This window comes from Stenella coeruleoalba (genome assembly GCF_951394435.1).
Source record: "Stenella coeruleoalba genome assembly, chromosome: 15".
Classification (NCBI taxonomy): Eukaryota; Metazoa; Chordata; class Mammalia; order Artiodactyla; family Delphinidae; genus Stenella; species Stenella coeruleoalba.
Genome location: NC_137161.1, coordinates 84,214,259 through 84,284,078, shown reverse-complemented (window position 1 = coordinate 84,284,078; position 69,820 = coordinate 84,214,259). Strand labels below are relative to the sequence as shown.

Sequence of the window (69,820 nt, the reverse complement as noted above, 5' to 3'; positions counted from 1 at the left end):
CTTCTCCCTCGGGATGGGGCCGTGGGCCAGAGGGGCTGAAAGGAAGGGGCAGCACTCAGGAGCTGGTGCCCTGGTCCTGCCCCAAGGTTCCCGAGGGTCTTGGGCTGGTCCCCCATCTGCACTTGTCAGGTCGGGCCCATCTGAATGACAACTTGGTGATGCCACACCCTGGTGGCAGAGGGAGGACCAGCCCTTCCTCTGACACCCACCGAGCCCTGGGTACCACTCAGTGCCGGGGAAGCCCAGCTGCCCTGGGGGTCTGGTCCAACGCCTGCCCCCAGCAGCCTGGCGGTGGTCCCTGCACTGGTGCCCAGAAAGTCCCTGAGACTTCAGTGGGCCCCAAAAGGAGGCTGGTCCCACAGTGGTGGGGGAGGAGGGGCTGGAACCAACCCTCTTCTCTCGTCCCCCCGCACAGCACAGACCCACCCCAATCATCACTCAAATGGCGGCCCTGAGCATCTCCAGGCCCTCCCCACCCTCTCCGCTCAGAGAGGCAGCCGAATGTCAGGGGAACTTGGCCACGTCTAGCCACAGCCACAGCCATATAAACAGTGGCCACACATCAGGCTCGGAGATGCTCCACGGACTGGTCAGAAGCCCAACCTGGGCTCCCAGGCTCCACTTCTCACCTTCTGTTTCGCTATTGGCCTCTTTCCTCCTCTCTCCACCTCTGTTCACCTGTTAATCTGACTTATCTCTGCCTCCTTGTCTCTCTCTGTTTCCCTCCCTCTCTGTGTGTCTCTGACACTCCAGGCAGAGGGAGAAGTCTGTGCAAAGGCCCTGTGGTGGGTCAAGTATTGGAAGATCTGAAAGGAAACAGCGATGGCAGAGGAGAGCATTCGGGCGGCGGGGGGTGGGTTGCAGGGGTGGATGCCTGAGATGGGGAAGGTGGCACCGGGTGCTGAGGTTCAGAGCAAGGTTGTCCCTTCTGAGAACACACAGACTTGTAGGTTGACAGTCAGAGAACAGCTCAGATCAGCTCCATTCCAGTCAGATCCACTACTGAGTCATTACACTTGTGTATCAGAAAAGGATTTAGGGAACTCTGTGTGCTCCTCAAATGCAATCTGTCCTACCCCCATTCTGTAGTAGCCCCGTGGTTCGGGTGGGCCCTGACTGGTCTAAGCAAACCAGGGTGTTCTCATCCCCCTGGTCATAGCGACTGGTGCAGGAGGAGGAATAGATAGGGAATCCCACGGCCCAGTTGGCCAGTAGCTATCCCAAACTGAGTCCTTAAGCTGTTAACTGAGTCCTTATCTGAGCTGCTGGATCAATCCTGACCTGAAGTCTACACACCATTTCTTTATTACAATAAATTCCCTTTATTGTTAAGCTGTTTTGAGCTTGGTTTTCTATTATTTGCTCCCACACACATCCTGATGCAGGGAGTGGGAATGAGTTCCCCCAGAGACTCAACATAGCGATGAGAACACCTCAGAAGCCAGACAGCAGAACAGTTTCCAGATGGCAATAAAGCAAAAAATGACTTTCCAGTGTCAGGGGGGATCAAGCTATATTCTAAAAAGCAACAGAAGGTCTAGGAAAAGTAGCCCTCGGAGAGCAAAGGCCTGCGATGCCCCACAAATGCCCCACGTGGCTGGGAGCAGGGGGCGGTGGGGCGGGGGGCTGGCCTGGGGATGGGGGCTGGCCCCTCCCTCACCAGATCTCCAGGCCACGGCCCAGTGGAATACCACCCCGGCCGCTGCGCCTGGCTGGCCCGCGCCCACGGCCCGCCGTCCAATTCTCTCAGCGAGCGCGCCGCCAACTTCCGCACCACCCGAGCCGCACTGGAAAACTGCCCACAAGTTAAAAGAGATTTCTTTCCAGCAGACATCGCTCTGGCGGATCCGAGCCTTATCTTCCCCTTCCAGAATGAGTGTTGTTCATTTCACTTCCTAAAATAAAATAAAAAACCTAAACCACAAACTGAAAAACAGGTGGGGCCGTTTCGGGATTTGGCTGGAGCGAGTCTGGGAGCTGATAAGGGGCAGCCAGTTGCCGGGCGACACAGCAGCCGACGGTGAGCCAACGGGGAGAAGCGCCCAGTGTTTCCGGGGCGCCCCCACTGCCCCCCCAGAACACAGCTGGGCACACGCAGGCCCAGGGCTCCCCAAGGCCATTCTCATTCCAGAGAGCTTGCACCCCTAAGTATCTGGGGGTCAAGAGGGGCGGGGAGCAGAAGAGAGGAACCCACCTGTGCAGAAATAATGAACTGTCTTAACAGAGCAGAAATGCCGACGCTGACTGTCCCCGGGGATGGGGGAGGGCGCTCTGAAAGCATTCACAAGCAAATGCACGTCTGATTTGGAGACTCAGGCTGGGGCTAGGATTTTACTAGGGGCTGCTTCTGGAGACAGGTCTGCAGAGATGGGCCACAGGGCTCTACCTTGGCCCAGCTCCGGTCCACTAAATAATTGGCACCAGGGCACAGAAGTTGCCGGATCAAATGTACAGCTGATCCAAAGAGCCGAAAGACAAAAAACAAAAGCAAAACCTTCAGGGCACTCAGTGTCCCAGGGGGGCCTATGTTACTGTGAGAGCTGGTGGTCAGCTGGTTAAAAATGGGGGAGATGACGGCATCCACTTCACAGGCTGTGAGAGTTAAATGAGTTAATAGCGAGAGGAGGTTTAAAAGGACACCTGATCCGTAGTGAGTAGCCCATACATATAAGCCACTATTATTATACTTGTAAGCTATTTAAATGTAATATGATCATAAGAACACTCCTAAAACGAAAAGGCCAATAGCTGAAGACACATGGGGTGATACCTGTCACTTGCCTCCTGCCCACTTCTCTCTCCTTTCATCCTCAACCCTCCTCCTTCTTGAGCACCCTGACAATCATAGCTTTTTTTTTTTTTTTTGTCTGCGTTGGGTCTTCGTTGCTGTGTGCTGGCTTTTTTCTCTAGTTGCGGCCAGCGGGGACTCCTCTTCGCTGCTGTGTGCAGACTTCTCATTGCGGTGGCTTTTGTTGTGGTTGTGGAGCACAGGCTCTAGGCACACGGGCTTCCGTAGTTGTGGCACACGGGCTCAGCAGTTGTGGCGCACGATCTTAGTTGCTCCGCGGCATGTGGGATCTTCCCAGACTAGGGCTCGAACCTGTGTCCCCTACGCTGGCAGTCGGATTCCTAACCATTGCACCACCAGGGAAGTCCTGAATTCACAGCTTCCAAGCTGTAGCAGTAGTCATTTTCACCTCTTCCATGAAGCCTGTCCTGATTCCTATATGTGGAAAACACCTCTCCCACCACTCAAATCCTATAAGGGTTTATTTGTCCCTCTCAGGTGACACCTTTATCACCCCCTACCTTGGAATAGTGTTTTTCTTTTTTTTTTTGGCCGCACCGTGCAGCCTGTGGGATCTTAGTTTGCTGGGGCCCCGGTAGTGAAAGCGCAGAGTCCTAACCACTGGACCACCAGTGAATTCCCTGGAATAGTTATTTATATAGACATCTGCCGGCGTTATTTGCTGCTGGACAATAAATGACCCCAAAACATAGCAGCTTAAAACAATAAGCGTTTATCACCTCACACAGTTTCCGTGCGGAAGACCTCCAGGAGCATTTAGCTGGGTGCCTTGGCCCAGGCTCTCTCTCGAGGCTGCAGTCAAGCTGTCGGCTGGGACTTCAGTCATCAAAAGGCTTGACTGGGCTGGAGACTCCACGTCCAAGATGGGTCACCCTCATGGCTGCTGGCTGGAGATCTCAGTTCTTCACCATGTGGACCTCTCTACACGGCTTCTTGAGCACCCTGACAACATGGCAGCTGGCTTCCCCCAGGGCAAGTGACCCAAGGGAGGGAGGCTGAGCTGTAATGTCTTTTTTGTTTGTTTGTTCTTGGCCCCACAGCGCGGCTTGCGGAATCCTAGCTCCCCGATCAGGGATTGAACCCGGGCCCTTGGCAGTGAAAGCCCTGAGCCTCCACCACTGGACCACCAGGGAAGTCCCCCGGAATGCCTTTGTTGACTTAGCCTCCATCGTTTCTGCAATATCCTGGAACTCAGGTCAGGCCTACTCAGCACAGGAGGGGACCCCACGGGAGTGAACATTGGACGCCATTTTGGAAGCCGGCCAGCACAGCATCTTCTTGCTCCTTCTGGAAGATAGGCCTTAGTCCACAACTGAATATCCGAGCTCAACATCTCACACCTAGCTGACATTAAATAAACATGTTAGATGAAAAAACACGAAGGTGGAGATTCCCACTCACTGGCTGATTGTGTTTTGTTCAGCTAAACCCCATCTGGCCTCCAGTGCATGAAGTGAAGTTCCCCAGGCCTGCGTGGACCAGGGAAAGAGGAGGAGGTGACTCCTGCGTGTGAACAAGGTGGCAGGAATAGAGGTCTGCGGAGCCAGCAACCTCGGAAGGAAGGAGGGAGGGAAGCCCAGCGGTGAGGTGACGATTTTCGGGGGGTGGACTGCCGAGGGTGGTCAAGCATAGGATTAGGAAGAGATTGTCAACTCAACAACAACAAAAACATTCAAAAATGGGCAAAGGAAAAAAAATAAAAACTAAAAAAAATTGTTAAACGGGCAAGGATTTGGATAGACATTTTCCCAAAGAAGACAGAAAAATGGCCAGTAAGGAAATGAAAAGATGCTCGATATCACTAAACATCACAGAAACACAAATCAAGACCACAAAGAGATACCGCTTCACACCCACTAGGATGGCGACTAGCAAAAACAAGAACAAAAACAGAAAATAACAAGTGTTGGCAAGGATGTGAAGAAATTGGAACCCTTGTGCGCTGTTGGTGGGAATGTAGAACGGTGTGGCCACTGTGGAAAACAATGGAGTTTCCTCAAAAATTAAATACAGAGCTATCACGTGATCCAGCAATTCTACTTCTGGGTATACACTTAAAAGAACTGAAAGCTGGGACTTGAAGAGATAGTTGTTCACAGCAGCACTATTCACAGTAGCCAAAAGGTAGAAGCAATGGATTAACGGATAAACAAAACGTGGTCCATTCATACAACAGAATGTTTTTTTCAGCCTTAAAAAAGGAAGGACCTTCTGACACATGCTACAACATGGATGAACCTTGAGGACATTATGCTGAGTGAACTAGGCCAGTCACAAAAGGATAAATATGGTGTGATTCCACTTATGTCAGGTCCCCAGAGTATCACATTCATAGAGACAGAAAGTAGAACAGTGGTTGCCAGGAGCTGGGGGAGGGGGAGGGGGAGTTATTAATGGGGACAGAGTTTCAGTTTGGGAAGATGAGAAAGTTCTGGAGATGAGGGTGGTGATCGCTGCACAGCAATGTGAATGTACTTAATAAAAGAATGGATCGTAGGACTACGTGGAAGCACTGAAACCACACAACTTCTTCAGAAAGCATGAGAGAAAAATCTTTGTGGCCTCAGGTTTGGCAAAGATTTCTGAAAAACAACAACACAAAAAGCCAAGTTATAAAAGAAAAAAAAATCACTAAATTGGACCTCAATTTAAAAGAAATTTTTAAAGTTTGCTCTTAAAACGACATTATGTTAAAAAGCCAAAATGGCAGGTCACTGCGCAGGAGAAAAGTAATATGTGACAAATGATTTGTTCAGCTATTAAAAAACAAAAAAACTTTACAATTCAATAGCAAGGCAAATGACCCAATTGTAAAAAATGGGCAGAAGATTTGAACAGACACTTCACCAGAGAAGATACACTGACGGCAAATAAGCACATGAAAAGATGCTCCCGCATCCTCAGTCACTAGGGAAATGCAAACGAAAACCACAAGCAGAGGGGGGAGAGAGAAACTGGGAGACTGGGATTGACATGTACACGCTACTCTATATAAAACAGGTAACTAATAAGGACCTACTGCACAGGGAACTCTATTCGATACTCTGTAATGACCTATACGGGAAAAGAACCTAAAAGAGAGTAGATATATGTGTATGTATAACTGAACCACTCTTCTCTACACCTGAAACTAATACATTTGTCTTTTTTTATTATTTATTTATCGTCGGGTCTTAGTTGCGGCTCACAGGATCTTCACTGGGGCTCGTGGGCTTCTCTCTCATTGCGGCGCGGGCTTAGTTGCTCTGCGGCACGTGGGATCTCGGTTCCCCGACCAGGGATGGAACCTGCGTCCCCTTGCACTGGAAGGCGGATCCTTAACCACTGAACCACCAGGGAAGTCCCTAACACAACATTTTAAATCAACTACACTCCAGTAAAAATTAAAAAACCAAAACCCACAAGGGGATACGCACACCCACCAGAATGGCTAAAATGAAAGAGTCACTACACCAAGGTTTGTGGAGGATGTGGAACAGTGGGAACGCTCACACTCAGCTGGGCGGCGCGTAAATGCTGCAGTCACTTTGGAAAACAGTTCAGCGGTTTCTTACAAGTTAGACAGGCACCTACCATGATATGGTCATTCTCCTCCAGGGTTATTTATTTACCCAAGAGAAATGAAAGCAAACGTCCACAGAGAATCTGGCACGTGAACGCTCCGAGTGGTTTTATTTGTAACAGCCAAGTCCTGGAAACAAGCAGGTGAACAGAGAAACAAGTGTGCGTGGGTGACGGGGCGTGTGGCCCAGGGGCGCACGGGAGGGCACAGGGGCCACGGCCAGCGAGGCCCCAGGCCTGTCCAAGTGCCTGGGGCAGGCAAGCCCCTTGCGCAGCGAGCAGGCAGGGACGCACGGTGACCGCCTGTGGGCTCCGAGAGGTCAGGAGAGACGCACGCTGCACACCACGCGCCCGGCAGGCACAGGGCCTGGAGCAGGCAAGAGCCCTGCCCACACCCCCGCCCCCAAGCTCGCGTTCAGGGGGAAGAAGCGGCAGCTGCTCCTCAAGGATGGTGCCCTCGCCCTTCCCCCCCTTGAGTGGAGCCAGGAAGGGGCTGTGGCACTGCTGGGATCCGCTACCACGGCGCCCCCAAGCCCAGGCAGAGGGTGGAGGCCAGAGGGTCCCCCGCCTCAAGGCCCCCTCACACCCCTCCCTATCACGTCTCAAGTATCTCAAACATACGCAAAGCCTCTGACGGGCAGCCCTGGGGTTGGGGAGAACCCCCCCACGCAGGCGGGGGACCCGGCTGCGATCCATCAGGGAGGGCCTCTAGGGTGTACAGCCCCTTTCAAGCAGAGCATCGCCGGGCCCCCAGCCCCCCTAGAGCGGGGGCAGTAGTGACTGTGCTCTCCCCCTGCCTGGGCCCAACGCAAAGAGGGGACAGATGCCAGAAGAAAGGTGGGCGGGAGGACAGCAGCGGAGGAGGGCGATTTACAGCATAAACATAGCACTTGTGTGTGGAAGAAAAATATTTTCTTTGAACAAACAAGACTCTCAGCCTTGTTTCCCAGAAGCACTATTATCTCCAAAGAGCACTGCTTCCAAAAAGAAAGAAAAAAATAACGGGCAAGGGGTAGAGGGAGAAGAAAAACAGCTTTGCAGCCGCAGAACAAATGCTCCAGGGCCATGGGGGCCTTTGCAGGGGGCGGCGGGCCGGGGGGCTCCGGCTGCCCTCCCCTCACCCCACGCCCCGGGGCCTGGTCTGGGCCCAGTTCCCTCACCTCCAGCGGGGCTGGCAGCTCGCGTCTCAGCGTATTCTGGGGGCCCGCAGCCAGGCCCCCAAACCCCACACAATTACTCGGGACCTACTGTGCGCTGGGCCTGGGGAGATGCAGAACACAAGGGGCTCAGACTGCAAGCGGTACAGAGCGGCCCTGCGCCAGCCTTGCCCTTGCTAGGTAGGGGTGGGGGGAGAACGGGACGGCAGCAGTGTTGGGGCTGGACCACTTCTTTTCTCTTGCACCCCATGGTGTGTGTCACTGACCCTCGGGAGCGGCCTCTCGGTCCTTGTACAACCCACACCCACGCAAAGACAGGCTGATGTACGTGAGGATGACGGCATTGCTGCATCCAGGGTTTGCTGTGGTTGCTTGTTGGTTTGTTTTAACATTTAGAACTTTAAACACATTTTAGGAACAAAAATCCCTAGCGTCAGATTTTGTTTTTACAGACACGAGGGTTCCCAAAGCCTGACTTGCGACAAACAGTCCCACCCCGTGCCCAGCCTGGGCGCTCAGACAGGGAGGACTAAGCAGCATCTTCCCATTGGGTGGAGGGGGGGGTCTTACCATTCCCGGAGGAACAGAGAAGCCAAGGGGGCCACGAGATACGAAGCCATACTACCGGGGAGATGGTGTCTGTTTTTTCTGGGGGTGAACAAAAGCAGTGTGTACTGACATCTCAAATTCTAAACATATTTAGACCCTGACATTTTATTTCTAAAATTGCTTTCTGTCCTGAAGAAAAAATTATGCACAAATATTAAGTTTATAAGAATGCTCACTGCAGCACTGTTTACAAAAGCAAAAAGCTAGAAACAATCTAGATGTCCAAACATTGGGGATCAGTTAATAACTCGAGTAAATAATTAAAGTTGTCACAAATCACGGCACAGAAGATTATGTGAGGCAGAAACATGTGCACCACGTAAACAAACAATCAAAAAGAACATTGGGGACTTCCCTCGTGACGCAGTGGCTAAGAATCCACCTTCCAAAGCAGGGGACACGGGTTCGATCCCTGGTTCAGGAAAATCCCACATGCCATGGAGCAACTAAGCCCGTGCGCCACAACTACTGAGCCTGCGCTCTGGAGCCCGCGAGTCACAACTACTGAAGCCCACGCGCCTAGAGCCCGTGCTCCGCAACAAGAGAAGCCACTGCAATGAGAAGCCCGCGCACCACAACGAAGAGTCGCCCCCGCTCGCTTCCACTAGACAAAGCCCACACACAGCAACGAAGACCCAACGCAGCCACAAAAAAAAAAGAACATTGGGCAAAGTTGTTTGTAGGGTATAATCCCATTTTAATTTTTTCAATATATACATACACTATTACTCCAAAGAGAAAGGCTAGAAAGTTGTACTCCAAACTATTAATATTGGGACTTGAATTATTTTTCCTTTTGTTTACCCACACTAGATTTTCCAAATGAACATTATTTATTTATTTATTTATTTTATTTTATTTTTTTTGGCCACACCGCACAGCTTGCAGGATCTCAGTTCCCCGACCAGGAACTGAACTCAGGCAACAGCAGCGAAAGTGCCGCGTTCTAACCACTGGACTTCCAGGGAAGTCCTAAATGAACATTATTTTATTAGAAAAAAAAAAAAGACATTTAAAAACCAAATTCAAAAAAAACAAACAAACCGGGCTTCCCTGGTGGCGCAGTGGTTGAGAGCCCGCCTGCTGATGCAGGGGACGCGGGTTCGTGCCCCGGTTCGGGAAGATCCCACATTCCGCGGAGCGGCTGGGCCCATGAGCCATGGCCGCTAAGCCTGCGCGTCTGGAGCCTGTGCTCCGCAACGGGAGAGGCCACAGCAGTGAGAGGCCCACATACCGCAAAAACAAACAAACAAACAAACAAAAAACGAATTCAGTAGGATGATGGCAATTAACAGGGAAAGTCTGAACAGGTACAGAAGTAGTGTAGGAAAAGAAGTGGTTCATTCTGTTTGGCAGGGCCAGGACCAGGGAGAAACCCTCCTAGACCAATGTCAAAGCCCTCTGGATTTTGAGGGACATGTCAATGTTCGCTAAAGTCAAACCCCAGCAGAGGAAAAAGTGCAACCGACAGGAGACAACTGGTACCCATGTGTGTCCCTGGGCCTGGCTCTTCAGACAGCCAAGTCCCCAAGGAAGACGCAGGTTCCCGGCCTTGCCCCTAGAGGGCAGAAGCAGCCAGTGTGGGAGCTTAAAGCATCTGGGTTGAACTGTCTCTGGGTCTGCTGAGAGCAAGACGTGCGAGCAGTAAAAAGTGTTGGGAAGCACACGTTTATTTATATAAAAATAAAGGTACTCGGGAATTCCCTGGCGGTCCAGTGGTTAGGATTCAGTGCTTTCCCTGCCGTGGCCCGGGTTCAATCCCTGGTCGGGGAACTAAGATCCTGAAAGCCGCATGGCACAGCCCAAAAAAAAAGAAAAAAAAAAAAAAAAGAAAAGGTCCTCATCTCTCTAATACAGAGAGTATCTATAAATCAGTAAGAAAAAATAACAGAAAAATGAAAGTCCCAGTGGCCTTTAAAATACCTGAAAAGATGGGAATCCCCTGGCAGTCCAGTAGTTAGGACCCTGCCCTTTCACTGCCGAAGGAACGGGTTCATTCGCTGGTCGGGGAACTGAGATCCCACAAGCCGCACGGTGTGGTCAACTAAAGTAAATAAATAAAATAAAATACCTGAAAAGATGTTCAACTTCGATCATAAAAGAAATGCTCAGTAAAATTACACTGAGTTACTGTTTTTCACCCACCAAGTTTGCAAAATCCAAAAGTTAGAGAACACCCTCTACTGGCAAGACTATGGGAAACAGATATTCTCGTATATTGTTAGTGGGAATGTAAATTGGTTCAACCAATCCCTGTGGAAGACAATTTGAGCAGTAGCTACCAAAATTACAAATGTATATACTCTTTGATGCAGCTATTCTGCTTCAAGGAATTTACTTTACAGATACATGCACATGGGTAAAATAACAGATACTCAAGTGATTAATTTGTAGCATTTCATGTAATCACAAAAGACTGAAAACCATCTAAATGTCCAACCACAGGAGATGGGTTAAATACATGATATTACACCATCCAGTGGAATACTATGCAGCTGTCAAAACTGAATGAGGAGGTGATGGGAACAAAAATGACTGAGTAAGAACCTTCAAAAATTCACTCCTCGGGCTTCCCTGGTGGTGCAGTGGTTGAGAGTCCGCCTGCTGATGCAGGAGACACGGGTTCGTGCCCCGGTCCGGGAAGATCCCACATGCCACGGAGCGGCTGGGTCCGGAGCCTGTGCTCTGCAACGGGAGAGGCCACAACAGTAAGAGGCCCGCATACCGCAAAAAAAAAAAAAAAAAAAAATTCACTCCTCATAAAATCAATGGAAAAAAACGGGCAGAAATCAGAATCAACTTCTTCAGAGCTCTGGAAATTAACCAGAGGCTTGCAGCAACCTGGAGTGTGTTTATTTAAGAAAACTGACTGAATCTCAGTAGGAAGAGCAAGCTTGGTGGATTTTTAATGTCTTATCCCACCTCCCTTTCTCAGCTTTGAAAACTAACAGCCCACATTCCCAGCCCCAGAAGTAGCAGAACTGATCTGAGGCTCTTCCAAACCCTTATTCCCCAAAAACTGGCATTATTGGACATGTCTGGTGGTTCCATGGAAGACCCCATTGGAAAAAATTACCTTTATTTAACCTAACTCTGAGCTCACTCAGTGCTAAAAAGCCTTTCACAGAGGGGCATTTATCTAAAACAATTACAAGCATTTTTTTTTTAAAGAAATACTCTTATTTATTTATTTATTCATTCATTCATTCTTGGCTGTGTTGGGTCTTTGTTGCTGTGCAGGGTCTTTGTCCAGTTGTGGAGAGCAGGGGCTACTCTTCGTGGTGGTGCACAGGCTTCTCATTGCGGTGGCTTCTCTTGTTGCGGAGCACGGGCTCTAGGCGCGTGGGCTTCAATGGTTGCAGCACGTGCGCTTCAGTAGCTGTAGCACACGGGCTCAGTAGTTGTGGCGCAGGGGCTTAGTTGCTCCACAGCATGTGGGATCTTCCTGGACCAGGGCTCGAACCCGTGTCCCCTACTTTGGAAGACGGATTCTTAACCACTGCGCCACCAGGGAAGTCCCAAGCAAATGTTTTAATTCTGCAGCTGCCTGAGGCAATGAATAACAGTTGGAGCAAGTAACAGACTAACCAGAATAAAAGATAAATAAATAAGTAATAAATAGGTAACAGACTGACCAAATAGCTGAGGAATGAGATGTCTACGGAGGGCTTTGAAAAGCTCTGACATACTTGGATCTTAACATCTTTGGTGGGCAAGGGATCTCTCTGGGGCACTAATCTCATTTGTGAGGGCTCTGCCCTCATGACCTAATCACCTCCCAAACGCCCCACCTCCTAATACCATCCCCGTGGGGGTCAGGATTTCAATATATAAATTTGGGGGGACACAAATATTCAGACCATAGCACTATATGATTGCACTTACAGGAACGACCTAGAGCAGTCAACTATAGAGAAGAAAAGTAGAAGGTGGGTGCCAGGGGCTGGGGGAGGGGGATGGGCAGTCAGTGTTTAATGGGGACAGAGCTGCAGTTTGGGAAGATGAAGAGACTTCTGTGGATGGGCTGCGGTGACGGCTGCACAACAACGTGAATGCACTTAATACCACGAAACTGTACAATTAAAAAGGGTTACGGTAGTTTAATAAAGCGGGGGAGGGACGGAGTATATATCCATATTTGCTTGTATATAAGGAAACTTTAGAAAGAGACATAGAAAACTAAGGCAGTGGTTCCCTGAGGGCGAGAGAGGAATGCGTGGTGTGAACTAGGTGGCTGAGGGACAGGAGTAAGAAAGGACTTCTCACCGGGAATCTTCTCATATTTATTCATTGGTTGGTTTGCTTTTGCCCTACCATGCGGCTCCCAGGATCTCAGTTCCCCGACCAGGGATTGAACCCGGGCCACGGCAATGAAAGCGCAGAGTCCTGACCACTGGACCGCCAGGGAAGTCCCTTTATTCATTGTTGAACCACATGAATACATTCTTATTTCAAAAATTACACTTAAAATCAAAACCAGTGAAGAAGAATAACTGTGAACGATGAAGAAATGAACGCGAGTCTGATCAAACCTCTGGATCCAGCTGCCCACCTGGAGGAAACACAGACCGGGTACAATGGCACCTTGGGATGCAGTCAGCAAAAGCCAGAACGTGGGAAGTTCACCAGGTCAGCCGGCCTAGGCTCTCCGAAATATCAATTGTTCAGGAAAGAAAGGGATGGATGGGACCCTCTGGACAGGACGTTTAGACCCAGCAACGAAACTGCGAGACGGAGCTGCGGTGTCAGAGGCGACGCTCGGACTGGTGTGCAAGGGAGGTGGTCATGGCTGGAGTGTCGGAACTCTGCTTCTCGGTACATTTATGCCAACTCATCAAGCTGTTTGTTTTCTCTGATTTTCTGTACTTTTTTTTTTTTCTTTTTTTAAGAAAATGTTAAAAGGAACGCAGGCCTTCCACGCCGTCCCCGCCGAGCAGGGTAGCACTGCTTTGTGGCTTGAAACTGAGTGTCCTCTAGCATAGGGCCTGGAGCAGGTGGCTGGCGGGCAGGCCACGGCTGGTGGGGAGGGAGCTGAGCCCCCCTGGTTTGTTCTGGAGAGCAAGGTAGCCATGCACAAAGCTTATGGCTTCTCTGCTGAAAACCAGGCTGTCTTTGAAGAATTCCCTCAGACCACCGAGGCTTTGCGAAACGCTCTCACCCCCAGACCTAGGCAGGAGCACCTGGCCCCCCCTCCCAGGGCTGGCTCTGGGCTCTCCTCACCCCACCTTGATTTAAGGAGGACCCCTCTCCACCCCCAGCGATGGTCTGAACTGCCCAAACTTTCCTTCTCACGGGACCCAGACTCTTTTTTTTTAAAGAAATATATGTGTTTTTTGGGTTTGTTTTTGGTTTTGTTTTTTTGGCCATGCCACACAGCATGCAGGATCTCAGTTCCCCGACCAGGGATCAAACCCCTGCCCCCAGTAGTGGACGCGCAGAGCCCTAACCACTGCACTGTCAGGGAATCCCCCAGCCTCATTTGGGGTAGCCCACTCCCCCAAAGACCCCTCCACTAATGGCTGGTGCATCCTTGTCCACATTTTGCTCTGCACAAACTTATCCTGGTAAGGACTTTTTTTCCAACCAAAATAGATACATACATATATACAAGATCTCGCTACTTGCCTTTGGGACTAATATACCGTGAACATTTTTTGTTTTAATAGATCCGGAGACGATCTGTTCTTGTTGAGAGCTTCATCCTAGAATATGTTTTTGAATGAAATTATGTTTTTATGTGTGTGTTTTTCTGTTTACATCTCAGAATTAATTTCATCTGTGCCCATCGTAGAAAGTCTGGAAAAAGAAGAGAATTAATAACACACACAAGGAGAAATCCTCCCCCCACAGGAAACGTGCCTGCATTTCCTTCCAGTCATTCTTTCAGTCACCTGTTTTCCTCCCTCATTTGCTGGTGGGCTGAGCGCAGGACAGATGGGAGAGGGAGTGAGAGAAGCCCCCGACGCTGTATCCCTTTCTAGTTGCTGATATGGTGTCAATTACCACAGCTCTGGAAGTCAGGAGTCTGACGCAGGTCTCACTGGGCTAAAATCAAGGTGTCACCAGGGCCGTGTTCCCTCTGGCGGCTCCACGGGAGAATCCACGTCCTGGCTTTTTCCAGCTTCTCAAGGCCACCTGCATTCCTTGAATGGTGTTCAGCAGTGTAGGGCTGAATCCTTCTTAAGCTTCCCTCCTGGACTTCCAAGGACCCCTGTGATCCCATTGGGCCCATCAGGATAACCTCCCCATCTCAAAGCCTGCTGACTAGCAAACGTACTTCCACTTTGCCAGTGACCTAGCATAGTCACAGGATCTGGGGATTAGGGTGTGGACGTCTCTGGGGACCAGATTCTACCTCTGCAGATGCCCGGGCCTGATGCTGCCAGGACCCAGGCCCAGAGCCCATGTACGAAGTGAGTGGGAGGGAGGAACCAGGGCTCTGGCTGGGACCACACTCCTCAATCCTGGAATACCCGGCTGGAGGTCACTGCCCTCCCTGGACACAAATGCAAATGGCGGGGAATCACCGTTCGGTAGGATTTACGTCATCTTCAATGTATTAATTTTAGTTTATCTGCATTGCTCATTTGTATGCCTTAGAAGTCATTTACGTCCTGGGGGATTAGTCCATTCGAAATCAGGGAACGTAGCAAATAAAAACACCCGTGGTTGGGAGCAGCTGGGAGCTGACCTCCACGTTCTGAAGCCAGGGACTGAGACGGGGGCTGTCACCCTGTGCAAAGATGCTAAACCCACTCCCTAAATACAACTCTAAGCTCCTCCCAGCCCTAAAAAATTCCCACTTAGACCTAGAAATTTCACTAACGAGAGTCTCTCCTAAGGAAATAATTCTAAATATAGAAAAACGCTCCAGCACAAGGCTGTCCAGGGCCGCTTTCCTTGGAAGACTGACTAATTAGAAACAACCTAATTGTCCGACAGCGGGGGACCAGCGGGCCTGTGACAGCAAAGCCTCATCATTAAAAGGATGAGTCCGGGAGAACACAGGCGAGATGCTTTCATCGTGGCGAGCGTAACGCTGCACCGGGAATCGGATGATCACAGCTACAGATGGTTTTTAAAGCAGGGAACAAAGGCTTGAAGGACATTAACAAGAACGTCAGCAGACGTTCTCTCCGGCTGCGGAGGACGGCGGCGACTTCTCTTCCCCTTTGTTCTACCTCTCGGAATTTTTCAAGTTCCCTGGATGAACATAACAGAAGAGTCTACCTTCGAGTGAACTGATTGTGTTAACTGACTGGTGTATAAAATTAATCCAGTCCTTTGTGTGGGTGTGTGAACGTGTGCGTGTTACACATGAGTGTGAGTGCCTGTGTGAGAGTGCAAGCGACAGGGAACTGGAGTGTGCGTCTGAACGTTGAGTGTGACTGGGCGTGAATGTGAATGCGTGGGTGGGTGTGAGGACAAATGCTACAGGTATCAACGTGTGTGTGTGCGCAAATGTATGTATTGAGTGGACGCGTGTGTACACATGGGTGTGAATGTGGGGGGCATCAGTGTGGGTGTGGGACCGAGTGTGTGATCACATGCCCGTGTAAATCATGCAAGTGCTCGTGTGAGTGTGTGCGATGGGTGGGGTTTAAGTGTGTGATATGAATACGAATATGGGGCTGTTTGTGGACTTGCGAGAGTGGGTGTGACTGTAAGCGTGAGTGTGTGAATGTCAGGTGTGCGCAGGAGGGTACGGCCGGGAGTGTGTGTGTTGGAGTGCGTCTGTGAATCTGTGTGCAGTTGTGAATGCATGTGAGCGTAATCATGAGTGTGTGTGAACGCTGGGTGTGTGCACACACGTGAAGGCCCGTGACTGATGGCGCGTCTCTGGAGGGGCAGCCCCCCTGCCCGCCCTGCGGCGGGGAGAGGACTCCCCGCAAAACTGCCCACCCGGGAGAGGCCCCACCAGCCCTGGAAACGGGTGCCCCGCACCCCCCAGCACCTGCCTGGCTCTGCACAGGGGGCCGCAGGAGCCCCCAACACCCTGGGCCTCGCCAGCCGCCGGTGGACAGCCCAGCCCCGGCGGCCCCTCTGCACAGGCTGTGCCCCTCGCATCTGTCCACCAACCTGCCCCCAGCAGGGAGGAGCGCCCGGTGAGGGCCCAGAGTGGCCGTGCTGCTCCTAGACCTTCCCCATCGACTCCCCCAGCCCGGGAGCCGGGGCTTCAGCTCAACATAAGAGCCAGCGGCCGCGTGACAAGCGTGATGCGGACCTCGCGGAGGAGACCCTGGGGCGGGGCCCAGCCAGGCTTGAAACCCAGAGGGTGCCCATCGCACGGGGAGGACCAAGGAGAGACGCCAAACAAGGGACACCGGGTCCTTGCTGAGAGAGAGGCCTGCTCTGAGGACACGGAAGAGCCCACCCTTCCGCAGAGGCCTCCCTGACCCCCAACCCAGACTGCGGCCCCTTCCCCGCCGTACCCTCCTGGGTGGCGCTTACCACGGCCGGGAACGCAGCTCAGGTGGGCATCCCGGCCAACAGCCAGCACCAACCGCCCCACGTGAGTGAAGGTGCTTCCAGAAGATCCAGCCCCTGCAAGAGGCTCCGGACATGGTGGGACAGAGGTGGACCACGTCGCTGGGACCTGTCCCTGCCCCACGGACGCTGCGAGCATCTCCAAAAGGCTCCCTGCAGCCTGGAGTCGGGGCGGTCTGTCATGGGGCCCCCTCAGCCTTGCTTCTCCCCCTCCCCACTTACCCGTCACCCTAATGATCGCGTCTCACGCGTGTGTGAAGCAGAGCCCCCGGGATTTCTCCTACCCGCACGCCCATCTGATCTCCCCCTGCTGCTGCCTTTGGACACAGCAGGGCAGAGGGTCGGTCCTGCCCCTCTTGGGAAGGTCACTGCTGACCCCTTGAAGGACTGTCCCCTCAGCTTTCTCCCCGGCTCCCGGGCGGAAGTGAACCATGGTGGGGAGTCCCGTGGGTGTGCACCAGGCTTGGGGGACCAGCTCAGGCAGGACCGGGAGGGACGGAGGCTCCTCTCTCCACGCTGCCGCTGCAGCTCAGGCGACTCTGGCCTCGAGGACCAACCGGGGGCTCGGGAGGCATCAGTGAGCCCTCCTCGGCCTACCTGACGGTCCCTGCCCTTGTCACTCTGTCCTGCAGCATCCCTGGGGCCCACCTCTGTCCACGGCGCCTCCCAAGTCCAGGTACCCACTCCTCCCCAGACGCCTGCCCTGGGCATCCCCGCCTCAACTGCCACCTTCCATCCCCCTCTGGCTGCGGGCAGAGCCCCTTCCCAGAACCCAGGTCTGGTGGAGGAAGTATCTGCCTAAAACTGAGGCTGCAAACAACCCAGTCACAACAGGACACCTGCTGTTATGGTTCCAACTATATGAGGCCCCCAGGAGAGCCAGGTTCATAGAGGCAGAAAGTAGACGGCTGGGTGCCAGGGGCTGGGGGCTGGGGGCGGGGGAGGGGAGTGGTTAGTGGGGCAGTTTCAGTTTGGGAAGATGGAAACGTTCTGGAGATGACGGTGGTGATGGCTACACGACGACGAGAATCTATTTAATGCCACTGAACTGTACACATAAAAAAGGTTAAGACGGTAAATTTTATGTTACGTACTTTTTACCACAATTGAAAACTACAAATATGTGTATTAAATAAAAATGAAACTGACTCAGTCCCCACGGGCCCCAGATTAAGGGCTGTGCCGACCCTGCCTCTGCCAGCCTCACGGAGCCCTTGTGCGGGGAGCAGCCTCGGGCCACACCAGTGTCCCTGCCCCCCTGCCCCCCAGCCCCATCCTGGCCTCGCCCCTCCTCACAGCAGTCGCCTGCTGATGGCCCCTGGTAGCGCCTGGTGCCCCGCGTTGGGTCTCACGTCTCCATCCAGGGACCCCCAAGGGGCCAAGCACAGACTCTGTCCTCAGCACCTGAACAGCAGCGGGTGACCGGAGCGCCACTGCCTAAGCTCGCCCTCTGGGGCTGCAGAGGGGGTCGCAGAGGAAAGGTCAGGGCGCGCCCCTGCTGGAAGGACCACACAGGTTTTCTAAATCAGGTCCACTTTATTTGAAACTTTTCACATGCCACAAATTTACATGAAAATACCCATTCAAAATGTAGCTGGAACGCGAAATTCAGGAGTGGCCTCACCGGAGGACAAGGAGGTCGGTCATCAGAAGGCAGGTGACGTGTATTCGGTCGTGTAGCACCTGGTCACGCGCATGCCGTGAGAAACCCTGGCACTCACCTCACCCTTCCTCCCATTGGTAACGTGCCAAGCAAGACTGTCCAGTCAGAGGGGCCGGCAGGTGGGCGACGGTCAGAGGGCAGCGGTCCCAGGGCTGAGCGCCGCGGGTGGCTGCGGGGTGCCACGTGCCCACGGGCACATGTGCAAAAGCACCCTCACCTCTCGTACCCCCCCCCCCCAGCGCAGTGGGCACGGCAGGGAGGCCTCTGGGGCCGGCCGGCTTGGAGTCTGGTGCAGGGGGTGCCCTGACCCTGTGACATCAATGCGAAACCTCACACTTCACTGGCTTTTGAAAGAGCTTTAGAAAGTAATTTAGACGATGTTGGTTGGCCTGTGTCGGACCCACAGTTTGTTTGAATTCCTGTGGGTATTTGTTCATCGCCCAGTGGAATCCTGCGCCCTAGATGCAGACAAGACCAGCAACCATCCCCGAGCCCCATCCCGTCGGGGGGGGAGGGGGACCGGGGCTGAGGCCACAAGGACCACAGGTGGCAGCGTCCACGTCCCCCTCACCTCGGGTTTTGTGACTGGAGCCGTGGCAGCCTGCTGCCACGGCCGCGCTGCATCATCCTCACCCACGAACTTCTCTTACTGCTTCCCACAAGGTCTCAGCAATTTTCAAATCCTAAAGGAACGAACAGTGAGAACGAGAGGAAGCAGGAGGCTGCCGGCTGCTCCAGTGCCACTCAGAGGAGGACGCGAGGGTGGGCCCATCAGGGCAGGTCCCCTTCCTGCCAGGCGGGGTCGGGTGAGGGAGGGGGGCCTGAGACCCGCCAAGGCCGTGCACCCAGGGAGGCCCCTGACACAGTGAGGCTGCAACTGCTGGCTTCAGATCCCCTGGCCAACTTACCCAGCCCTGGGCCCTGGCAAGCTTCTGCCCCCTGGGCCGAGCGGCCTGCAGCTCTGGATCCTGGCGCAGGGGGTTAAGGGAGTGTCACCCTCAGCACCCAGCCCTGCTGACCTGCCCAAGGAGGGGCGTCGTCCCAGGCCTGAGTGGAGAGGCCCTCGGGGGCCTTGCGGAGGAGGGACCCTCGGACTTGTCTCCTTGGGTCCTCGGACGGGCAGCTGACGGGTGGGGATGAAACCCATCCCCTTGTTGTATGAGAGTGAGGTGCCCTTAATCCAGCCCCTCAGCTCGGGAATAAAAACACTCGCACGGGACAGAGAGAGAAGCCGCCGACAGCAGGGAAGGGGGCCTGCGGGTCTCTACTCTCCTCAGGCTCAAGAAGCCTCCCTGGGGGAGCACCTTCAGGCCCGGCCACCAAGGCTGCCTGACGCTGCGGCGGCAAAGCCGCAGCCCTGGGAGCAGGCGGGGCCGAGGGGTCTAGGGGCGAGGAGGGGCCACAGGCAGAGCGGCGGCTTCAGGAGGCGGGGGGCTTCTCTTTTTAACAGAGAGATCTCCCTGATCCCCTCCTCCCTCATTCCCACCTCCCCCAGTGTCTGCCTCACACACACACGTGCACACACACACGTGCACACACACACGTGCACACCAGGAACAAGAGCCCGTCCACAGCAGACTACACTCACACATGTAGGCGCACGGACGTCCATGCACGCACCACGCACACGCACACGCACACGCACACACACACGCGCACACACGCACACGCGCGCAGGCGCCAGTGCTGACCAGGCCCCTCTCAGCAGGCAGCATATGGTCCGTCGCTTAACAGCCCAGTTCTGCCAATTGGGGACCATTAGGGTGGGTTCTTTTCCCAGCATAAAATGCTGCAGAATATAAGCTGCAATTAACACCGGTGCCGAAATGCACTTAGCGAGAATAAGCACATTATTAACATCTGGTGGATCCGTCTTGGGTGGAGAAGCAGCGGAAATTCTTGCTCTAAGGAAAGGATGGCTGAGGGGGACACTAAGGATACAAGGCCTCCTGTTCGGGGGCTGCCTTCCAAGTCAGCTCGTGCCCCAGCCTCTCGTGAACGGCCCCTCCCAGCCCTGCTTGCCGGCATAAACGACACTGCTGGTTCAAACTGCCTGCTCACGAGAACAGGCCATCCGGGCCAGAGCACGAAAACCATGGCAGCCTGTGGATAAATTCTTATGGAACGATCATCCTCTGGCCTGAGCCCGGGTTGCTCTGGACGAAAGGAGACGTGTACCCAGGGCCCCAGGGGTCCCGGGGTCGGCCAGACCACCTGCCCCCATCCTGGGCCACGTCCCTCTGCCGGTCGGGCTGTAACTGGCCACGCTCCTGCTGTGACGGCAACGAGCAGTCAGTCCCCACATCACCCTTCCTGAGCACCCTCCCGGTGGTCTCAAGGCGCAACTGAAAGACATGCCCAGAAATGGGGTGGGGGACTCCCACCACCTCTCAGACCCTCATCTACAGCGTGTGGCCCTAATGAGGGCCTTGGCCCTGTCTCCCCAGGGCCCAGGGCAGCCTGCATGGCCAGAGGGGCGGGCCCGGTTGTGACTCTCAGGCCAGGTCAGGACTGCGGAGGGGAGGGCTGCAGGTCTGGTGGGGGTCCCTCTGGGCAGGAGGCGAAGAGCCGCCAGCGGAAGCTGGGGAGGGAGGGAGGAGGGCACCCCATGCTCCAGAGAGGAGACAACTGCACCCTCGGCAAGAAAACCACAGCGCAGGGGGAGGAGACCCAGCTCCACCTGGTGCTGCGGGGAGGTGAGAGCAGGGCCGGGGCCGCGGGGACGGGTGGAGGCCGCCAGACAGACTGCGCTTAGGGAGAATCGACTGGAGCACTCGGGGGCCTGTGTGCGTCCCGAGACCCTGGCCCTCCAAGCACTTCCACCATCGGAAGGCCTCCTGGACCCCCTCGGCCTGGCAGGGCGGGGACTGCTGAACTGTCTGCCCCTTGAGAACCCAGGGAAGGGCAGGCGAACACAGGCCCAGGGTCCAGGTACCGGGCCCTGCAACAGGCAAACTATAGGACACACTATACGACACGAGGCGACCATCACATGGAACAGAGTGGGAAGCGGGCTGGGCTGGGGGCCACAGAGTGGACGGCAGCCGAGACGGGCCGCAGCGGTGAGGAGGGCCTGGGGAACCTGCACCCCCAGCCCAGAGGGAGAGGGAGGCCGGGGCAAGATGGGACCAGTCCCTGGGGTCCTGGGGAGGCAACCTCTGCGGAGACCCAGGTACCCCCGGCTGGAAGCCGCCCCGACGCCACTCAGCCTTCCCTGGAAGTCTCCAGGAGCGTCACCGGGAGCGTTGGGGCAAGACGCGGGGTGCAGGGAACCCAACTGGGGCCCCTCAGAAGCCCACCAGCCGCAGGGATGACGGCTCTGGGGGAGTCTCGCGGCTGACAAGGCAGAAGCAGTGGGCGGCACGTGGCGGGAGGCCCAGGACACTGGGAGGACGTCCCTCGTTTTGGGAATAGCTGCGTTGCATTTTTTTAAAGTGCTAAATAAAGCTGTCTGAAACGGGGTAATGTGATCACTCCTCCAGCCCCACACATCCCTTCTGGGTTTTAATATTTCAAGGTTTTCTAATGAAGCAGGTCTATCCGTGTTTCCCCAGAAACAGAGACCTTCACAGGGACCTGCAGCTTCCCTGCCCAGCAGCCCGCTGCTGGCCCGAACCTGTCTGACGTCACGTGGCTGGACGCACACCAGAGGTGTTAACTGGGTTAACTGGAAGGAGGGGAGAGCCCCAAATCCGCCACAGCACCTGCAAGCCCCCCCCCCGCCTCGGGCTCCCAGCCGCCCACCAGAGCCCGAGGCAGGTGACCAGGAGCACAGGGCCTCTCCTGGGGGCTGGGGGACGGCCGTGGGGCCACGTGGTGCTCTGGGGACCTGGCCCCCAAGGAGTCAGTGTCCTGGCGATGGGTGTCTCAGCCCAAGACCACGCCGGCCAGGCCCGCAGGTCGCCCGACAACCGGCCCTGCCGCCGCTGCCTCACGCATCTCAGCCAGAGCGTCACTGAGCACAGACTCCTCACAAGAGGAGGCCCCTAAGGGCTGGGGAGGGGGCTTCCTTCCTCCGGTGACCCACCGGGCATCCGGCGTCCTCGGGCAGGGGAGCAGCCGCGGCGGCCGTGGCAAGGCCGGAAGCCACACACCTGACCGGGGCAGTCCTGCTTCCTCGGCCACGGAGACGCAGCGGCCACAGGTGGCGACGGGCCGGTGGGGGCCCACTCCTGTCACCACCACAGATTTGGCGGCTCCTCGGCCACTCTGCTTTTAAATAAGGTGACCTCGTCCAGGTGCACCATGGGAACGTCTCGGATGACATCGGTCAGGCCCTCGTGGAGCAGAGGGAAGATGACGACGTTCAGCGCGGGCCGCTCGGCCTGGAAACTGAACCAGAGGCAGGCTGTTAGCAGGACCACGGAGGGAGGGACGGAGGGAGGGAGGCTGGGCTCAGGGCGTGGAGGTGGCCAGGGTCAGGCTGTGTCCCAGAGCCGCGGCTGACACCGGAATGCGCCTCCAGGGCCCCTTCACGCTGAGGCTCCAGGGAGCAGGCAGGAGGGCAGCCCGTTGGGGCAGGCCCCTGCCTTCCCAGGCAGCGGGGGTCCCTGAAGGGTAACACCCAGGGGCCTGCAGAAACAGCGTCTGTGGTCACTGGAGGCCCCACGGCCAGGACACCCGCAGGGGAGTGGAGAGAGGGGACAGGTGGCCAAACCCGCATGCCCACAGGCCACCCTCGAGGGACATGAACGGCCAAGTCAGGTGAGGCAGCCCCTCTGCCAGGAGACCAAAGCAAGGAACACGTGACAAGTAACCGTCAGACGACCTCTCACCTTCCACACCCATGGGCGACAGGCTCCACCCCGTGGGTGTGAGACGACATCCACGGAGCACCTGCCAGGCCAGGCCCCACACCGGAGCTGGCCCCAGTGGCCAGCCAGTGAGGTGACCCTCCCCCTTCCCACCTGGAACCCGAGGTGACTCTGCCCCAGTGGCCAGCCAGTGAGGTGACCCTCCCCCTTCCCACCTGGAACCCGAGGTGACTCTGGTCATGGGAGAGACTTCCATCCCGTGGGGCTCAAAGGGCGAGAGGCAGGAAAGTGCCCACACAATTTGCCAAAGCTAAAGCCAGGTCCCAAGTCCCGTGCCTGCTTCAGGGAACGAGGAAAGCGCAGTCCCGGCCCCCCCCTGCCCCCGGCCCCCCAGCAACACTGAGCTGCATTTGCTGGATTTACGACAGATGTGAAATGAACGCCAGAAAGGCACTCATAAAACTTCATGTTTTGGCAATAAAAATGCCGAGGAAATACCTCCCGGTTCTGTGCGCCGCGTTCTGCTCCCGGCAGCGGCGTCTGTGACCGTGAACCGGCAAGTCCTCACCTGCAAACCCTCTGTGCGATCTACTCTGCTTGAAACAAAATACCCTCAGGTGTGGGATGTGCGTGCAAGGCTCCTGCCTGCCTGCCATCCTGAGGCTCTTAATGAGCTGCTGTCAAGATGCTGAAGGGGGATTAATTTCTCACCCAAAGCGAGGAATGTGGCGGCGTGCTGTCCCTTCCCCGCCGCCCTGACCGCCGACGTGCACGCAGGGTGGAGGGGCCGCCCCAGAATCAAACCGACTTCCTTCTCAAGGCTTTCTCCACGGGGTGGGCACCTGGGTCGGCTCCGACCTGGGCAGGGCTGGGGGGCCTCGCCCGCACCCGCCTCTCTGTAAAGCCCCTCCCCGGCCCGAGGAGCCTGCGCGCTCCCCCAGCTGCAGCCTCATTGTCCCCACCCAGAGTGAAGCCTGGAGTCGGCGACAAGGCAGTGGACAAGGGGCAAAGGCAGAGAGCGCGATCACTCCCTTCCGAGTGCAGGGCTGGGGCTCCGCCGGCAGAAGGAGGCAAGTTCTCGGCTGGGGCTCATGTGCGGGCCGAGAGCTCGCGGGTTCTGCTGGGTCACCTGCACATGTGTTCTAATGTTCATTTGTGCGATTCAAATATAGTTTGAGATTTAGGTAAACAGACACAATGAAATAAAATAAAACTCCTTCCAGCTACCCACATTCAGAACTAGCCTGATGACCGCCAGCAGGACAGGCCACCTCTTGGGACCACTCCCCTGACCAGGGCTAATCACATCACTAAAGACCCGAGGCTGCAGCCTCTGGCCTGGAGTCACGAGCACAAAGCCAGGCCTGCGAGGTCCATGGGTTCACCTTCAGGCACAGGCGTGCGTGCCCTCCTGGCGCACTCCCCACTCCCTGGGCACCCTCCCGTGCACGCACTCCCCAGGCCCAGCTCTGCACTCAGCTGCCCCCATGCCATCCTGGGCAGCAGAGAGAGCAGAGCCCTGCCCCTGCAACCGTGCTAGCCTGGATCCCACCTGGGGGCGACAGAGGCAAGATTTACGGAGCTCACACGCTAAGCCCGCGACAGGGGCCGCTCACTCGCTCTGAAACCTGCAGAGCGAGTTGCAGACGCCACCGTGGAGACGCCCCTCCCGAAGGGTCTGAGGGTGACTCAGGGCTTTCAAAAACACAGAGGTTCAGGAAAGTTCAACCATACTTACTCTCTGCCATTTATAACAGCCGGAAGGGAGATCACATTGAAGAAAACTGTCTACCTGAGGCTGTTAAAAACACACCAGGGGATTTAAAATGGGGCCTTCGGCTATCTGAAAAACCAGCTGCCCAAAATACCTTCCTTCTCTGAGCCTCCAAGGAAGCAAGCAAGATTGTGCTTGTTTTAAACCCATTGTTTTGGGCTTCCCTGGTGGTGCAGTGGTTAAGAATCCGCCAGCCAATGCAGGGGATACGGGTTTGAGCCCTGGTCCGGGAAGATCCCACATGCCGCGAAGCAACTAAGGCCGTGCGCCACAACTACTGAGCCTGCGCTCTAGAGCCCGTGAGCCACAACTACTGAAGACCACGCGCCACAACTACTGAAGCCCACGCGCCTAGAGCCCGTGCTCCGCAACAAGAGAAGCCACCGCAATGAGCAGCCCGCGCACTGCAATGAGGAGTAGCCCCCGCTCGCCGCAACTGGAGAAAGCCCAGGCGCAGCAACGAAGACCCTATGCAGCCATTAATTAAATTAATTATTTTTTAAAAAGGCACTGTTTTGGGGCTTCCCTGGTGGCGCGGTGGTTGAGAGTCCACCTGCCGATGCAGGGGACACGGGTTCGTGCCCCGGTCCGGTAAGATCCCACATGCCGCGGAGCGGCTGGGCCCGTGAGCCATGGCCACTGAGCCTGCGCGTCCGGAGCCTGTGCTCCACAACGGGAGAGGCCCGCGTACTGCAAAAAAAAAAAAAAAAAAGGCACTGTTTTGTTCAGAGAGAAAATACTATAAAGAAAGCGCAAAGGAGAGCACAGGGGCCTCCCCCCGCACCCCACTGCCCAGCGGCTCTAACAGCCCCTCCCCCGAGCGCCGCACACGCTCCTGCTGTGCTGAGCATATTCTTTCTAGACACGTCTCAAAATGTCGGCAACCTGAGTCCGGTTTGGTGAATTTCCTTCCAGTCCTCAGGGTGTGTCCACTCCACCCCCAAAGCAACAAAACACCCAGCGACCACCTCCTCCCATGGTCCCGCCCGGCCAGCAGGGCGCCACACCTGCCTGGCCACTTCCCTAGGGGACGCAACTTAGGGAGCACTTTAACTATCGTATGGATAAACATCACTTAATACAGCATAATCACAACTGTGCTTTGAGTTGTTTCTTCAGAATCAATTCCAGAAATAGGGCCACTGGGTCAAAATGCATGAACACCTTTACACTTGCAAAGGCAGGCCCACAAAGGGCTCGGGCAGCACTTCAGGGCCACAGCGAGAAGTCGGCCGAGCCGCCTGCCCCAACGGGCCTCGAGAACGCTGCTGCAGAGCTACCAGAGGGAAGGGGGACCGGGGAGGGACCGCCCGCTTCACGCCTGCCTGTTACCATCGTGGAGGAGCAGAGAACCGGCCTGGCCAGGAGGGCTGGGCTCCAACTCGTCACAGACACAGGCAGAGGGCACGGCAGCCGCAGCCCCCAGGACCTCAGGCCCGGCCACTGCACGGAAGACACAGAAAGGGGTGTCCTGCACAGTCACCACGCTGGCAGCAGCTCTGAGCCCGACACCCCCCGAGTGCATGAAGGGGGCCCCGGGGACCTTGGTCTCTGCACCTGGTCCTGCAGGTGCCGCAGAGCTGGAAGGGCTCTGGGAGGGTCCGGCTGGGGACGCAGCCTGTCAATCATCTAAGATCTGAACACCTGCTGGGTGTGTTTGTTTGCCTGAGAAATTAGAAAAAAAATTAAAGTTGACAGCCTCTTCCTCTGCAAATAAAGGTCTTACAGAAAAGCCAAAGTCAGAAAAGCCACTCACACTATAACAACTATCTTCAAGAAGCACAGAGGGGCTTCCCTGGTGGCGCAGTGGTTGAGGGTCCGCCTGTTGATGCAGGGGACACGGGTTCGTGCCCCGGTCTGGGAAGATCCCACATGCCGCGGAGCGGCTGGGCCCGTGAGCCATGGCCGCTGAGCCTGCGCATCCGGAGCCTGTGCTCCACAACGGGAGAGGCCACAACAGTGAGAGGCCCGTGTACCGCAAAAAAAAAAAAAAAAAAAAGGCAGAGAGGTGGGCGGTAGCCAAGAATAAAACATCCATCAAAGGTTCACAGAACTCAGATGATGCTCTGGGCAGGTGTGTGGGGCGCGCCCTTCTCAGCTCCCCACCAAACTTGCTGGGACCCACAGGGCGCCTCGGAGCAGCCTGGAATCTGCCCTCGCGCAGAGGAAGGGGGTGGGAGAGACCCTCGGTGTCAGCTGTCATGGTCCGATGTGGCCCCCAGGTCCCATGTGGGACAGGATTGTAAATCCGAGGGCCTGACCCCTGGAGCCGGTAACTCCAGTGCGAGGCTCTGTCACCAGAAAGGCCTGAAGGACAAAGGCCAGGACAAAACAGAAGACAGAGGAGCAGGTTTGGGATGTCCCCAGGGCTCCTCCCCTCCCCCGCAAGACGCTGTCAGGGCCTCTCCCCAGGAACGACAACACAGATTTCTCGTAGCCTTCCAGAAACACTTTACGCACGTGCCAGCAGAGAAACAGATTGTGCCCCTGCTTTTGTTTGAGACACACTTTGAAAGATTCCCTTTGGTGACCCCAAGTGCTTCCTGTTCTTTTGTCAGCTGCATTTCATTCCATCAACTGGAGGCATCATAATTTATTTCCCAGTCTCCTACCGATGGACACTTGGGTTGTTTTCAATCTTTTGCTAAATCGAACAGCACCGCCATGAAGAGCTCTATGCAAACCCCATGGATAAGCCCGTCCATAGAACCGAAGCCTAAAGGCGGGAGCTTAGTTGGGTCAGGGGTGTGCGTTCCAATCCACAGAGGTGGCACACCTATCTTGGGCCGCGGGCTGGTCTCTTCCCTCCACTAACACAAGCAGGCTTTGCCTGAGGGGGTGGAAAACGTTATACCGAAGTGCACCCCGGGCAGTGCAGCCCCATGGGACCAGCAGCCACGCCCCAGAAGCCCTGGGCCCCCCTGGCAGTCACCTCCTCGACCCCTACCAGAGTGGACCACTGCCTGCTTTTGAACTCTCCAGAAACAGAGTTGTTCGCTGTAATTTAGTTCCTGGTTTTCTCACGGGGGAGGCTGGGTGCTTTCTCTCAGTTAACACCTGCAACCCCTGTCCTGTGCCCTCAGACCCCCACCTGGTTTGAACGGTGCTACTGCTGGGCAGGCAGGAGGCCAGGACAATCCGACCTCTGGCAGTGACAGGACCTGCAGATGGTTCTCCTAGTTCGTCATTTTCTGTAAATGATTTTTTAAAACACGCAAAGATATTCAACTTCATTCACAAAAAATATGAGTTGAAAACCACAGTAAGTGTCAACAGACAAAAGGACAAACAAAATATGACCTATCCACAGGCTGGAATCTCACTCGGCCTTAAAAGGAAGGGATTCTGACACCTGCTCCAACATGGACGAACCTCGAGGCCATCATGCTAAGTGGAATAAAGCAGACATCATGGACAAATACTATAGGATTCTGCTTCTGTGAGGTACCTACAGGGGTCAAGGTCACAGACAGAGAGCAGAACGGTGCTTGGCAGGAGTTGGGGGAAAGAGGAGAAGGGGGGTATTGTTTAACGCATATGGAGTTGCTGTTCGGGACGATAAAAAGGTTTTGGGTATAGACTGTGGTGATAGGTACACCACAGCATTTAATGCCACTGAACTGTATACTTACAAATGGCTAAAATGATAACTATTATCTTATAAATGTTTTACCACAATAAAAAATTTAAAAGGAAGGAACAGAATCTGCCTTCAGAGAAATGGAGACCCTGGTGACCTGGCGCCGCACGTCGTCCGCCCTCACCTCCCACGGGGCTGGTGCCGCCAGCTGGGGACTCATGCCAGTCTTCCACAGCCCAAAGCCAGGAACACCAGGCATCACTGTCCCCAGGCCTTCGCTGGAATCAAGCCTCCAAGAGACCCCTAAGAAAAGGGAGGTGTGTTACCACAGCAGAGGCAGGACGACAGAACACAGCTGCGTTTCTCGTCACAGAAAAAACAGCCACCCTACGTCGTCCTCGAGGGAGGGACCCAGGAGTGCGAAGCACGGCCTGGCGACCAGTAGGTCCCCAGGGACGTTCCGTGCTGTTGCGGCGTGAACAGCAGCAGGAGGCTGGAGCGTGACCGCAGACCCAAGCCTCGGGCCCGGCCCCAGCTCCCTGCTCAGAGCCACGGTGATTCCGGCCCCAGAGACCTCACCTGGAAAATGAGGGGCTCCAGTGACAACGAAAGAACTCCTGTTCTAGGGAACTACTCGGCGGTGGGAAGAGGCCGCGTGCCCGGCAGCAGGTGCAGCCACTGCCCTCGCCCCCTCCTCGGTGGCCTGGACAGCCCTGGCCACAGGAGATGCTAAGCAGTGAACACCTCCCACACTGTTCAGTCGCCGGGGCTGCAGGCGCGCCCCTGACGTGGCCCGCTGGCTGCTGCGCTGGGGCCCACGGCACGCGGCCCGAGCCCTGCCAGCTCCCAGACCAGCCTCTTGGGTGTCCACCACAAATGGAGCCAGAACTCGCCAGCCAGCGAGCTCTGCGTCAAGGCCAAGGATTCCCCCAGTTGAGCCTGCAGCAGCGAAACCCTGCTGGCCTGGTATTTTTCGTGACACTCCCAGATCACCATTCCAGGTAGGAAGGACAAACGGACCCCAGAGACCTGTCCCGCGCGGCAGTGAGCTGAGGATCCAAGGTGGGGTCCCACTGCCCCTTTAATGCAATTACGGTGGCCGAACAGCACGCTAACTCTGCATTTTAGAATCCACTTTCAACTCTGAAGCTCCCAGTGTGCCCCAGACTTAAACAATGTATCCCTGTATCTGTAAACTTCCCTGGTTCTACACTCGCGTACAGAACACAAACACAGAGGGGCGGGAAGCACTGAGGGGCGGGAAGCACTGCATCTGGGCGGGAGGCCCTGGAGCCCAGGCGCCCATCAGCAGCACAGCTGACTGTGTCTGCTCAGGCCTGGGCTGCTGCCTCTTGGCCTCGTGGGCCTACATTCCTCGCAGTCCAGGGGGAGGGGAGGAATTTCCACATGGGCTCCAGAGACGTGACCCCGTCCAGTGGGATGCTTGGCCCAGGGGGACGGAGGACCAAGCCCGCTCCCGCCCCAGGGTCGGGGTCCTCCCGACGCTCCTGAGAAAGGGGGCTGCAGCCAGTCAACACATGTGGCCTGGAGCGGACGAGACCCCCGAGGGCGCGGCCCGGGAAGGCCCTGCCTTGTGGTAAAGTGCTCAGCCCGCTTCAGAACCAACGCGTCCTCACCCCGGATGGCTCGGCTCGGACAGGGACACGTCAGGGTGAGAGCCTTTTCCGCCCCACCATCCTGCTTCCTTGAAGTAAGCGCCTCTGCCCCTCGGACCGGGCACCGTGGGTTATTACAGGAGGTGGCAGAGGGTGGCAGAACGGCCACACTGGCCTCCAACACCTGCTGGGCCATTTACCCTCGAGACGGGATGACCAGGACGCCCCCAAACCTCACAGAGCTGGGCTGCCTCTTTTGTCAAGGGGGGAGAAGGCACCGCCACCAGGCGATCGTAGGGGATCCTGAGCAATGCCACCAAGGCGGGCACACACAGTCGGCAGCGAGCCACCACCAGGAGACAGCGGCGCCGGGAAGCAGGGACAATGGCTGCTGGTTTACAGGCAGGACACTGGGCTCAGAGAGGGAAGTGACGGGTTCAAAGTCACAGAGCAACGAGGCCAGGAGGTGAGCACGTCATGGGATCTGAGGGTGCGGGCGGGGGGGGGGGTGGTCTGACCTCAGCGGGATGCCACGTGTCACCCCGCGTACTACCAAAAGAGAAGCAAGCGAGGACACCGCCCTCACCCAGGCCAGAGTTCACGAGGCCTCGAAGGGAACTTTCAGGAATGTGAGAGTCAAAGGAAATCAAGAAAGCTCTGAAATCCCTGGGAAGGGCGCCCCACCCACTGCATGTCTGGGAGAAAGTGGACAGCAGAGGCGTGGCTGGGTGCACAGCACGGAGACGCCCAGGGCACCCCCGCGACGGGCCACAGGGCCCCTCGGTGGGTCAGGCGGTACTGACTTGGCCAGGAAGGGTGACTCAGGGTTTCTAGGAGAGACAGGAAGTGAAACAGAGAGGCTGGCTCTGCTCACTGGACAGGGTGTCCCCGAGGCCAGGTGGTCGGGGGAGCCCAATGGGAATCCAGTGAACTCAGGGCGTTCCCAGGGCAGGAGCGGGGAGGGAGGCCGGCAGGAGAGCTGCTCCCCGGAGCAGCCACAAGGCATCGCTGCTCTCAGCGGCACGGGCCCAAACGAAGTCCCGCCTGGCGCTGGGGCCACCGGAAGGGCCCGAGGTGAGGGCAGATGCAGAAGGCAGCCACTCCAAAGCCTCGCGGAGGCCACCTGCCACCGGACGTCCGAGAAAGGTCCAGAGGCTCACGTTTCAAACTTGAAAGAGCAAAGCCAAGATCCAGAAGATAAAGCAAGAGAACGAACGCTGACAGGATGCCGCTGTACACACAGCACCTCCCACGTGGGCCTGCCATGAACTCACCTCACGAGGGAGGAACCTAGGCAGCCCATCCGAGGCCACCGCCACCCCAGAGGTCCTGGCGGTGCAGGGACCCAGAGCTGCAGGTCTCGGTGCCAAACCCACAGAGGGCACGACAACAAGAAGAACCTGCCGACGACCACCGGCTGAGACGCATCTCCACGCGGGGCAGGCATGGGAACCGGAACAAGTGCTGACCCGGGGAGAGGCAACGCCTTCCTAGGGACGGGACTGCAGACACAACACCAGCCCCGCTGGCTGAGTCACAGGGAACAGGGGGGGCCTCCCAATGTCACACAGGTGAGCAGGCAGGTGCCTCAATAATCCTCTGAGCTTGAGGCAGGGAAAAGGGTGAGAAGAAAGAAACGCATCAGAAAAAGTGACAACAGGGGCTTCCCTGGTAGCGCAGTGGTTGAGAATCCTCCTGCCAATGCAGGGGACACGGGTTCGAGCCCTGGTCCGGGAAGATCCCACATGCCACGGAGCAGCTAAGCCCGTGCGCCACAACTACTGAAGCCTGCGTGCCTAGAGCCTGTGCTCCGCAACAAGAGAAGCCACCGCAATGAGAAGACCACGCACCGCAACAAAGAGTAGCCCCCGCTCGCCACAACTAGAGAAAGCCTGCGTGCAGCAACAAAGATCCAACGCAGCCAAAAATAAATAAATAAATAAATTTATTTTTTAAAAAAGAAAGAAAAAGTGACAACTCCAGCCTCTCCTTTTCATGCGCCCCCGGGGTGGAATGCGGGCCTGCTGCGAAGCACCGGAAGCGCCAGGCAGGCCGGTTACGGTGAGCCACGGCACCACCTGCTGGGCGCCTCGCAGAAAAGCAGCTGGGACCCCACTGCGCCGCAGCAAAGGCCTGAAGGGGACACAAACGCTGTCCTTCCAGTGCTGGGGTCCTGCTGCACCATCACCGGCCTCTTGGAGCCTCAGTTTCCCCACCTGAATGCTGGGGCTTAGGGCGTGTAGCTCAAAGGGCTTTTGGAGGTGAGAACAGCAGAGACAGTACACAGTACTGGCACCAAGGGAGCACTGGTGAAGAGGCACTAGCATGGCCCCTGGCATCCAGGACAGGGCCCAAAGCAGGAGCTGGAAGAATGTTGGCTGGAGGAGCCCACAAAGGGGGCCACGCTCCAGCACACACAGGGCTCCCAGCACCTCAGCCGGCACCAGACGCTCAGCGGGTACGCGCCACGGCCCAGGCCTGTGCCAGGGCTGGGACACAGGGGACAGAGGGGCTGGCACAGCTTCCGCCCAGGAAGTCCACTTAACCAACGCCAGCCTCAGGCCTGGTCTCGAATACCGTGCACCGAGCACCCAGAAGGAAAAAAGAGCTATTGCACGCTGGCCCTCAAAAAACTCATTATCTAACAGGAGATGCAAAGAACGCAGTAATTTTGGGGGGAGAGTGCTATGCGCCCTAGGAAAGGGGCAGGTGTGTGCTGTCTGAGAGGCCAGAGGAGGGAGCTCCCAGCCCAGTGAGAGGCTGCACTGGCGTGGGCCCCAAGGACAGGAGCAGGCTGCCGGCAGGAAGAGGCTGGCAGACAGGGACCTCGCGAGCAGAACCAAGAGTGAGCACAAGACTCCCAGGGCAGCGACCCACACCTAGTGCCAAGTCCGATCACTGGCCTGGAGCCCTGTGCTGAGATGGATTCTGAGGGTCAGAACGACAGAGCAGCTCCATCAGCCAACAGCGCCCATGAGGGATGCTCCCACCCTCTCCATCACAAGCGCAGCTCTTCTGAACTGCCTGGTGACCTCAGATGTCCTCCACTTTGCAGAAGGCTCCTGCGTGTACACACAGTGGGAAAAGCAGCAATGCCCAAAGCTGGTCCCCCCACTGCAGGAAGTCACCCCTCAAGGCTGAGGAGTGACCGAATCCTACACGGGTCTCGGAGCCCCTGGAGCAGAACTCATCCAGCAGGGAGGTGTCAGCTCCCAGGAGAGGAGCCCCCGTGAATGTGACCTACTGCAGGTCTGCAAGGGTGAAGAGGACCAATGTTCCTCCCGGCCGCTTCAAGGGCAGAGGCAGGCAGAGCAACAATGACGTCACGATCGCCACGCCCGAGAAAAGCAGGCTCCCCTCCTCACACACCCATCGCCAGCCCAGTGGGCAGAGAGCAGGAGGGCGAGCACGCTGGGTGGAGCGGCCACACCACCTGCCCGGCACCCTGTCTTCCAAACAGCTACCGTCTGTCCCAGAGTCCACGTGCCTGGGCGCCGCACAGCCTGTATCCCGTTTAGCCCACCAGCTAAATTTAGCATCAGCTCAATCGCGAAAACGGGGACACTGAGGGGTGGATACACGACGGTGAGCGGTGAGCGGGCCCCTTCCCCAGGTTCCCCAGCCGGGAAAACCCAGGCCGAAGTGAAGGAGAGTCAAGAGTACACAGAGTTAGCCGTGTCGGCCAGACCAGAATCACCACGACGTCCTGTAACGGACAGCAAACGGCATAACAAATAACTACGTGCAGCTTTATTTGATGACACAAAAGACACCCATGATGCAGCGTTAACTCAGAACAATCAGAGCACAAAGCCATTCGATGACTCCAGCCTGGATGTGCTGGCCATGCCGGCCGGGGGAGCCGAGGGGATTCACACTTGAAAACAGCTTGAGGCGTAGAGTCTGAATTTTTTTTTTAATATTTAGTTAGTTAGTTGCGGCATGCGAACTCCTAGTTGCGGCATGTGGGATCCAGCTCCCCCACCAGGGATCGAACCCGGGCCCCCTACATTGGGAGCGCGGAGTCTCAGCCACTGGACCACCAGGGAAGTCCCTGAATTTTTAGAGATACTATAAACACCAGGGAGGGGAAAACCTCAGCTAGGATTCCTCCTGGGACACTCAACAGCAAACCACAGGGACAGGGGGCCACCACGAGGACTGTCCGGCAGGGTGGCCGGAGCCCTGTGCCTCCGGAGACCCCCTGGCGAGGGCACTTCTGTAACTCTGTGCCCAGCTGGGCCTCCTCGTGGTCATGTCCCGCCACCCGAGGGACACGGAAAGCTGGGAGAGGAAGGCTGCGACGCTCTAGGCCGTGCCTCAACGAGGCGGCCACCCTCAGCGCTCCGCCAGGGGCACCGCTGGCATGGGCGGATTTCCGCTCCAGAGGCTCTAAGCGCTTCACGCCCCTAGCGACCTGCTCAGCTCACATCCCCCCCAGGAAGCGCCGCTCCAGGCCTGCACTCCAATCCTGGGCACTTATCTAAGTGCTAGCTGGACCAACCATCAAACTCCAGGACCCACCCACTAGGGGAACGCGGGGCCTGGTTTGCGGGGAGCAGCAGAGGCAAGGCCACACGCCTTCCACAAAGGCCCCGATGGAGGGCAAAGGGCGGGGAGCGCTGCCCCGGAAGGAGGGAAAATTGCTTTAAACCCTCTGCCTTTTAATCCCCACAACCACTCGAGCAACTGCTGCCCCTAAATGCAAACAAAGCGCAGAGACACGGGAAACTCAGTCAAACTTGCCTCGGTTCACGGAAGCAAGGCGGAATGGAGGTCCCGTCGTGAACGTGCTCGACGCCACTGATCTGCACACCCTGAAACATCTAAAATAATAAACTGCAGATTATGTGTATTAAAAGGTCTTCAAAAAATACCATCTCCTCTTATTAAGAAAAATAGACCTTGGCATCTCAAAGGACGTCAGCAGAGCTGGCCAGCGGGCGCACGGCCATCAGCCCTCACTACGGTTGACTCCAGATGAGGTCAACCTGAGACAGAGGTAAGTGACCTGGTATCAGGGAACTGCAGTCAATTATTCGGAGACATAAGTTCCACCCCCTCCCCGACTTCTCCAGTGTGAGTTGGAAGGCTCAGAAATCCCAAGGGTCTCTGCACTTGATATCAGCGGCCCTCACACAGGCCGCCTTGGGCCAGGAGAAGCTCCAGAGCACTGCAGAGGCACACAGGTGAGAGAAGTCACAGAATGTGGAGGAGCCTGCCCGAGTGGACCCTGCGGACACCACCTCACTGAACTGCTTCCCTACAGATCTCAGGCAAAGCCAAGTCACCACCTCCTGCTGGACAGACAGTAAATACTCACTTGACCAAAGGTATCTGGCAACTCGCTCAGTTAACACCCGGCGGGACCTGCATTTACAGGAAGTCTTTGAACCTTCTGCACACGCAGCAGTCAAGTTCACGTCTGGCAGTCGCCAGGGAGATTCCCCATAGCCATCACTCAAAGCCCACGGAGCTGTATTTTGCACACAAACCAAGAGGCTTTGCTGCCTAGGTTCTCAGACCAAGGCACAGGAGAGGTGGCAGATTTAAGAGGAAGCTTAGGGCATACGGGGGCCAGTGCGGGATGGCGTTAAACCCACAGCCGTAACCTGAATCAACAGTGAACACAGTGGGCAGGGAAAGCCGGGAGGACAGAAGCAGCCTCAGGACTCGAGGCCAGGGGCCCACGACAGGCGCCAGCACAGGCGGCCGCAGCACAGGCTCGCTGGTCCCAAGTCCCCCACCCCTCCCGAAAGGAACCCCACAGTAGAGTCCCCAAGGGATGTGAAGAGATGGTCACAAACGAGGAGACGATACCGGGCAATTAGCACATCAAGCGATGCTCCTTGGAAACAGACGCGACACAAGCTCACACGGCAGGAGGACACGCTCACCCAGTAGCCCCGGGAGAGTCTGGCAGTGTCTCGCATGAGCAAGGACGTGGGCCAAGAACACTCACGCCCACAGGGAAGCCGGGCTTAGGAGAACCGTCCTGGAGAGCAAGCAACTGGGCAATCTCCCGAACACACCCTACAGGGCCGCTTCTAGGGACCTGCGCAGCTGCACCCAGGAAAGCCCGCACGAGGATATTCACTAGAGCAGAGAAACAGTGGAGACCACCAGGATCTCCCTCAACAGAACAGACACACGGCATGATGAATCCGCGTGGGGGGCTGCCACGCACAGCGCTTAGCAGGAACACACTAGCTCCACGGGAGCCACACATGGCAGATCTCAAAACAATGTCGGGTGGACAACACAGGCTGCACACCCAGATGCAACATTACACATTCAGGGGCGCTGGGACACAGGGAAACAAAACACTGTGCTTCTCATGGATACTTGGATGGACTTCTAAAATTTAAAAAGTAAACTCATACTGGAGGTTCAGGGAGCCAAAGTGGCTTTATTTTAATCAATATATGATGATCCTTTATTTCTATCTTTTAAGTCTCTCAAATGTCAAAGCAACACAGAAAAAGCCAGACGCAAAGGACAAACGCTATATGGTTATACTTATAGGAGGTCCCTGGAGTAGAGACAGGAAGTAGAAGGGTGGGCGCCAGGGGCTGGGGGAGGGGGGGGTTAATGTTTAATGGGGACAGAGTTTCAGTTTGGAATGGTGAAAACACTTAAAATGGAAAAAACCCAAAACAGTTAAAATGGTAAATTTTGTTATGCGTACTTTACCAGGATTTCTTTTTAACGCAGGGCTGTAAAAAGAATGAGCAACAGCTGGATGAACTGAGAATGAGCGATTTCCAAGATACATTATTAAGTGAAAAAGCAAACTGAGTATAAGAAAGGGGATTGGGGAAACATTTGTGTACCTGCTAATCCTACAAAAGAAACATAGGAAGGGTAACTGAGAACCGGGAACATTTGTCTCTGGGTACGGGGGGGTGGGGACAGGAGGAGGCTGAAGGGTGGCCCTCACAAGAGCTCTGACCCTCCGACTTCAGTAAGGCTTCGAACACCAGAAAAACAAGGAAGCAAGCCACGCAGGATGTGGGGTGAACGCAAAGTGGAGTCCGAGGCAGTGGGAGCGAGGAACATGGCCAGGCTGAGGGAGACGGGAAGAGGCCGGCCCCAGGTCATTCGAAGACGGTGTTTGATGGGGCGACCCAGGTGCCACCCCCCAGGAGCAGAGCAGCTGCCCCACGCGCACACCGAGGGGACGGGACAAATCAGCAAACACAGCTCAGGGAATGGAGAGCCAGGCCGTCTGCTGCTGAAGGGAGAGGCTGCGAGGAAAGAGGGGGGCAAAGTGTGATGAGCCCTGTGATGCAGGGTTGGAATCAGAGGCGCAGGATGAACGCGCTGTTTTCAACAGAAACGCGGACACCTGGCCAGTGCCCTCCAAGTGTCGAGGTCACGAAAGCCAGGGAACGGCTGCGCCCGTCACAGCCTAGAAGGCCGAGGAGACCAGGCATGGCGAGGGCTCTGAAGCGAGTCCCGCACAGAACAAGGACGAGATGGGGAAGCGGACGGGATGCTAAGGGCTGCAGGTGACTCGCAGCACCACGCACATTCCCGCCTCTGACAGCTGTGCCAGGGGAACACGTGAGGGGCTGGATGGGGAAGAGGGTCCTGTCACGCGCGAGGGAGAGGAGCTCCCACTACGCAGAACGCTGAGCCCGGGGCAGAGAAAAGGCCAGGGGGCTCACTGCATCACCGCCCAGCACTTTCTAACTCTGAGAAACAACCTCTGGCCCCCAGGGAAGCCTAGGGAGGAACAGCGCCCGAGCCCCCGCGACGCGACTCACCTGCGGAGGAGGGACTGCTGCAGGCTCCGGCAGGTGCTGAGCGACTCGCCGGTGAACAGGTGGCACACGACCACGTGCAGACAGCGCGCCATGAAGGCCAGCACGGCCTCGGGCTGTAGGGTGCCACTGCGGGACACCAGGCACAGGCGCTGCAACGCAGAGCACTGGCTCAGCGCCTGGAAGAACTGGGCGTTGGCGCTGAAGTAGGGCTGCTCCAGCCTGCAGGGAGAGAGGACGGACAGCGTGAGATCGCGGAGACGGACGCACGCTGAGCGGGGCTCCTGGTCCAGGGCCCAGACTGGCTGCCCCCAGGCCCATCCACACCACAGCCCCCAGGGGTGCCGCGTGAGGACTCAGACCCCTGGGGTCTCCCTTGGTGATCCTGATCTGGGGGGAGACCCTGCAGGCCCGACGCAACCAGATGCCCACAGACCCAGCCAAGTTGCTTCGTTCGCCGCTCTGACTGCTCGGTGCGCCTACAGACCCAGAAGAGCGCGTGGCAATTGAATCGGTCCCCCAAAAGATCTGTTGCCTTCCTAATCCTTGGTACCTGCACACATGGCCTTATTTGGAAGCAGGGTCTTTGCAGACTAAGATGAAGTCACGTGGGACTGGGGTGGGTCCAGTGACCGGTTCCTTAGATGCACTGTGACGGCACAGCAACACAGGAACACGCAGGGAGCTCGGGGCTGGAGTGACACATCCACAAGCCAAGGAACACCTCGCACTGCCAGCAGCCGCCGGAAGCTAGGGGACAGGCCTGGAACAGGCCCCCACCCAGAGCTTCCAGAAGGAACCATCCTGCCGACACCTTGACCGGGGACTTCTGACCTCTTAACTCTGAGAGGGTGACTGTCTGTTGTTTTAAGCCACCCGGTTGGTGGTCATTTGTCAGGGCAGCCCCAGAACACTAGCACAGAAGCCAGGGAGAGGAAGCTGGAGCATGAACAGAGCACGGAGATCGTTTCGCAATAAATCACACAGAAAGACCAAGACGGTCCCATGGACAGAGGTCAAAGTGGATCCTGTTTACCCAAAATCCTCCCACAAGAAAACACAAGAAAACCTATTAACAAGGGTTATCCCTGGAGATGAGCACCAGACTCAGGAACCGTCCTTATTTTATAGCACTCAGCGGTACCTCGGTCCTTCTCAGACAGGTACGTGCCTCACTTGACGCTTCTAAAACCATTCTGACTGCTGCGCGGAGTCCCGGTTACCCGGCCAGAGCCGCTTCAACGCGGGCGGCACGAGCGGGAGAGGCCAGGCAGAGATTTCCACCCAGAGCAGGCAGAAGGCACACAGGCACCGCAGCGGGCGGGAGAAGGGCTTCACGGATGACGGAGATCTCGGCACGTGTGCAGGAAACTGCAGTTCAGGGGCTACGTCTGAACCCGATGGCTGAAAAGGAGGACGCTTCAAAGGGTGGCCACTGGGCACCCAGCAAGGCTCTCTCTCAACGAGCCACGAAGGCCTCTGATGGACATCGTGCCAGCCACGTGGGGCCTCAGCCCTCCGAGCAAGCCGGCCGGCCCGGGAGGACAGCGCTCTGCCAGGCTGCGCCCGAGCTGTGGAAACAGGGCCTCAGGTCGGGGTGACGCTGTCCCCCGAGGCTGGCCACCCCCAAGGCCCAGGCACTGCACAAATCGCTCCCGGCACAAACACGGCGTCTTGCCCGGGACTGTGGGTGTCTCTGAGCCTCAGCTCTGCCCACGGGACAGCCACTGACCCTCCAGGTGGGCCGGGGCAGCTGGCAAGACCCCCATCTCCGTGCGAGACCCACAGGGAACCCCGAGAGGCCTGTCTCTCCCCGTAAACTGACGAGGCCGAGTGGGTGACTTCCTGGGATGCCCCTGAGAGGCTCGTCTGCAGCTGTAGAATCTCATCATCAAAGGAGAGAAGCTTCTGGGGTGAGTGGAACGGCCCTCCCCCATCCCCGAGAGGCGGTGGGCCTGCAGTGGGGACAGAGTCACCACCACCACCGCCCCCCCAGGCGGAAGGAGAGCCCAAGCGCTCTGGACGCAGCGACGTCCCAGGTGAGGCTGACCTGGACGAGGGTGAGGGGCCGTCCACAGGCCCAAACGAGAGCCACGTGAGCCTCGGACACAGCCTCCACAGCCCTGACACCTGGGGACGCTGACAAGTCACAGGACGGGTGAGGGGTTTTAAAATCAAGTCTGCGGGGCTTCCCTGGTGGCGCAGTGGTTGAGAATCTGCCTGCTAACGCAGGGGACACAGGTTCGAGCCCTGGTCTGGGAGGATCCCACATGCCGCGGGGCAACTAGGCCCGTGAGCCACAACTACTGAGCCTGCGCGTCTGGAGCCTGTGCTCCGCAACAAGAGAGGCCGCGATAGCGAAGAGGCCCGCGCACCGCGATGAAGAGTGGCCCCCACTTGCCTCAACTAGAGAAAGCCCTCGCACAGAAACGAAGACCCAACACAGCCAAAAATAAATATAAAAATAAATAAATAAATAAAAGATTACTATTAATTAAAAAAAAAAATCAAGTCTGCGGTGACGGCACGTCTGTTCGGAGCCATCCGGTACGGGAGCCACCAATCACTGAAATGCAGCAGCGAGACTGCATTTTTATTTTAATTACACGTAAGCAGAAGTTCTAGCAAGCTCCTAAAACTGTGGGGGGAACGCAGGTCTCTCTGGGGTATGATTCTGAAAAGCCTCACCCCGTCGAGGGTTCCGGGTGCAGCAGGAAGGAAGCCCCCGGGCAGGGCTGCTCAGGCACAAACACCAGGGAAAGGGCTCCCCAAGGGCTGCAGTGCTCAGCGATGCCTCACCCGCTGGACGCCACTGAATGAATTCCATCCCTAAAGAAACCGGGAAGAAGTGAGGGAGCCACGAGCCGGGCCTCTCAGAGCTGTGGGCCACGAGCCCCCGAACCCCCTGGGCCCAGAGAGTAAGCAAGTGCATCTCGCCCACGGGTGTGAATGTTCCGAGAAGCTTATGTCTCTTAAGAAAATGTCTGAATATATTATTTGGTTCTATCTTTTTAAAAGATCCTAAGGTAAGCATACTGTGCAGATCTGGAAGTGCGAAAACTGGAGGGGGGAGAAAAGCCCTGACCCACGAGTCGTCCCTGCAGCAGTGAGGAAGCTGGACCGCGGGCGGCGGGAAGGACAGGCCTGCGGCACCTCGGTCACTAGGTGGCGATGCGGGTCTGCGCTACCTGCTGGGGATCTCAAGCAGACAGAGGGGAGAGAGAGAGGGAGCTGCGTACTACACGCTTTTGAACCTATTTTTCGGCCTGCCAGCCACTCCAGATTCCTCCCCCTGAAGGAAGCCCCCGTCACGGGTGCTCAGGGCGGGCAGGCCTCGTGGGGCGGGCGAGGCTGGCACATCCACACCGTGCCCCGCTCCTCCGGGCAGTGGGCTGGCAGAGCTAACCTGACTCAAGGGACGGGCAGTGTCTTTGCTCAGGGCAGAGGAAGAGGGGCGCCTCTGTGACTGGCTTCGCCCTGGGGGGCGGGCCTCAGGCTTCCGACCTCAAAGGGTCTGGCCTCCGACGCTTGCTCTCCGAGAGGCTCTGTGGGCACAGACCGGCGCTCGGGCCGCCCCTCATCTGCCTGCCCACCTCTCAGGCCCCCCTCCGAGCAGCGCCCAGGCCTGGAGGGTTGCCCTGGCATAGCCTCCAGGGCCTGGCTCCAAGAAGCCCTCTCGCTTACGCCCAGACGCCGCCCCAGTTCCAAGGTCAGGGGCAGCCCAGGGTGACTCAGGGTGACGTTCTCCCTTCCCCTCTCCACCAGGCAGGGCTTCATCAGGTGCCCTGCTCTGCCCAGCTTGGCATCCTCCCGCTGGCGAGGTACACCACAAATCCAGAGCCTGTGAGGCCCCAGCGGGACGACGTGTTCCGGCAGGAGCGGCCCTGGCCCCAGCTGGCAAAGAGCTGCAGCTCACAGACCTCGCTGGTGGGGACGGCGGAGGCCGACCAGGGAAGTGCGGAAGCTGCCCGGGAGGCCGCCCTGGGAGCGGTGTGACAGGCAGGCACCATCTGCTCCTTTCCCTCCATCCCCCCGGGCTCCGCTTGCCACAGAAGGCAGGAATCCAGAGGAACGGGGCCATTTGGCCAAGTTCTAGAAACTGGTGTTTGTTCCGAACAGGCAGTACCCAGCTCCGATGAGGTGTGGGCTCAGCAGCCGCGTGCACAGAAAGTCCATTATGAGAGGCGGTCAGGTCCTCAGGTCGGCCCACAAAACCCACACTGCTCACACGGCCCTGCCCCGGGGGAAGGTCTGGGCCACAGGGATCACGTCCGAGGCCCCAGAAGTCACTTGGTGACCACTAAACACCAGGTTACCCCATTTGATATCCAGCGACCCTACGAGACAGGACCCGCTCCCAGCTGCCCACAGACCAGCCGTGTCTCCTGAGCAAGTTCATTAACCTTCTGGGCCCCACTTTCCTCATCTGCAAAATACGACAATAATATCGACACTCCCAAGGTTGTTAAAACGTCAAAGACCTGTAAGCACGGGGAGAGCACGTGGCGGACGTACAAATACAAGCCAATGGGGGCAGCCAGTCTGCAGCAGCCTAAAGGGCAGTCTCTCCCTTCAGCTTCCAGAACATCCCCACCCCCACCTCCTCTCCCCGACAGCTCCTACCAAGTCCTCATCCTCCTGACCAGATCCTGTTGGGCGGTCTCTGCAGTGCAAGCGCCAGCTGGGGGACCTGGGGGACGGTCCTCCTCTCTGGGGGTTGGGGGGGAGGGCCGGGGGGCGTCCAGGCTTCTCCAACCCACACGTGTGCAGCCTCACCCCTGCCTTCCTCTCTCAGCCACGTGGCAGCCACGTCAGCTCAACGGCTCAGGCCAGAAGCCCTGGCACCGCCTGGACCCCCCTAGCCTCAGCACCCATCCCATGCACCCAATCAATCAGCAGATTCCCCGTGAAGTCAGAAGCTGGCTATTTCTGGCCATGCCCCAACCCCCGCTCTCGCCTGGCTGCTCCCTGCATGTCTGACGTGCCCCTGACGGTGGCCCTGCCGCTGCCCCCAGGCCACTTGCGGCACAGCAGCGAGACCTGCCCTGCTTCCATTCTGGCTCCTGAGACCCTGGCACACCCATCTCGGGCCCTGCGCTCTCAGCTCTGTCCAACGGAACCTTCTGGGCAGAGGGGAGTGTCTGTATGTGCTCTGTCCAGCACAGTGGCCACCAGCACATGTGGTTACTAAGCACCTGAGACACGGCTGATGCCACCAAGGAACTCGATGCTTGGTTTCATCTCATTTTAGTTCATGTAAACGTAAGTCACCCTGTGGGCCGTGGATACCGTACCGGCTGATGTGACTCTACCTGCCTGGCCCGGAGCACTCTTCCCCCAGGTTCTGCTTTCTAACTCACCTCCCTGGGTTCTCTGCTCAAAGCTCACCTCCTTCATGAAATGTACCCCAAATGCCACCCCTGCACCCAGGCATCCCTTGCCCTGCTCTGCTTCTCCTCCCCAGCGTCTGTTACCGTCTAACACACCGTACACTTCCTTTACGTTGACTGTTGGTCTGTTTTCCCCATTAGAACGTAAGCTCCCCGAGGACAAGGATCTTTGTTCTGTTCAGTGTCCTGGGTGCCTGGAACAGTGCCTGGCATAAGAGATGCTCATGTATTTGCTGAATGGATGAAGAACCATAACGTGTATTATAAGTGCCAAGTCCTGTTCTAAGTGTCTTATAAGGATGAATCCCTTTGGTCTGAACAGCCCCACTTTACTGAACAAGGTCCTGGGCACAGACAGCCCAAGGTCCACCCAGGCCTTCTGACTCTGAGGCCCCTGCCGTGGGTCCTGCCTGCCTCCACCCAAGGCTAGGGTCTATCTCCTGGAGGAGAAGATGCAGGGACATGGGACCAGCTTGGACACCACGCCCACTCCTCACTCCTCCAGGCAGAGCAGCCCTGAAGGGGCCAAGCACAGGCCTCGTGCAGGGAATCCAGCAGCCCGGGTGAGCTGGGAGCACCTGCCGTCTCCAGGTGGCCATGCAGGCAGCAGACATTTGATATGACACTGTGGGACTTCCCTGGTGGCGCAGTGGTTCAGAATCCGCCTGCCAATGCAGGGGACACGGGTTTGAGCCCTGGTCCGGGAAGATCTCACATGCCGTGGAGCAACTAAGCCCATGTGTCACAACTACTGAGCTTGCGCTCTAGAGCCCGCGAGCCACAACTACTGAGCCCGCGTGCCACAACTACTGAAGCCTGCGTGCTTAGAGCCCGTGCTCCGCAACAAGAGAAGCCACCGCAATGAGAAGCCCGCACACCGCGACGAAGAGTAGCCCCCGCTCACCGCAACTAGAAAGAAAGCCTGTACACAGCAATGAAGACCCAACGCAGCCAAAATTAATTAATTAATTAATTTTAAAATATGACACTGTGGACCTGAGGCAGAAAGGATGTTGGAGAGAGAAGGTCAGTTTTCATTACCTGCCTTGAAGCACTGTGACTTTTTATTTTATCTTATTTTTATTTTTTTGGCCGCATCGCGCAGGCACATGGGATCTTAGTTCCTCAACCAGGGATTGAACCCGCACCCCCTGCAGTGGAAGCGTGGAGTCTTAACCACTGGACCACCAGGGAAGCCCTGTGACTTTTTAAACTACGTGAATGTATAAGTTTATTTTACTTTCACTGATTTCTCTATTGATCAAACACTCCTCAATAACGAGCACGTGGTTTGACCACAGCATGGTTAGAAAAGGCACCAGGTTTAAGAGGGTAGCAAGAAAGCCAAAACACTGAGGACAAAAATGACAGATCCAGAAATACTCTCTGGCTCTGAGTTTAGTTAAATTAGAACTCAAACGCTCCCTCAGGCTCCCCGAACTAAGGGACATTCAATTCCTGATCACGAGAATCCAACAGGGTAACAGGACAGCAGACCTGGTGGTTTTTCGTTTGTTGGATGTATTTTGTGGTCCACCTGCAGCTTCAAGTTACGCATGGCCCACTGACCACTCACTTCACAACAGTCCTTCTGGAAAGGCCACTGATGTGACAGTGAAGGCACAGGAGGGGACAAGGTGGGAGGAGGCACTGGATGGAGATGAACCAGTGAAAAGGGAGGGAGCTGAGAGCGATCTGGGCAAGAGGGGCAGCATCGTCTGAGATGGCAGCCAGGCTCACCCTGTGAAGGGCGAGGGGCAGGGGCTGTGGCCAGGGCCCCTCCCCACTCACTCACAGGTGGCACCCCGCCCCACAGGGCAGGAGGGGGCCAAGCCACGTGGGAGGCCAGGCTTGGACCCCGGGCCGCAGCCCTCACGCTGGCAGGGACTGGGCAGGGGGCCCGCAGCGTGTGTTGCCCTGGGGGTGGCAGGCAGCCTGGCAGAGAAGCTCTGGGAGGCTCCAGGGCTGGGGCAGCAAAGCTCCACCTCAAATCCGGTTCATTTCCTGCCTTCTACGGGGAGAGTGGAGGTCCGAAAAGGACACGCTTGTCTCCATTTTGTGTGGCTCGGGGGCCCAGGTCGAGCACTGGACTTCGATGACCCGGGCGGACCTCAGCTCCTCCCTCAGGCGTCCGCTGCCGCTCCATGAAGCAGGAACGACGAAGGGCCTAGTGAGGAGATCAAGCCAGACAGCGCCACAGAGCCCCCAGCCTGGTGCCTGGCCCGCAGCGAAGACACACAGCGAGTGCTCACTGGTGCGGCGATGACGACACGCGCGCATCCCCGTGCCCCAATGCCGCCCTCACCCGGCTGCCCCACCAGCTCCAGCCTCATGGAGACCAAGCCCAGCGGCCACTCCCTCCCCCACCCGAAGCCCTCGCAGAGCTGAGGCCTGAGGCCACCACGACGTTTAGGAAACTGCAGTTTTTCAAGATCAGATCTGTAGACATTTTCAAATCCGGCTCAGGTTAACAAAGGCTGGCCGTCTAAATGCTGGGCCCTCACGAGAACAGCCTTCACTCTACAGCATGAGTCGCCGGGGATCACTCCGCTTCGGGGCCCAGGAAATCGCCAGTGGCCCTCCGACAACTGCCTGGGTGGGGGGAGCCCTGCCGAGGTCCGTGGGCCCCACCACCCCGCACTCTCCAGGGGCGGCCCCTCAGGTCAGCCCGGCCGTCCTGCTCCGGTCACCGCCACATCTCAACAGTGTGCGGCCCCCTTCGGAGCCCGCCTCTCCATCTCCCCTCCCCCGGCCTGGCCCCTCCAGTCCAGGCGGGAGGCCAGAGGGACGTCTCCAAGCTGGAACCTGACCCCTCCCTCTGCGGGCCGAAGTCCTTCAGCACCTTCGCCTCACCGATGCCCCCGTGCCCCCGAGCAGGATCATCTGGCTTCAGAGCTCGCTGCTTGTTCGTAAGCCTCTGGGGCTTCTACACACGCTGCCTTCTTTCCCAGAAAGCCTTGCGCCTGCACCTCCTGGCTAACCCCGACTCATCCTTCGAGAGTCGCAAAGCTAGGCTCCACTCCCGGCCCCCCACTTACCAGCTCCATTATCTGGCAAGAACAGCGTCCACCTCGTGGGACGGGCACGAGGACTAATAAGATCACGTACGCAGCAGCGTCCTAGAGCCCAGGCAACGAGGACGACGTGCCAGGCTCGGGCGGCACTGCCTCCTGCACACCCTCCCTGGGCACCGCCAACTGCCGCTTCCCGAGCCCCCGCGCCCCCCGAGCCCCACCACTGCGCACGGTCCCTTGTCAGCACCCCCCCAAGACCCTCAGACCCTGAAGGACAGGCCTGCACTCCGCTCGCCTCGGCAGGCGCGCGGCGGGTACACCAACACTGCCGAGCAGAAGGCCGTGCGCCCCTCCGGCCTCCCCACGGGGCCGGCAGAGGCGCGGCGGGGCGGCCGGGTGCCCTCACCTGAGGTCCTTCAGCCGCTTGCAGTGCTTCAGCATGTCCGCGAGGGCCGAAGTGTAGGCCACCTTGCCCATCGTGCCCAGGTGGGCCAGGGACAGGGACTGGAGCTGCTGGCACTGGACGCCGATGCTGACCAGCCCGGAGCCTGTCAGGATGCTGGGCAGCTGGGCCAGCGTCAGGTGCCTCAGGAAGGCCAGCTGGCCGATGGCGGCCACCTCCGAGTCCCCCACGCTCTGTGCCCGGCCGCAGGGGGGGAGCGAGTTGCGGATGGCGGGCTCGTTGCGCGGCATGGCAGACGAGAAGTTGGACCCAATCAGCTCGAGGCGGTCCAGGAAGGGCACGCTCTTCAGCAGCGACCAGAACACAGAGGACGGCAGGGGGCCTGCCTGCCCAGAGAAAGGGTCGGGGCCGGACGGCACGCCGATGCGGACCTTCTTGCCGAAGCCGCGGGGCACAGCGTGCGTGGCAGGCTGGACGGGCGCGCGGTCGGCCCGTGGCGCCGAGTCAGCGACAGCGCAGACGGGCAGCGACAGGGAGCGCAGGTGGCAGAGCCGTGCCAGCAGCTGGCACAGGTGCCGGCCGGGGCCCTCGGGGCTGTGGTGGTGGGCAGCCGAGAGGTTGAGGTGTCGCAGGTTGCCGCAGGCTGCCACCAGCGTCTCCAGGATGCCACTATCGATGTCGTCCTCTGCCTTGCGCAGCAGGGAGTCGGGCGCCAGGCAGTGCGCACAGCCGCTGAGGTTCAGGCCAGCCAGGCTCCGGAGGTCCCTGCCGCCGTCGATGACGCGCCGGATCAGGTGGCCGCCGGACAGGGCACAGCGGCTGAAGCTGAAGTAGAAGGGGCTGCTGAACTTCATGTGCTGGAGGAGGGCCGAGCCGTTGAGCCAGGACTTGGGCAGCTGCAGCGCGTCCAGCGCCACGTTGCGGGCCATGGACTCCAGGAGGTTCTTGGTGGCCCCGCTCTCAGCAAAGCTGCCGGGCACGGAGATGAGGAAGGCGTGCAGGTTCTCGGGCGTGCGGTCGCTGAGCACAGCCAGGTAAAGGCGCACCACCTCCTGGTTGATGTAGCCGGGGGCCAGGCGCGCGTAGAAGACGCGCAGGTGCTGATAGCGCGGCACGTTGCTCTGGCCCACCATGAGCTGGCCCGAGAGCACGGCGCCCTCGCGCGTGCGGTCCAGGATCTCGAAGTACAGCAGCAGCTTCTCGAGGCTGGTGCAGCAGGGCACCACGCCGTACGAGGGCGTGTACAGCGTCTGCTTGAGCTCCCGCACGCGGCTCAGCGTGGCCTTGCACTCCCCGCTCAGCTGGCTGGCGTCGAAGCCGGGGCTCACGTCAATGGCCAGGGAGCGCAGGCGCTGCAGGGCCGACAGAACCTTGGAGAGGCGCAGGGAGGTCAGGTGGCAGCCCGAGAGGTTCACCTTCACCAGGCCGCGGCAGCGGGCCACGTGCTCCACCGTGCTGCCCGACAGCCAGTAGCAGCCGGCCATGCTGAGCTGCTGGATCTCCCAGCCGATCTCCGTCACCAGCTGCTTCACCTTGTCCTCGCTGGCCTGTGGGTGGGCGGAGGGGGGGAGAGAGGGGCTGCAGGCACCGGCGTCTCCTCCACCCTCGCCCCCCAGACCGCGCTCTCCACCGTGACAGTCAGGGAGCCACGGGGGGCGCAGCAGAGGCCCCGCTCCAGCTGAGGAGGGGCAATGAGGGCAGGGCTGGCGCCTCGCCCCCCCCCCCCCCCCCCGCATGCTTACCTTCCACCGACAGTCAGGAGCCTCAGCCAGGCGGGAACGGAAAATGGGGCAGCCCCTGTGGAAAAGTCTGGTGGCTCCTCCGAAAGCCAAACAGAGTTACCACGTGACCCACAGTTCCACAGCCAGGTGTACCCCCAAGGGGACTGAAAGCGGGGACTCAGGCTCCTGCACACCCATGTCCACGGAGAACCGTTCACAACAACCGGAAGGCGGCAACAACCCAGCCGTCCATCAACGGATGAACAGGTAAAGGCAATGGGGTCCATCCCTGCAGTGGAATTCTACTCAGCGTGGAGAGGAACGAGACCCTGACGCTGCTACAGCATGAGTGGACCTTGAGGACATGATGCCCAAAGAAGCCAGTCATAAAGATCACATGTTGTATGATCACTTATATGAAAGATCCAGAACAGGCAAAACCAGGAAGAGAAAGTAGAACAGAGGTTACCAGAGGCCTGGGCAAAGGGGACATGGGAGCTATTGCTTAATAGCTCCAGAGTTTCTGTTTAAGGCGATGAGAAAGTTTCGGAAAGAGTGATGATGGTTGCGTAACACTGTGAATGTACTTAGGGCTAACGAAATGGTACACTTAAAAGTGGTTAGGGGGGCTTCCCTGGTGGCGCAGTGGTTGAGAGTCCACCTGCCGATGCAGGGGACACGGGTTCGCGCCCTGGTCCAGGAAGATCCCACGTGCCGCGGAGCGGCTGGGCCCGTGAGCCATGGCCGCTGAGCCTGCGTGTCCGGAGCCTGTGCTCCGCAACCGGAGAGGCCACAACAGTGACAGGCCCGCGTACGACCAAAAAAAAAAAAAAAGTGGTTAGAGGACTTCCCTGGTGGTGCAGTGGTTAGGAATCTGCCTGCCAGTGCAGAGGACACAGGTTAGAGCCCTGGTCCGGGAAGATCCCACATGCCATGGAGCAACTAAGCCCGTGCGCCACAACTACTGAGCCCACGTGCCACAACTACTGAAGCCTGCGCACCTATAGCCTGTACTCCGCAACAAGAGAAGCCACTGCAATGAGAAGCCTGCACACAGCAACGAAGACCTAACGTATCCAAAAAAAAAAAAAAAAAGTGGTTAGGATGGGAAGTTTTCTGTTAGGTGGGGTTTTTTGAAATCACATAGTGGAATCACGCCCTGGAAGCGTTCTTTCGCTGTCACTTTCCTTTACGTCACATGCACTTTCATATCATTAAATGTTCCTCAAAAACCTGGCCTGGACGGCCTAGGGAGCCACAGTATGTGCAGTCGGGGGCCCAGTGGCCACCAAGGCCTTCAGACAACACAGCATCCATGTACACAAGGCTTGTGCACATGATCACTTCTCTACAGCAAATGCACACACAGAACTGTGCAGACGAGGGACACACATTCTAAACGCTCCAGACAGACTGTGCACCTGCCCTTCCTCTACAGTAAAGAACCCTCGTGGGCAGGAAGCCTGACCTCAGCGCTTTGGGGAGTAAGTTCAGCTCTCCATCAGGGAGGAGCACAGTGCTCTCACAGAAAGAGACTGAGCTCTAAGGGACCTCATTCTGGGTTTCAAAGGCATCACTGCCCAGCCAGCAACAGCAGTAGGAGCCCCTCCAAGTCCCCTAAAATTTGAGTTAAGGACAAGGCCTCTGTTTATCTTTAAAATAGGTCATCAACTGATTTTCCAGGTTGCAGGCAATTCGGCGAGGACAGGATAATCTTTTCAGTAAGTAGTGGTGGAAGGCGTGAATAGCTGTGTGCAGAACAGTGAGCCTCACCCTGATCTCACGGCATATGTGGAGATGAACACAAAAGGATCACAGACCTGCCATAAGAGCTAAACCTATAAACTTCTATAAGACAACATAGAAGGGTGCTGGGAATACTGGACAGCCACAGGCAAAAGAATGAAACTGGACCACTATCTATACCATACACCAAAATTAACCTAAAATGGATTAAACACTTGAACGTAAGACCAGGAACCATAAAGCTCCTAGAAGAAAATATAAGTAGTAATAAGCTCCTTGCCATCAGTCCTAGTGATGATTTTTTGAAATCTGACACCAAAAACAATAGAAGCAAAAAGAAACAAGAGGAACTGCATCACCTGAGCAGTTTCTGCACAGCAGAGGGAACCAGCAACAAAATGAAAGGCAGCCTATTAAATGGGAAAAGATACTGCAAATCATATATCTGATAAGGGGTTAATATCCGAAATATACAGAGAACTCATACAACTCAATAGCAAAGAAACTACCCTATTAAAAAAATAGATAAAGGGGCTTCCCTGGTGGCGCAGTGGTTAGGAATCCACCTGCCAGTGCAGAGGACACGGGTTTGAGCCCTGGTCTGGGAAGATCCCACATGCCGCGGAGCAACTAAGCCCGCAAGCCACAACTATTAGCCTACGTGCCACAACTACTGAAGCCCACGCGCCTAGAGCCACTGCTCCACAACAAGAGAAGCCTGTGCACCACAATGAAGAGTAGCCCCTGCTCGCCGCAACTAGCGAAAAGCCCGCGTGCAGCAACAAAGACCCAACACAGCCAAAAAAATAAATTAAAACTTTCTAAAAAGTTAAAAAGAAGAAAGAAGACAACATAGGAGAAAATCTTCATGACCTCAGGTTTCACAAAGATTTCTTCAACGGAATACAAAAAGCATGAACTCAAAAATTCAATAAATTGGACCTCACCAAAATTAAAAACTTATGCTCTTCAAAAGACACTATTAATCAAAATGAAACGGCAAGCCACAGACTATAAGAGGAAATATTCACAACACACCCCACAAAGGACTTGTACCAGAATATATATGGAACTCACAAAACTCACTAAGAAAAAGATAGACAATAATGAATGGGCAGAAGCCTTGCACAGACACTTCTGAGAAGATATACAAATGGCCCACGCACCTGAAGAAAGCATAATCGACAGCATCCTCCACCAGAGAATACAAGTTAAAACTACAATGAGGTACCACCTCCCACACATCACAGTGGCTAAACTGAAGAGACTGACACCACCAAGTGTTGGCGAGGATGCAGAGCAACCAGAACTCTCGGATGCCGCTGGTGGGGAGAGGTGGTGCCTCCAACTGTGCTTAACTCCACAGGAAAGCCCAACACTGACAGTGGGCCCGCATGTCCACTCCTGGGTACCTACCAGGAAGTCAGTCTCCCTCCTGGCCCAGTGCCAAGGCCCAAGACCCTTCCAGAAGAGCGCCTGCTCTACCTGTGCTCTGGTCCAGATGGCACACTACCTGCACTTTTGGGCCCCTGGCTTTTGCCGTATCATCCCTGCAAGTGCCCCACCACTGCCAGGCTGTGCGGGGCCTCAGTCGGGCACCTCGGTTGTTCCCCATCTCTGCCCCCAGCATGCCAAGCGCCACCCCCAAGCCCCTCACCTCATAGTCCTTCTGCAGCAGCACCGTGTGGGTGAGGCTCTTGTCCAGGCACAGCGCTGCGAGCTTCCGGCAGGTGCGCCGGACGTTCAGGATCAAGTCTATGCTGGGGACGTGGCTCAGGATGTGCAGGAGGATCTCGTCCGAGAAGCCCAGGAGGTGGGCACCATCTGCCACCGCGGCTGCTGCAGGGGGCACATCGCCGGCGCTGGCTGCGTCCTGAAAACAAGGGGCATCAAATTCCACGGGATCCCCCAGGGTGGCCCTCAGGCAAGGGAAGCCTTCACCACAGTCCATGGGGAAGAAGAGGGTGTTACCAAAAACCTTAACTGCAGATTAAAGAGTCCCCAACATTCTCCGAAAGCCCCTTTCAATCTGCACACCAGGATCGCTCTTCAAAAGTGACAGATTTGAAGGCTTCCCTGGTGGCACAGTGGTTGAGAGTCCGCCTGCCGATGCAGGGGACACGGGTTCGTGCCCCGGCCCAGGAGGATCCCACATGCCGCGGAGCGGCTGGGCCCGTGAGCCATGGCCGCTGAGCCTGCGTGTCCGGAGCCTGTGCTCCACAACGGGAGAGGCCACAACAGTGAGAGGCCCGTGTACCACAAAAAAAAAGTAACAGATTTGAAATTTAAGAGAGATTTTTCCTACTGAAGGTCTCCAGACAAGTCTGGCAGGTTTCCAACTCAACTCATGACCATCGGCGAGGCTGGCCATTTGTAAAAGCTGCTATTCTGCCCCCACCTGCTCTGCCCCTAATGGCAGGCTGTATTAAAACATCCTTGGGCTGGCGAATTCCATCAAGAAACAAGGATAATTGGTCTTCACCAGTAACAACGGTGCCTTCACCTCCAGGGTTGCTCTGATGGGTAATGAGTTACCATTATGTGTATGATACGTGTATCAGCTCTTCAGGACAGCGCTGGATGCAAATGAGAAAATGAAACTATGAGGCCCTGATAAATAAGAAACAGCACCTACCAGACCAATAACATTTTTAAATCTCAAGATTCGTAACAAACAATAGGAACGGCACAACTTCTCTCCACTTATCAGACTTCCTGGTTAGAAATCCACGTTGGGGGCTTCCCTGGTGGCGCAATGGTTGAGAATCTGCCTGCCAGTGCAGGGGACACGGGTTCGAGCCCTGGTCCGGGAAGATTTCACATACCACGGAGCAACTAAGTCCGTGCACCACAGCTACTGAGCCTGCGCTCTAGAGCCCGCGAGCCACAACTACTGAAGCCCCCGCACCTAGAGACTGTGCTCTGCAACAAAAGAAGCCACCACAACGAGAAGCCTGCGCACCGCAACAAAGAGTAGCCCCCGCTCACCGTAACTAGAGGAAGCCCGCGTGCAGCAATGAAGACCCAACACAGCCAAAAATAAAATAAATAAAAGAAAAAAAAAAAAGAAAGAAATCCATGTTGGTATTTCCAGTAAGATGTCCACTCATCTTACTGTTTCATTCTGCTTTTGCAAATGTCTACAGAAGGTTTTCTGCCCTGATGTGGGCTTCCCATCTTACTGACCAGTGCCTGTACAACCAAGACAAAGAGGGGACAGACCTATGTCAGTGTGCCGTGAGATCCCCAAATCAAGGCCAAAGGAACTGGGATGCTCTAAGGAAAGCCCATGGTGGGCAGGAATCCCTGCAGCTTCCCAACACCTCCTGAAGGGCCCCTCCTGCCTTAAACGTCCTCACTGACGGGGTGCCTCTCTGACACTCCCAGGAGGGAGAGCACCCAGAACTATTTCTACTGCCTTTTCCAGTGATTCTGTCTACGAGCCCCGCCTCCTCTGTCCTCCCTCTTTTTCCATACATATTTGCATGGATGGAAGCCTCCAGGCTTGGAAAGCCCTGCTGCTGCCATGGCAACCGTTAAGTCCAGGGAGGAAGGGCCTGTCTGCACACCCCACACAGGCACCAGGGGTTTCCCGGGAACTATGACTGCGACACCCCTCCAGCCTCTGCATCTGGCCGAGCCCTTGCCAGGACGGGAAAGGTTTCCCCGATTACTGCCCACCCTTTCAACAGCATCGGCCCCTCCCACTCACCCTTCTTCCTGAGAGGCAGTAGCCAGACTTGCCTTCCCTTCCCTCCTTCCTTCCGAAGTGCCCTCAATCCTGTCTCCCTCCTCCCACCTTTACAGGGGCAGAAGGCAGCCATCAGACCCAGCTCCATAGCTGCCCCGGGTCACTGTATCCTGGGGTCTAGTGTTTTGAACCATACGTGACTTTCCTGACAAATTTCCCAGACGCAATCATCTGGGATCATCCCAGACACCTGTTAAAAAATCAGCTTCCCAGGCCACATCCTAGACCTAGGGACTCTATCTCCTGAGAGAGAGGCTGGGCCCAGGGGCAATCCTTATCAGGCAAGCTTGGTATACAGGGCTCCTGGGCACAAGTGGGAAGAGCTGGGCCTGAATTCCACCGAGCAGCCTGAGGCTGACCCCTTCTGATGCCCAATTCGCGGATTTATCAAAGTAAGAACACCACTGCAGAGCAAAGAGAACACAGGGCAAGACACTCCCAGAAACTCCAGCATCATATCATTTCCAGTTACAGTATGGAATACTGAATTTCTCTCAAAACCACCTAGAAATTACATGAATTAAAAAAAACAAAACAAAACAGGAGGTGAGCTGAAGCTTCCTCCGTCCAGTCTCAGCACCCCCGACGCGATCGCCTTCTCCACATGCTGTGCCCCAGTGCTGTCCTTAGGCCAGCACCCCCTGTCCTGGGACAGGCGTTCAGGGCAGCAGGCCTGGACGAGAGGAGCAGCCGCCCGGGCAGCAGGTCAGATTGGGTCCCCCACCCCCGCCCCGGTCTCCCGACCGCCAAGCCTGGGAGGCCCAGTCGTGCTGGGTTTGCAGCAGTTGAGTCTCTTCCCTGGAATGGAGGCTGCATTTCTAAGTCCGCGTACCTTCCCCTCAGGAAAGGCAGCGAATTCTGCAGAGGTAACAGCAAATAGGGGGCCGCCACCAGAAGGGAAGGAGGAGGCCTCCGAGCTTCTTCACCTCCGAGCGGGGGTGTGTGAGTAGCCCCCGCTCACCACAACTAGAGAAAGCCGGTGCACAGCAACAAAGACACGATGCAGCCAAAAATAAATAAATAAAATAAATAATGATTTTTTTAAAAAAGAAATAGAAAAAAAATGGGCAATGAGTACATAGAGGGAAGTTCATTACAACATCCTTTTGCAAGTGTGTGGAATTTTACATTTTACTTTTTTTTTTTTTTTTTTTGCAGTACGCGGGCCTCTCACCGTTGTGGCCTCTCCCATTGTAGAACACAGGTTCCGGACGCGTAGGCCCAGCGGCCATGGCCCACAGGCCCAGCCGCTCCGCGGCACGTGGGATCTTCCCGGACCAGGGCACGAACCCGCGTCCCCTGCACCAGCAGGCAGACCCTCAACCACCGCGCCACCAGGGAAGCCCTACATTTTACTTTTGTTTTTGGTTTTTTTGATCACAGGAGTGACCTGAGGGATGCTTCTCACATTGCCCCTCTTCTTAAGCCTCTGCTTCTCCAGTTGGCATTTTCTGGAATGTCCCCTGTCCCACGGCACTCAGGCCTCCAAGCCTTTGCACAAGCTGCCCCCTCCACCCAACGTGCCACGGAACTTCAGCTCAAAGGCTCCGTCCCCAGGAAGCCCTTCCAGCATCCCCCAGACACATTTAACTCACCTTCTCCTCCTCTGCCGCCCCAGCTTACCCTCCCCGCCCCCCTCCAGCCTCCAGCCTCATCAGGTGAACTGTACTGGTTTGTTGCTTGCCCGTCTCCTCCCTAGGCCAGGAATGGCTCCTGAACAGGGATCACTTTCTAATGCCCAAGGGAAAGAGCCATTGAACTGGGTGTCAACAAACCACGGCTTCAGAATCTTTTGAAGAGCTATTAAAAACGCAGAGCCCGACTCCTCAGAAACTCAGGGAGCAGTCCTAGACATCTGCATTTTAAGCCCAGCAAGGACCCTCAAAATTAGACCCCCCCACTCTGAAATCAGAGAGGGGATGGTGGCACAACCTCGTGAATATATTTTAAAACCACTGCATTATACACTTTAAAAGTAAACTTTGGGACCTCCCTGGGAGCCCAGTGGTTATGATTTCGTGCTTCCATTCATTGCCAGGGGCGTGGGTTCGATCCCTGGTCAAGGAACTAAGATCCTGCATACCACACGGTGCAGCCAAAAATTTTAAAAAACTGAAAAAAATAAAATAAAATAAAAGTGTAAATTTTACAGTATGTTAACTGTATCTCAATCAATCAATCAATAATTAGACTGTCCCAGGGACTTCCCTGGTGGCACAGAGGTTAAAAATCCACCTGCCAATGCAAGGGACACGGGTTCAAGCCCTGGTCTGGGAAGATCCCACATGCCGTGGAGCCACTAAGCCCGTGCGCCACAACTACTGAGCCTGCGTTCTAGAGCCCTCGAGCCACACCCACTGAGCCTGTGTGCCACAACTACTGAGCCTGCACTCTAGAGCCCGCGAGCCACACCCACTGAGCCTGTGTGCCACAACTACTGAAGACCGCACGCCTAGAGCCCGTGCTCCGCAACAAGAGAAGCCACCACAATGAGAAGCCCGTGCACCACAACGAAGAGTAGCCCCCGGTAACCGCAACTAGAGAAAAGGCCACATGCAGCAACAAAGACCCAACACAATCAAAAATTAAAAAATAAATTTATAAAAAATAAAAAAAATTTTTAAATAATTAGACCGTCCCAGAGAAAGGGACCTTGATCATGTCCAGGATAGAGCAAGAGTCTCCCTCTCTCCTCTCAAGCCAAAAGACCCTCACGATGGGCCAAGAGGCCTCACTGGGCAGGGTCCCGACATCTGATTCAAGGAACAGAGGGGCCTTTGCGCCAGGACCCCGTAAGACCAAGGTGCCAGACAGCCCCCCCGCCCAAGCACACGCGACTAACGGGAATCTGCTAACACAGCCAGGCTATACCCCCAGGATTCTTCCTGGGGGAGCTGGTACTCTCTGGCCCTTCAATCCTACTACCAGCGAACAGGTGGGCCCCACACCTTCCCCCTCAATCAAGGGGCCACTTCCGAGCCAAATCCGCTTCCAATGAAGAACAGCTGTCGGCAACCCCAGCCGCCTCCCACGCACTCCTGCCGAACTCGCTCCTGCTAGCCGGAGCACGAGCAAGCCCGCAAGGCTTAGGGAATACGCTCGACGGTCTGAGTCCCGGACCACAGGTATAAATACAGGTGCACACAGGTACACAAACAGGTAGCTGGGAATCAACAAAAGGAAAGACCCTAGTCACTGTCCGGATCCCCCATTTCCTGGTCTACAGAGAAAATACCCTGCACCCCACTACAGGAACTCGGTGGGTTTCTCCGTCGGACCCAGATTTGTGGAGCACTGGGGAAGAAATTCGGGGTGAGTCACAAGTCTCCCAGGTGAAATGGATTTTCTTCCACCACCCCCCAAGTCACACAACAAGCAGGCTCAGAGGAAAGTGGGCTGGACTGAAACCGAACGTTCAGCGACACAGGATGGGATGGGATGCGAAGGGAAGTGGGCAGGGAGGAGGAACGTCTCAGAGCTCCAAGGGCTGAGCCAAGGCACAGGGGCATGGGAAGAGGGCCTGGGAGACCTAGAGGGGCTGGAAACTCTGGGGAAGACGGGAGAGGGGGTGAAGTCTGCCGATCAGGAATGCGGGACCGGCAAACGGATGGAAAACCGAAAGTTGAGAGAGCTTATGCCCTCGGATACAGGATAAGGTCCTAGGGGGCGGGATGGGTCAAGGAGGGGGGATGGGGTAAGGGGCAAGGGGCAAGGGGCAAGTGGCAAGGCCAGAGCAGGGATGGGAAGGACGGGGCGAGGCCAAGGCCGGGGTCGGGGCAGGAAGGACCAAGCCAGGCCGACGCCAGGGTCGGAGTGAGGGCCGCGGCGGCGGTCAGGATGGGAAGCTGAGAGCCAGCCGAGGTCAGGACGGGAAGGATGGAACGGGAAAGGGAGCGAGACGGAAAGGACGCAGGGAAACCGGAGTCGGGGTGGGGAGGACCGAGCGGGACCAAAGTCGCCGGGCAGGGAGGAGAGTAGAGACAGGCGCCTGCCGTACCTCTCCGATGCTGGCCATGTCGAGGGCGGGACGAGCCGCTGCCGCCGGAGCCACAGCTCCGGGGCCTCCCGCCTGGCTGGCCAGGGATGCTCAAAGCCGGCGCGTCAGAGGCTCCACAGAGACCCGGGGCAGGGGCGGGCCGCTCTCTACTTCCGGCGCCCGCCGATACGCACTTCCGCTATCCCGCGGGCGAGTCCCGCGCGGCCGCCATGTTGGGTGCGGCGCGCAGCCAAGGACCCGGCAGGGCTGGGTAGAGCGCGGGCATCCTGGCCGGGGCGCCGCACTTGCTCTCCGAAGTCATGTCCCGCTCCTCTGCTCTGCACGCCCCTTTCCAGCCACACAGGCCCTCTCTTGCCGGCCCAGCACGCTCCTGACCCTCGGCCTTTGCATTTGCCGGTCCCAGTGCCTGCAATGTTCAGAAACCACCTGTCAGAGAGCCGGTCCCTGACCCCCTTGCAGAAAATAGCATCACCCCCTCCCCATCCTCGCAAACACACACCTAACCTAACAAATAACCTTATCCTCTGTTATTTTTCTCCATAACTCTTTGCACTATCTGATCTACTGTACCTTTTTTTTTTTTTTTCCCTGTCCTCCCCAATAAACTGTAAACGCCCTGTACCTAGAAAGCTCCCTGACATGGGCGCTGAATAAATATTTTCTGGGTAAATTAATGTATGGATGATATGCTCTCACCTGTAACCTTTTGCGTTTATAAATCATTTACTAATAAAAATTTGTGGGGAAGAAAGAACCGGATGTGAATACTAGAAGTCAGAAAGGAAGATGTTGAGGCTTCCCTGGTGGCGCAGTGATTGGGAATCCGCCTGCCAACGCAGGGAACACGGGCTCGAGCCCTGGTCCAGGAAGGTCCCACATGCCCGCGGAGCAACTAAGTCCGTGCGCCACAAGTACTGAGCCTGCGCTCTAGAGCCCGCGAGCTGCAACTACTGAAGCCCACATGCCTAGAGCCCATCCACCGCAATGAGAAGCAGCCCCAGCTCTCCGCAACTAGAGAAAACCCCTGCGCAGCAATGGAGACCCAACGCAGCTAAAACTAACTAAATTTATTAAAAAAAAAAGAAGAAGATGTTGACTGGGCCATGCTCCCACCAAAGACTCAAGGGAAGAATCCTTCCTTGATTTTTTTTTATATATTTTTAAAATTTATTTATTTTATTTATTTTTGGCTGTGTTGGGTCTTTGTCGCTGTGCACGGGCTTTCTCTAGTTGCGGTGAGCAGGGGCTACTCTCGTTGCGGTGCACAGGCTTCTCATTGCGGTGACTTCTCTTGTTGCAGAGCAGGGGCCCTAGGCACGTGGGCTTCAGTAGTTGTGGCTCATGGGCTTCAGTAGTTGTGGTGCAAGGGCTCAGTAGTTGTGGCTCACGGGCTGTAGAGCGCAGGCTCAGTAGTTGGGGTGCACAGGCTTAGTTGCTCCTCAGCATGTAGGGTCTTCCCGGACCAGGGCTCGAACCCGCGTACCCTGCGTTGGCAGGCAGATTCTTAACCACTGTGCCACCAGGGAAGCCCTCTTCCTTGATTCTTTTAGGTTGTGGAGGTTGCCAGCAATCCTTGGAATTCCTTGGCTTGTGGCCACATACTCCAAATTCTGCCTCTGGGGCCATCTTCACTTTTTGCACATGTGTGTATCCTCTCCTCTCCTCTTTTTTTTTTTTTTTTTTTTGGCCACGCCGCTGGGGCTTATGGGATCTTACTTCCCCAACCAGGGACTGAACCCTGGGCCCACAGCAGTTAAAGCACTGAGTCCTAACCACTGGACTGCCAGGGAATTCCCGCTCCTCTTCTTATAAAGACACCAGTCATGATGAATTTCAGATCCACCCTAGGCCAGTATGACCTCATCTTAACTAATGACACCTGCAAAGATCTTGTTTCCAAATAAGGTCACATTCTGAGATTCCAGGTGAACCTGAATCTTTGGGGGACACTATTCAACCCAGTACATCAAGCTTCATATCAGACTCTCCCTGGGCCTCATTTCCCTCCCACCTCACCAGGTTGAGCCAGTTTGTATCCAGAGAACTCTGGTGGCTCCAACTGTGGGCGGACCACCATGGGAACAGGCACAGCTCATGGTTAGGTCAAAGGTTAGGAGCCACTTGAGGCAAACACGTGTTAATGGGGTTTCCACTATTTTTTGTTTACTATCAAAACCTCAACAATGAAGCCCAACTCTGACTCAGGCAGGCATCTGGGGGTTTCACAGAGGCCCAGGTTCTCCTGACTCCCTGACCCCTTCCTTTCCTTCCCCTATAAGCCATAATCTGTGTGTTTCTTATTGTGGCAGATGTGTTTATTTTCCCTCCCCCACTAGAACAGGGCATGGCTGCAGCAGACCCTTGATCAACATTTGTCAAATCGATTATTGATTAAATGAGATTATGCAGGTACTGTCCAGCAGAGAGGAGTTTATTCAATACACAGAAGCTGTAACCTCTACCACTCTTACTCTTTCTAATGAGGAAGGAGTCTCACATTTCCTGGGCATCCCCAATTCTGAGGAACATTTGAGTTGGAAATCACTGAGTGTGGGGCTGGGGAGTCAGCCCCAGTGCCTCACTACTCTCACTCTGTCACAAGCCTTTCCAGGTTTCGGTGACACTTCCTCACAGCATCCACCGAGAAGCGTAGGTGAATGGATAAATGAACTGTAGTCCATCTGAACCGTGGAATAGCAGTCAACACTATAAAGAAATGGGCTATCAAGCCATGAAAAGACATGGAGGAGGGACTTCCCTGGTGGCACAGTGGTAAGAATCTCCCTGCCAACGCAGGGGACACAGGTTCAAGCCCCAGTCCAGGAAGATCCCATGTGCTGTGGAGCAACTAAGCCTGTGCGCCACAACTACTGAGCCTGCGCTCTACAGCCCACGAGCCACAACTACTGAAGCCCGTGTGCCTAGAGCCCACGTTCTGCAGCGAGAAGCCACCGCAATGAGAAGCACGCGTACTGCAACGAAGAGCAGCCCCCGCTCGCTGCAACTAGAGAAAGCCTGCGAGCAGCAACGAAGACCCAACGCAGCCAAAAATAAGTAAATTAATAAATAAAAATTTAAAAATAATAAAAAATAAATTAATTTTTTAAAAAAGACATGGAGGAAACGTAAATGCATATTACTAAGTGAAAGAAGCCAATCTGAAAAAGCTATATACTTTATGATCCCAACTACACGACATTCTGGAAAAGGCAAAAATTATGGAGATAATAAAAAGGTCAGCGGTTGCCAGGACTCAGGGAGACCAGGCCAGGGAGGAATGGGCAGAGCACAGAGGATTTTCAGGGCAGTGAAACTGCTCTGTATGATACTGTAATGGTGGATCCCTGTCCAAACCCATATAATGTAAACACCAAGGGTGAACTCCAAGGTAAATTACAGGGGATACCACGTGTCAATGTAGGTTTCATCAGCGGTAACACATGTACCACTCTACTCTGCTCTCAGGCTCTAGTGGGGATGTTGATGGTGGAGGAGGTTATGCAAGCCGGGGATGTATGGGAAATCTCAGTACCTTCCTCTCAATTTTGCTGTGAACCTAAAACTGCTCTAAAAATTAAATTTGATTACTTTTGAAATATGTACATCTGACCTGCTCACTCCTGAAGACGCTCCCTCTGCCTTTGCCTGTGCTGTTGCCTCTGTCAGGTGGCTCTCAGCCCAACTCTGACTCATTGCTCAACATCCCGTCCACAGAAAACCTTCCCCTCCTCCCGACCAGGTCACTGTTCCATTATTCTCTGTCGCCATTCCTCCAAGTATTTCTTGAAGGCATTTATCCCAGTGGATAATTAAGAGCCATCAGTATGAGTTTTTGGTCCATATCTGTCCTCCCACCAGTCCGGTGCCATCCACTAGAATTTTCTACAAGGTTGAGAATGTTCCTTACCTGTGCTGTCCAATGGGCACTTGAAATGTGACTTGTGCAACAGAAGAACTGAATTCTTAATTGTAATTAACATAAATATAAACAGCCATGTGTGGCTCGTGGCCCCCTAGGGGACAGTGCAGCAAGACGGGAAGCCCTGGGAAGCCCCGGGCAGTCCAGTGGTTAGGGCTCCGCGTTTTTACTGCCGAGGGCCCAGATTGGATCCTAGTCGGAGAACTAAAATCCCACAAGCCATGTGATGCAGTGGGGAAAAAAAAAAAAAAAGACTGGCAGCCCTATGAGGGCAGGGACAATGTCGCAATACTACTGCTGAAGCCCCTCCCTCTAGAACTGCGTGGCCGCTTGAAATGTAAGTTGAATGATGAATAAGGTGAATGTGTGAATGAAGGCGCCAACCGTGGCCCTGAATGATCCCGAGTCCCTTGGGTGATTCCAGGCTAGAGGGTGAGTTCCAATCCTGCCACTGGCCCCTCAGCGCTGCCTCACAGCCCCAGGTCCCCCCAAAGAAGATGACCGGCCTGCAACAGTGCCACCACGAGCATCCGAGCATCCTCCCTGTGTCCTCACTGCTGGGATCCAGGAAGACACGTCAGGATGGAGGGAAGGACGCAGGGCTCTGAGCCCCCGCACTTACCGAGACTCCCCTCCCCTCAGGGCACCTGTTAGGGTGCAGTTGCCTCCAGGCAGGAGGTGCTTCACAGAGGAGCGACCTTCCAGCGAGAGACGTTTCATCTGCTTAAGAAGGTGAACCTCAGGCGGTCAGAGCGGCCTCACGGGGGAGCCAGCCACCTGAGAAAGCAAGGAGCCTCCTGGCCCAGGGCTGAGGTGGCTCAGGGTCAGAGTGGAGAAGCCGAAGTTCTGTAAAACAAGAGGACGGTTGTGTTGGGCTGAACCTTGCCTCTCCTGGCCCGTTGCCCTGTTGGGCTTCACAGGTATTAGGGTCAAATTCCAGCTTCCTCACTTACAAGATGGGTAACCTGGGGCCAGCGCACCTGTCCTCCCTGAGCCTCAGTTTCCTAATCTGTAAGATGGGTGCTGAGAGGAAGGCGGCAGGTAATGCAGCACCCTCTGGCTTAGCCCAGATGATCAGCCCAGCTGTGGCCCCGGGAGGAAGGGAGCAGCACCTAAAGGGTCAAGTGTGTGTCTCCTTTCAAAGGAAAAGACTGAGGGAGCACCTGCTCACAGCACCCCTCCAGCTGTTACTGACATTCCCATTTCTCAGATGGGCATGTGGACAGTAACGTGACTTCCCAGGGCCACATAGAAAAGACACATAGCCCCATCCACCCTCTCATTCATCCCCGGGCCTCTGCCTGAGACATGCACACCCACACTTCCACCTGCCCAAGCGACTGTCGTGTGGCCAGCTCCCGCACCCCTCCCACAGGAAGCCGTCTGAAAAAGCCTCCTGATCAAGAGCCGCGGATGCCCCCATCCCCCCATCAGCCAGGTTTATGGTCCTTTATTACCTTATTTATTGGAAAAAGGCAAAATGATGATTGCTAAAAAAAAAAAAAAAAAAAAAAATGATGATTGCTTTTTTCCTTTTTTTTTAACCTGTATTTCTTAGGTTTTTTTCAGCTTCACTGAGGTACTTTGATGAGCTTTGATGTCTGTCCACACCCGTGACACCATCACGCATCAACGTGATGAATGTCTCCGTTTTCCCAGACCGACCCTATGTTCTTTACCACACGCAGCCGCTACTCTTTCTTCTCATTATCACCACTGGTACTTGTACATTCCTATTTATTCTGTCTTGCCCAGTCAGCTGGGCCCCTTGTGAGGGCAGGAAACACACCTGGTTTCTTCTCCACTGCATCCCACAGCGTGGCACAATGCCTAGCACAAATAGCGTGAGGGAGGAAGCGGGGAAGAGAGAAAGGGAGGGAGGGAGAGAGGGGAGTTTCCAGGCTGACAGCTCCTCCAGGGCAGGCTCTGTGTCCAAGACATCAGCACAGAGTAGGTACTCTCAGCTCCCAGAGCCCAGGGCTGACCACCATCCCTGAATTAGACCAAAAGAGCTGGAACTGACCCAGGAGGGACTTCCCTTCCAGGTTCGCAGGCCTCTAAGACTGCACAGGGTCAGGGCGAAGGATCCTCGGTGCTCTTCCTCTGGGCCAGGTGATAGAGGGCAACGCCCTGGGGAACAGAACACCTTCCAGGTATCACATTCTGCACCTGCCATGCTGTTTCATGTGCTGACCTAGGAAAATCTGCCCAGGTTAGCCCGGGGACCGTGGGCTCCCCTTTGGTTTTTGAAGCCACCAGGAGGTCGAACAGCCCTCTTCCCCCCACACACCCCCAAGGTGCTGCGCAAAAGGTGCCTGAGGGTCTGCACTGTCCCTAAGATGGGAGGCAGTGGGTCGCCCCATCCTCACGGGCCACAGCTCCCACCGTCCCCAGCGGAGCCCTGGGGAAGCCCCAGGTTCATGGAGGGGAGAGGGTCCCCCAAGGCCTCAAATCTGGATCGACTTGGGGGCCAGTTTCCTTATCTCACTCCCTCTGGCAGTGTGGGAGAGGCCTCACCCACTTTCCCTCCATGTCAACCACAGCTTCTAGCAAGAGTGGAGGCCAGCCAGGCTTGGAGAAGAGTCCCAAACTGACCGCAACCCCCAGGCTGCTTCCCCCTGGGCCAGATCTGCACTTGAAACTGGGCACCAATAAAGGATGACGTCTACCCTCCAACTAAGGTCATCTCTGCCGACCCCGCATCCCCTTGCCCACAGGACCCAGATGGGTGGCGCTGTCCCTTCCACGGGGGTCACTCCAGGTGAGTGGGCAGGTGTTAAACTTGAGGCCCCGCCCATAACCTCAGAGCCCCTGGTTCTCCGCAGGTACTGAAGAGAAGGCGAGCACAAAGCCTGTGGCCTGGGAGACCCCACTATCCCAAGAGAACAGTGAGGAAGCAGCACCCACAGAGACGAAGGTCCCCACCCAGTTCTACGAGGTGGGTACAGGGACCACACCTCCCTAGCTCCCCACTCTCCCAGCATCTGGACCTCAGAACCCAGCGAGAAACCGAGGGGAACAAGGGCCAGGCGGGGAATTCACTTAAACAGGATTAGAGGCCAGAATTCCTAACTCCTCCCACATAACCCAATCCCAGACCCTTCAGGGTGAGAGGCACCTCAAAGCACCCCCAGCACCCCAGCCTTCTCCCCAACATCCAACAACGCCAGCCACAAGCCACGTGTATAAGGTGTGCACTTTATTGAACTGGTCTCAAGTCAGTGTACAGGTAAGCCCTGGCTACCTCCGCACCTCAACCCACTCCCAGGGGGACCAAAAGCCTTCATACATCTCAAGATGGGGGACAAAAAGGGGGGCCACGATGGCTGACCATTCAAAATAAAACAAACAAAAAGAACAAGTATTAAGGCAAAGATTAAAAAAAAAATTTGGAGTACATAATTTACACGAAAGCAATGCTATCACCCTCCCCTATGTGGACTCGGGCGAGGACTGGCCCTTCTCCTAAGGGAGAAGTGGGGCGGCTTTTGGGAAGGCAAGGGACCTCCTGTAACAATGCATCTCACAATATTTGGAATGACTATTTTAAAAAAAAAAAAAAACAATGTACAATCAAAGTCCTCGGCCACATTGTAGAACTCTGGGGATGCTCCATCCAACCGACTGCTGTCACCTTCACCGTTCCAGTTTTTAAATCCTGAGTCAAGCGCAAAAAAAACAAAACAAAAAAAAAATAAAAAAAGACCAAAAAAAAAAAAAACAAAAAACCAAATAAAGCCATGCCAATCTCATCTCGTTTTCTGCACAAGTTAGGTTTTGTCGAGAAAAGGGTGTGACGCAACTAAGAGTCCGCCTAGAAGCACTTGCGGTGGACGATGGAGGGGCCAGACTCGTCGTACTCCTGCTTGCTGATCCACATCTGCTGGAAGGTGGACAGCGAGGCCAGGATGGAGCCACCGATCCACACGGAGTACTTGCGTTCAGGGGGAGCGATGATCTGGGGAGAGAAAGGCAGTGAGGGCTCTGGCGGTCCCAGCCCTGGTACACCAGGGGCCTACAGCAAGGCAGCTGCCTTGACGACCACCACGCTCACCTGCACCAAAGCCACATCTCACCCCCCAAGTGCCCAGGCCAGCTCAGGCCAGGCACTCACCTTGATCTTCATCGTGCTGGGAGCCAGGGCGGTGATCTCCTTCTGCATCCTGTCAGCGATGCCTGGGTACATGGTGGTCCCGCCAGACAGCACCGTGTTGGCATAGAGGTCCTTGCGGATGTCGACGTCACACTTCATGATGGAATTGAAGGTAGTTTCGTGGATGCCACAAGATTCCATGCCTGAGGAGAAAGAGAAGCCAGACTTAACTTCCAGTGTGGCCAGAGTGACCCTCGTGTGGGGCGGGCATGAGACCTCCTGACTCACCCAGGAAGGAAGGCTGGAAGAGAGCCTCAGGGCAGCGGAACCGCTCGTTGCCAATGGTGATGACCTGACCATCGGGCAGCTCGTAGCTCTTCTCCAGGGAGGAGCTGGAGGCCGCGGTGGCCATCTCCTGCTCGAAGTCCAGGGCGACGTAGCAGAGCTTCTCCTTGATGTCACGTACGATTTCCCGCTCGGCCGTGGTGGTGAAGCTGTAGCCACGCTCCGTGAGGATCTTCATGAGGTAGTCCGTCAGGTCCCGGCCAGCCAGGTCCAGACGCAGGATGGCATGGGGGAGGGCGTACCCCTCGTAGATAGGCACCGTGTGGGTGACCCCATCACCGGAGTCCATCACGATGCCAGTGGTGCGTCCAGAGGCGTACAAGGACAGCACAGCCTGGATGGCCACGTACATGGCTGGGGTGTTGAAGGTCTCGAACATGATCTGCACGGAGAGATGGACCATGTCACACTTGGGAAGCCACCGGGAGCAGTGAGGCCAGACTGGGGACATGCAAAGAGTGCAAGGAACATGACTAAGTGTGCTGGGGCTCCCAGGACGGGGATTCACTTCAGACCTATTGTGCACCTACTGAATACACACTCCAAGGCCACTTTACAGCGGCCTCGTCAGCTTTGTCACACGAGCCAGTGTTAGTACCTACACCCACAGCACTTTATGCTTTCAACACCTAGTCAGAAAAGCAAACACGAGAAAAAGATTCCATCTGGGAAATAGCAAATAGAACCTGCAGAGTTCCAAAGGAGACTCAGGTCAGAGAAGAAAGTCCTAGGAAAATGGCAGAAGAAAGAACAAGTGAGAAAGGGCGTGACAAAGAAGGGCAAGAAACGGGGTGCGGGGGTGGCGCCCAGGCGAGGCCGGCGGGCCACTGACCTGGGTCATCTTCTCACGGTTGGCCTTGGGGTTCAGGGGGGCCTCGGTCAGCAGAACGGGGTGCTCCTCGGGGGCCACACGCAGCTCGTTGTAGAAGGTGTGGTGCCAGATCTTCTCCATGTCGTCCCAGTTGGTGACGATGCCGTGCTCGATGGGGTACTTGAGGGTCAGGATGCCTCTCTTGCTCTGCGCCTCGTCGCCCACATAGGAGTCCTTCTGCCCCATGCCCACCATCACGCCCTGCGGAGGGAGGAGCAAGGCGCCTTCAGCTCAGGCACTGCCCCACCGACCCTCACCCAGAAAACCGAAGGCCTCCCCCTCCCTCCCTCCGCCTGCTCCCGAGAGGGGAGCCCCACCCACCAAGTCAGACCCGAGGCGGGCGCCTTACCTGGTGCCGGGGGCGCCCCACGATGGAGGGGAAGACGGCCCGGGGAGCATCGTCACCCGCGAAGCCGGCCTTGCACATGCCGGAGCCGTTGTCGACCACGAGCGCAGCAATATCGTCATCCATGGCAAACTGCGGAGAGAACAGGACCATGAGCCGTGCGGCCGCCCCCGCCCTACCCACTTCCGGCGCACCGCGCCTTCGAGCCGCCAGGGGGCGCCGGCGCGCGCCCAGATTGGGGACAAAGAAAGCCGGCCGGCCGCGTTATTACCATAAAAGGCAAACGCGGATTGGAGGCGGCCCCGCGGCTCGCGGCAGGAAGCCAGGCCTCCGCCCCCCTACACCGGGCGCCGGCCCCGCCCCGCCCAAAAAGCACCACCAGGCGAACGCTCAGCAGCCACACCCGCGGGAGCCGGCGGCGCGAGAAGGAAGTGCGCGCAGGCGCTCTCGCGCCGCGGCGACCCCACCCCTTCCGGCCGGCCGCCCCGCCCTCGCTTCCCGAGCCTAACGCGCACACGCACGCGCACTGGTGTCCCCAGCCCCCACCCGGCCCTGCTGCCCCGCCGCGCCCACCCACCCTCCCGCCTCGCCGCCCCGCTGCCCCGCTGCCCCGCCGTCCCGCCGTCCCGCCGGCGGAGCGAGCCGCTCGCTCGGACAAAGACCCGCGGTCCCAACGGTAACATTCTGGGAGCGCGCCCCGACCGCAGCTCCGGCCCCGAGCGAGGAGGGCATGAGTCCACTCCCCGCAGCCAGGAGGCTGTCCACGGGGCCGGGATCGCGCGCTGCCTCCCCGGAGGAGGCGCGGGCCCAGCGCATTAGCGGCCCGGCCGGCGCGGGGCCCTACCTGGTAGCGGTGTAGACCGGCGGCGAAGGCGGAGCGGCGAGGGCGAGGGGCCTGTGCTGACGGAGTGGACGCGGTCTCGACTGTGGCTGCGCGTCGCGCCGCCGGGTTTTATAGGGCGCCGCCGCGGCCGCTCGAGCCATAAAAGGCAACTTTCGAAACGGCCAGCGCTGATTGGCCCCGCGCCGCTCACTCACCGGCCTCGCCGCACAGTGCAGCATTTTTTTACCCCCTCTCCCCTCCTTTTGCAAAAAAAAAAAAAGAGAGAGAGAGAGAGAGATGGACTGGTAGAGAGCGAGAGCGAGATTGAGGAAGAGGAGGAGGGAGAGAGTTTTGGCTTTGGGTGCTGGGCCCGCGGGTCGTGGGGTGCGAGCCCCGGGCCGCCGCCCAGCTGAGCAGTGCCCGGTCCGGCCCCGCGTGGCCAGGCCTGCACCCGGCCTGCCTGTCACTCCGGGTCCCCCCACCCCGGGACCCTCCGGGTGTGGATGCCCCAGAGCAGTGAGCGACCCGGTGGGCAAGGGTCAGCACAGATGCGAGGGTGCCTGGTTGCTGTGGGCGCATACTTAAGGAACAGTTGGGGGGGAGGGGTGGGCAGCGAGTCACCCCCCTTGTCCACATTAGCTCCACTGCCCAGAAAGCCTGGGTTACATGGGGGCCTCTGGGGGTGCTGAGCGTGCTGAGTGGGGGTCTCCGTGTGCCATGGGGGCACATTACTACTCAAGAGACCTGGGGCTGAGGACTATGGTGTTTCATGGGGGAGTAAGGGGGGCTGGTGGCCATTTAACAGGGGCTTCAAGACCACAGTCCCCAGGGACAGGGCAGCCCCCCCCCACACACACACACACACACCACCAGGGGCCAGCGGCTAGAAGTTCCCTGTGAGAAGGGCTCCAAACCTCCGCTGCTGCAGACCTGGGGAGTGGTGGGCTCTGTAGAGCAGAGAAACTGTTCCCATGGAGCTGGGCTGCCTCGGAGCTGCCTGGTCACACCCAGCCAAGGCCAAGCCTGGGCTGTTAGCCGGCGACCCGGGCAGCTGCCAACCACTGCTGGGCGCAGGCAGGCAGGGCCATTTGTCACAGCTCTGGGGCCCGGGGCCCACCGTCCATCGTCTGTCTGTCATGTGCAGCCACAGCTGAACTGCCCTCCTGGACCATCTGGAGGCCACCAAGGACTGGGGAAGGACACACAATGTGCCAGAGAGGAGTGAGGGTGAGGGGTGGAGCGGCAGTGACAGTAGCTGAAGGCCAGCTGCCCTCAGAGGAGACCCTCCCACTGCACCTGCTCCTGCCCTGGGTCTCTCCACCAAACCCTGGGGCAGACCTGGGTGCCCCACAGTGTTCTGGGTGGTTCCCTGCTCTGAGAAGTGTCAGGCCGGCAGGGAGAGCCTGCCACCCAGAGGGTGGCCGACAGTAGTCACTGTGTGGTGAAAGGAAACCCAGAGGCCATGGAACCCCCAGAGGGGAATCTGGCCCAACCTGGAGGAGCACGCATCCTCTCAGAGGTGGTGACAAGCTGAATTTTCACACAAGGGAAAACGGGAAGGGTGGTCCAGGTAGAGGCCCTGGCCTGTTGCCCGTGGTCTGTGTCCAGGCACCTCAGGTCTGCCC

The 69,820-nt window shown here is 56.6% G+C and overlaps 2 protein-coding genes across 3 annotated transcripts; both read right to left on the bottom strand.

Moving 5' to 3' along the window:
* Nucleotides 1-17,938: 17,938 nt before the first annotated feature.
* On the bottom strand, nucleotides 17,939-58,150 carry FBXL18 (F-box and leucine rich repeat protein 18). 2 transcript variants are annotated; one of them, XM_079899164.1, is made up of 5 exons: nucleotides 57,799-58,150; nucleotides 51,708-51,923; nucleotides 46,587-48,130; nucleotides 37,780-37,998; nucleotides 17,939-22,618 (listed from the first exon to the last, which is right to left on the bottom strand). In XM_079899164.1, the coding sequence occupies exons 1-5, from the start codon at nucleotides 57,814-57,816 to the stop codon at nucleotides 22,462-22,464; spliced, it is 2,154 nt and encodes a 717-aa protein (XP_079755290.1). In that variant the 5' UTR covers nucleotides 57,817-58,150; the 3' UTR covers nucleotides 17,939-22,461. The 2 variants fall into 2 exon arrangements, with proteins under 2 accessions (XP_079755290.1, XP_079755291.1); XM_079899165.1 differs by lacking the exon at nucleotides 37,780-37,998.
* Nucleotides 58,151-64,894: 6,744 nt separating this feature from the next.
* ACTB (actin beta) lies at nucleotides 64,895-68,312 on the bottom strand. The gene is made up of 6 exons (XM_079899163.1): nucleotides 68,217-68,312; nucleotides 67,376-67,504; nucleotides 66,988-67,227; nucleotides 66,099-66,537; nucleotides 65,832-66,013; nucleotides 64,895-65,675 (listed from the first exon to the last, which is right to left on the bottom strand). Exons 2-6 carry the CDS (start codon nucleotides 67,496-67,498, stop codon nucleotides 65,532-65,534), a joined length of 1,128 nt encoding a protein of 375 aa, XP_079755289.1. The 5' UTR covers nucleotides 67,499-67,504; nucleotides 68,217-68,312; the 3' UTR covers nucleotides 64,895-65,531.
* Between the last annotated feature and the right edge of the window lie 1,508 nt (nucleotides 68,313-69,820).

What these genes read in the sequence shown, in the direction of transcription:
- FBXL18 (XM_079899164.1), bottom strand. An exon ending in AAGCGGCTGAAGGACCTCAG is followed by an intron (nt 37,999 to 46,586) that starts GTGAGGGCACCC and finishes CTCTCCCTGCAG; the next exon opens with GCTGGAGCAGCCCTACTTCA. An exon ending in CAGCAGTCCCTCCTCCGCAG is followed by an intron (nt 22,619 to 37,779) that starts GTGAGTCGCGTC and finishes CCTCTGGTTCAG; the next exon opens with TTTCCAGGCCGAGCGGCCCG.
- ACTB (XM_079899163.1), bottom strand. Translation starts at nt 67,498, where the DNA reads ATGGATGACGATATTGCTGCGCTCGTGGTCGACAACGGCTCCGGCATG. An exon ending in TGGGGCGCCCCCGGCACCAG is followed by an intron (nt 67,228 to 67,375) that starts GTAAGGCGCCCG and finishes CTCCCTCCGCAG; the next exon opens with GGCGTGATGGTGGGCATGGG. An exon ending in CTTCCAGCCTTCCTTCCTGG is followed by an intron (nt 66,014 to 66,098) that starts GTGAGTCAGGAG and finishes CTTTCTCCTCAG; the next exon opens with GCATGGAATCTTGTGGCATC.